General features: G+C 42.8%; 3 protein-coding genes across 3 annotated transcripts in view; 2 read left to right on the top strand and 1 right to left on the bottom strand.

Moving 5' to 3' along the window:
- LOC111951436 (transcription intermediary factor 1-alpha) overlaps positions 1-10915 on the top strand; it is a 13398-nt gene extending 2483 nt beyond the window's left edge. Inside the window, exons 3-17 of the mRNA XM_070434784.1 lie at positions 137-284; positions 465-597; positions 3941-4057; positions 4191-4305; positions 4451-4597; positions 4747-4861; positions 4984-5438; positions 5699-5827; positions 5968-6091; positions 6221-6278; positions 6351-6480; positions 6583-7118; positions 7329-7536; positions 7716-7871; positions 8302-10915. Coding sequence (XP_070290885.1) covers positions 137-284; positions 465-597; positions 3941-4057; positions 4191-4305; positions 4451-4597; positions 4747-4861; positions 4984-5438; positions 5699-5827; positions 5968-6091; positions 6221-6278; positions 6351-6480; positions 6583-7118; positions 7329-7536; positions 7716-7871; positions 8302-8898 — 3168 coding nt within the window. The 3' untranslated portion in view covers positions 8899-10915. The remainder of the gene's footprint in view (positions 1-136; positions 285-464; positions 598-3940; positions 4058-4190; positions 4306-4450; positions 4598-4746; positions 4862-4983; positions 5439-5698; positions 5828-5967; positions 6092-6220; positions 6279-6350; positions 6481-6582; positions 7119-7328; positions 7537-7715; positions 7872-8301) is intronic.
- Positions 10916-36275: 25360 nt separating this feature from the next.
- atxn10 (ataxin 10) lies at positions 36276-47331 on the top strand. The gene is made up of 11 exons (XM_023969510.2): positions 36276-36457; positions 36710-36886; positions 37197-37282; positions 37492-37588; positions 38233-38397; positions 38503-38583; positions 40336-40486; positions 40623-40731; positions 41336-41514; positions 42955-43018; positions 46683-47331. Exons 1-11 carry the CDS (start codon positions 36318-36320, stop codon positions 46865-46867), a joined length of 1434 nt encoding a protein of 477 aa, XP_023825278.1. The 5' UTR covers positions 36276-36317; the 3' UTR covers positions 46868-47331.
- Positions 47332-51682: 4351 nt separating this feature from the next.
- Positions 51683-65837, bottom strand: wnt7ba (wingless-type MMTV integration site family, member 7Ba). Its single transcript, XM_023969497.2, has 4 exons — positions 65659-65837; positions 63899-64125; positions 56882-57153; positions 51683-52252 (listed from the first exon to the last, which is right to left on the bottom strand). Exons 1-4 carry the CDS (start codon positions 65739-65741, stop codon positions 51773-51775), a joined length of 1062 nt encoding a protein of 353 aa, XP_023825265.1. The 5' UTR covers positions 65742-65837; the 3' UTR covers positions 51683-51772.
- Between the last annotated feature and the right edge of the window lie 6252 nt (positions 65838-72089).

The following is a 72089-nucleotide window of genomic DNA, read 5'->3' as shown; positions in this document are numbered from 1 at the left end:
TCAAGGAGTGTGAATACTTTCTGAAGGCACTGTATACCATGTGTCACCACTGAAGCGTTGCCTTGCATAGGACTAAAATCATGGATTCACGTAAAGGCAAGTTCTTGCTCATATGTTCTACCTTCCCAATTTCCAGGTGTGTATGAGTTGTGATGACAACACAGAGGCCACGGGGTTCTGTGTGGAGTGTGTGGAGTTCCTGTGTGTGACGTGTATTGAGGCCCACCAGCGAGTCAAGTTCACCAGGGATCATACCATACGGCAGAAGGAGGAGATGTCCCCAGGTAGCCTACTCTATGAAAATATGGCTTTCTGAATTGTATACTGTAAGAAAATAGAATGCCAAGGAAGGTGGTAGGTAGGAGCTGCACAACTAAATCCTATGAAACCGAATCACAAATATGTAGATAGGTAAATGCGTAGTGATTTATTTTCTTCTAGGCTAAATTCTTGTCTTATTCCAGAGGCTGTTGGTGCAACCACACAGAAGCCAGTGTTTTGTGACATCCACAAGCAGGAGCCCCTCAAGCTGTTCTGTGAGACCTGCGACCGTCTCACATGCAGAGACTGTCAGCTGCTCAAGCACAAGGACCACAAGTATGARCACATTTATTTACTCACCCTTTATTTATTTTGGAGTGGCGCAGCGGTCTAAGGCACTGCATCACAGTGCTAGAGGCATCACTACAGACCCTGGTTCAATCCKGGGCTGTATCACAACCGGCCGTGATCGGGAGTCCCATAGGGCGGTGCACAATTGGCCCAGCGTCATCCTGGTTAGGGTTTGGCCYGTGTAGGCCGTTATTSTAAATAAGAATTTGTTCTTAACTGACTTGCCTAGTTAAATAAATATAAACATATGTTTCCAGGTTAGTGTCAGAGAATCTCTTTTATCGTGCTTAGCTACCATAAAGGGATACTTTGTGATTTTGACAATGAGGCCCCTTATCTACTTCCCCAGAGTCAGATGAACTAGTGGATACCATTCTTATGTCTCTGTGTCCAGTATGAAGGAAGTTGGTTTCGCAAGCCAATGCTATCTAGTGTTAGCTCAATGACGAAGTCTATGTGCATCCGCTAGCACTAACTAAGTCACTCTGGATAAGCACGTCTGCTAAATGACTTAAATGTAACGAGACCTACCTTTCAGACGCCTGAGTTGAAACCTTCAATAGTCCATATTATGCTCAAACTGATTGTATATTTTTAAGTATTATTTTTGTACCTGTGCTTCATGTGTTGGTGTTAATCCTCTGTGTAAAGGGGATTTTCAGGTGAACAAAAAGGAGAGCAGTCGTTGATAATATCAATAAAATAAAATAAATCTGGTTTATTACAGAAATTCAGAGAGATCACCTTCAGTGAGGACCTCTAAATATACACTGCTCAAAAAAATAAAGGGAACACTTAAACAACACAATGTAACTCCAAGTCTTCCTATGCTTCCTGGCTGATGTTTTGGTCACTTTTGAATGCTGGCGTTGCTTTCACTCTAGTGGTAGCATGAGACAGAGTCTACAACCCACACAAGTGGCTCAGGTAGTGCAGCTCGTCCAGGATGGCACATCAATGCGAGCTGTGGCAGGAAGGTTTGCTGTGTCTGTCAGCGTAGTGTCCAGAGCATGGAGGCGCTACCAGGAGACAGGCCAGTACATCAGGAGACGTGGAGGAGGCCGTAGGAGGGCAACAACCCAGCAGCAGGACCGCTACCTCCGCCTTTGTGCAAGGAGGAGCAGGAGGAGCACTGCCAGAGCCCTGCAAAATGACCTCCAGCAGGCCACAAATGTGCATGTGTCTGCTCAAACGGTCAGAAACAGACTCTGTGAGGGTGGTATGAGGGCCCGACGTCCACAGGTGGGGGTTGTGCTTACAGCCCAACACCGGGCAGGACGTTTGGCATTTGCCAGAGAACACCAAGATTGGCAAATTCGCCACTGGCGCCCTGTGCTGTTCACAGATGAAAGCAGGTTCACACTGAGCACGTGACAGACGTGACAGAGTCTGGAGATGCCGTGGAGAACGTTCTGCTGCCTGCAACATCCTCAAGCATGACTGGTTTGGCGGTGGGTCAGTCATGGTGTGGGGTGGCATTTCTTTGGGGGGCCGCACAGCCCTCCATGTGCTCGCCAGTGGTAGCCTGACTGCCATTAGGTACCGAGATGAGATCCTCAGACCCCTTGTGAGATCATATGCTGGTGCGGTTGGCCTCCTGGGTTCCTCCTAATGCAAGACAATGCTAGACCTCATGTGGCTGGAGTGTGTCAGCAGTTCCTGCAAGAGGAAGGCATTGATGCAATGGACTGGCCCGCCCGTTCCCCAGACCTGAATCCAATTGAGCACATCTGGGACATCATGTCTCGCTCCATCCACCAACGCCACGTTGCACCACAGACTGTCCAGGAGTTGGCGGATGCTTTAGTCCAGGTCTGGGAGGAGATCCCTCAGGAGACCATCCGCCACCTCATCAGGAGCATGCCCAGGCGTTGTAGGGAGGTCATACAGGCACGTGGAGGCCACACACACTACTGAGCCTKATTTTGACTTGTTTTAAGYACATTACATCAAAGTTGGATCAGCCTGTAGTGTGGTTTTCCACTTTAATTTTGAGTGTGACTCCAAATCCAGACCTCCATGGGTTGATAAATTTGATTTCCATTGATKATTTTTGTGTGATTTTGTTGTCAGCACATTCAACTATGTAAAGAAAAAAGTATTTAATAAGAATATTTCATTCATTCAGARCGAGGATGTGTTATTTTAGTGTTCCCTTTATTTTTTTGAGCAGTGTATATTAATCACACAGCACCGAAGGTTCTGTAAACACAGCCCAAGAGGCTTGTAGGAGGTCACATCAGCTGCTACAGAATCTGTGTCACAGATACATTACATTATCAGTGTGCCCTATACTCAGTCAAACTTTAACCATAACATTCAGCACTGGCAGACATTTGATACTGACASTTAAACAGGTCAAKGGTCGGAACATCAACTTATACTCAACAAAAATATAAGTGCAACATGTAAAGTGTTGGGTGTCGGTCCCATGTTTCATGAGCTGAAATAAAAGATACCATGAATTTTCCATATGCACAGAAAGCTTATTTCTCTCAAATTTTGTGCACATTTGTTTACATCCCTGTTAGTGAGCATTTCTTCTTTGCGAAGATAATCCATCCACCTGACAGGTGTGGTGTATCAAGAAGTTGATTAAACAGCATGATCATTACACAGGTGAACCTTGTGCTGGGGACAATAAAAGMCCACTCTAAAATGTGCAGTTTTGTCTCACAACACAATGTTACAGATGTCTCAAATTGAGGGAGCATGCAATTAGCATGCTGACTYCAGGAATGTCTACTTGAGTTGTTGCCAGAGAATTGAATGTTAATTTCTCTACCATAAGCCACCTCCAATGTTGTTTAGAGAATTTGGCAGTATGACAAACCTGCATCACAACTGCAGACCATGTGTAACCACGCCAGCCCAGGACCTCCATATCCGGCTTCCTGAYACTYAGTAGTATTTCTGTCTGTAATTAATCTCTTGTGGGTGAAAACACATTCTGATTGGTTGTGCCTGGCTCCCCAGTTGGTGGGCCTGGCTCCCAAGTGCCCACCCATGGCTGAGCCCCCTGCTCAGTCATGTGAAATCCATAGATTAGGGCCTAATCATTTATTTTAATTGACTGATTTCCTTATGAGCTGTAACGCAGTCAAATTGTTATAGCAGATAGTCTATAATTAACAGGCGCAAAATGACTTAAATATGGTACTTTAACATACGTGATTACCTCCTGTTTCCCTTCCCCAAGGGAACGCATCTGTCTGCATCTCCCTGCACATAGTCATGTTTTTTACATATCAATCCATATCARCAGTAAATCAAATACAGGAAAAMAATTACTCAATTTCCCATTACTCTGCATACCTTGTCTCTCCAGTTACCAGTTCCTTGAAGATGCCTACAGAAACCACAGGCAACACCTGGAAAACATGACACATCAGCTACAGGAGAAGAGGAAAGCCATAGAAGAAGTGTCCAACTGCATCAACAATGGGTAACTTATTACATACTCTAAACATGCAAACTAAACTCACATGTTATGTTATGTACATAGACAAGGTCAATAGCATGATTGACTACAGGCAAACTCATAATTTCCTTTTCTWCTTRTATCTTTATTCTTTCAGACTCCAGCAAGTCGATGAAAACCGCAAGTCTGTCACCAATGAGATAAAGAAGTCAATTTGCAACTTGATCATGGAGATCAACAGAAAGGGAAAAATCTTGGTCAATCAACTTGAGGTATGGTTGTTAAATAGGACATGAGCAATCATGTTGTCATTCCACCACATAATTAAATAATGTACACTTCTGCTGACATGGCTCTAATTACACTATGTGAGCATATTTGTAAGTAGCTTTGTGCTAATCATGGTGGTTGTTTCAGACACTGACGAAGGACCACGAGGTCGGACTGAAGAAACAACAAGAAGATGTCAGCCACCTGACCAGACATCTAGATCACGTCATCAACTTCACCAAGTGGGCCACAGCCAGTCACAGTGGCACAGCTCTGCTGTACTGCAAGAGACTGGTAGGAACCATAACTTTCACTGTGGAGTTGGTTTTAATTTGGCCTACCTTTTAAACCCACGAGGGAAAATGTTGACCTAAATTGTTCAGACAGCTCTGTGGAAATACACATTAACTGAATTTGAGTGATTCAGAAACCTTTTCTTTCAGATTCTTTGCCAAATCCATTACCTAATGAGGGCCAACTGCAACGCATCCATCGTCCCTCAGAGCTCAGTCCGCTTCCAGTGTCGCTCCGGTTTCTGGGCCTCAAATGTCGACCTTGGTAAGAACGCTGAAACTTCAGTTCTGACGGATACTGTAGGCCTAAGCCAAAATAATCCCCATGATGTTAAATGCAGACCTTGTTGAACTAATGTTTGTTCATGTTTCTGTGCATTTCCTAAGGGTCTTTAGCAGTAGAGAGAATTCCTGGTCGTCAGCCCACTTCCATTCAGCAGGGCTTCCCTCCTGGCCACCCCAGCCAGCCTGGCCCCGGCCCTAGGGTAGAGGGCCCTCCCGGGGCCTTCCCTCCAGGCTCCTCCGCTCACCAGCGTGGGAGCACCCTGGCCCAGCTCCAGCTGCAGGTAGAGAAGCTTGCCCAGCACCCCAACAGGGCTGGACAGCCCCCTCCCAACCATTGGTCCTGGTACCAGCAGGGTCTGAAGCTCCCAGGCCCGGGGCCAGGTCCAGGGGGCCCACCTCCACAGAGGCCCCACCAGGGGGGTTCTCCATCGCAGGGTCCCCCCAACATGGTCCAGATCCAGCAGCCAGGCCGGAGTTACGGKCCCCCCGGCCCCCAAACCCATCCCAACCCCAGGAGCCCCACCTCTATGCTGCAAAATGCAGGCTTCCCTCCTCAGGTATGTGTGTGATTTCTTTTTCGTTTTTTTCCTAATCCCTTTTTGAAGTTGTAGATTTGCTCTTTGCTGTTATCCGACACTGAGTCACTGAGAACATGCTATTTCAGTTATGATAAAATGGAGACAAGCTGATGCAGAGGAACCAATTCTGATTTATATGTTTACTGAGTTGTGTTATTGTCTTTTTWATTTTTTTTGTCGTAATTGCAAGATTTGTGAAAAATGCTTGCCTCTGAKGTTTGTGCCATATCTCATTCTAGTCTCTAAGGGATCTCATCCACAACTCCAGCTTCCCTCCCAAACCAATGGATGTGCTACAGGGTACCTCCCGCTACTCTCATGCACCTCCTAACACAGGACCCATCAGCACTCAAGCCTCTATACACCAGGTATATGCGGATTCCTATAAACTGAAGCTGAAGCTCATTATTTAATGTACTTACATGTATTTTATGTCTCTGGTTGTGTATTTACCACACACACAAACAAACAAACGAGAAATAAAGTAACTCTTTGTTGTTGTTCTCAGCGTAACATGATGGAAGCTGCACAACTGAGGAGGAGTGACCCCAGTGGATCTTCATCATTGTCCATGTCCAACCCCAGAGCTAGTTATGCTCCGAGCCTAGCCACTGCCTTCCCAGACAGACATTGTAGGCATCTCACCCTCACACTTCCCTCATTTGTTAGATGCAAAACAAACTTGAAATATAATTAAATCAGCTATTCATGCCCAATCATAAATGTATCTCAATTTAACCCATTTCTCTTTCTCCTTTCAGCACAAGGAAGACAGAATTCCCCCATGTCCAAATCTTCCTCCTCTGAAGCCAACATAGGGTAGGTGAACCCCAGTATGTACCGTGTGGTTGATGTGTTCCTGGTTGTAATATCTGTGGTTCTGTGTTGAAGGTCTGCTTCCTGGAAGCGCACAGAGCCTCATGCTGCGGCTCCCCCCTCAGCTAAGCGGAGGCGAAGGTCGTCCCCCGGACCAATCATCGTCATCAAGGACGAACCAGAGGACGATGACGAAGTCAGCTTTGTAAGTATGACTGCATGTAATCTGTGTGCCTTTGAAATATGTATATTCTATACAATCATATATGAACGATAGAATCTCCCTAGTGTCTCTTCTATCTTCCAGGTGCAGTCTAGTGTTGGAGCCTCAGCCAGCCTGCCAGACAGCAGTACAGGCATCCAGCCCAAGCCCCAGCAGCAGTATCTCCCAGCACCCATGGTGGAGCCCCAGCTAGAGCCAGAGCCCCAGCTAGAGCCAGAGCCCCAGCTAGAGCTAGAGCCAGAGCCCCAGCTAGAGCCAGAGCCCCAGCTAGAGCCAGAGCCCCAGCTAGAGCTCCAGCTAGAGCCAGAGGCCCAGCTAGAGCCAGAGGCCCAGCTAGAGCCAGAGGCCCAGCTAGAGCCAGAGGCCCAGCTAGAGCCAGAGGCCCAGCTAGAGCCAGAGGCCCAGCCAGAGCTAGAGCCAGAGGCCCAGCCAGAGACCCAGGTAGAGCTAGAGGCAGACCCCCAACCAGACCGAGAAAAGGCCCCAGGTGTCCCTGAAGATGACCCGAATGAAGACTGGTGCGCCGCATGTCAGAATGGGGGAGAAGTGCTCTGCTGTGACAGATGTCCCAAAGTCTTCCATCTGAACTGTCATATACCTTCACTTAGAGAGTCTCCCAGGTAATTAACACCTACTTTAACATTTCTATGCACCACTCACAGCTGCACAGTCCTGCCTGCTCTGCCTGTTACATTTAATACAGCTGTCTCTGAAGGGTGATACGTGTGCAGTACCTTGTAATATAAACTGGGAATTGTTTACCCCCAAAGTGAGACAAGAGACTGCAATATTGTGAATTCACTAACCCCCCTGTGTGTCTGTGTTTCCAGTGGTGAGTGGTTCTGTTCGTTCTGTCGTGACCTGGCCAGTCCTGAGATGGAGTATAACCCAGATAGCCAGGGAGAATCACCAGCCATGAAGGAAGAGCCAGGATCAGAGAGATTCCCTCCAGTTGATAAGAGGAAATGTGAGAGACTGTTGCTCTGCATCTACTGCAACGAGTTCAGTACAGATTTCCAGGAGCCTGCCTCACCGTTGGTAAGAATGCAAATACCCTATAGAACATTTTTGCTCTATGGTTTTAATTCAATCAATACGATACGACTTTGTCTATCAAGTCAGAAAATTGTCTTAACTCCCAATCCCCAGACACCACACCATTCATTTTGGATAATTTATCACAGTTAAGTAATGATGCTTCCCCCATCTATATCCAGTCAGTCCCAGAGTATAAGGAGCTGATTGAGACTCCAATGGACCTGTCTATAGTGAAGAGCAGGCTGGAGTCTAAGGAGAGCCCACGTTACTGCAGTGCTGAGGAGTTTGTCAAGGATGTCAGGCTCATATTCAGGAACTGTGCAAAGTATTACCAGGTACGGCAAGACTACACGACACACAATATGACGCACTTGGGTTGGATTATGGTGCTTGCTTACAACGCTAGGATTCACATTTTGTATTTGCATTGGACCACAAAACTGAAAATGCCCTGGTTTCCCAGACCCAGGTTAAGCCTATTTAGAATGGACTAAAAGTATGCTCAAAGTCCAGTAGAAGGCTTATTTCAGAAACCAGCCCTAAAATGTGTTGACAAAATTGAGACACACACCACTTGTTTGTTTAATTAGAGATATACGTAGCATACATCGATGTGCTTGCTTTCCTGTCTTATTCCCTATGATAGTGCTGTCTGTGCTTTCGCTTCTGCTTTGCTTGCTCTTTGAGCTCGGGTAGTTGTAAAGCACTTTGTGACAACTACTGATGTAAAAAGGGCTTTATAAAATACATTTGTTTGATTGACAGGCAGACACTGAGGTGGGAGGTGCAGGACTGAGCCTGGAGGAGTACTTTGAAGAGCAGCTGAAGCTCCTCTACCAAGACAGGAGCTTCCCTGGGGGCAGAGAGGAGGGCATGATACCCCCTGTGGAGGACGAGATGGAAGAAGGGATGGAAGATGACGGGATGGCTCCTAACGAAGGGGATATGCCCCCAGTCGAGGACGATCTAACACCTGTTGAAGAAGGGATGCCTTCTATGGAGAAAGAAGGAACGGAAGAGGCTCCTGTGGAAGGAGGGATGGAGGAAGAAGGGATACCTCCTTTAGAAGAGAGCATGGAAGAGGAAGGGGAAGAGACTTCTCCAGTGAAAGGAGACTCACCACCTTCTGATGCTACTGAACCAGTAGATCCATCAACAAGGGGTGCATCATCACCCAACCTTCCCAGCAAGGATGCTCCTCAACCCCTCTCAGATACCCCAGACAACCCTCCCTGCGAGGAGGCCCCCCAACCCCTCTCAGATACCCCAGACAACCCTCCTGACACCAGCCCTGCTGCAGGCTTAGCCACAGAAAATGAGGGGACGACTAAAGAAGTGCGAGACGAAGCAGAAGAGGAATGATTCTTGTTCTTCCACTGTAAATTGGACGGACAATAAAGCTTTTAGAATTATCTATAGGTTCTGTTGTCTGAAAATACAGGGTGACCTCTTTGCTGCGTCATATACTTTTTGATATGATTTCCAATAATAAATAAACAGAACTGGGATGTTTAACAGGGTACAGAGGTGGACAATGAATGCACAAATGTTTGTCTTGTTACAAAGCAATGTAGCTACATGTATGAACTAATAATGCACAGACTGTTCTGTCTGCTGAGATTGAGAAGTTACAATCATGCTGTAACTGATGAACTTTCTACAATAACAATCATAACACAAATAATGTCCATTATTGATAAATTGTCTGCAATTTTCCATGTTGGCTTTTGTAAAGATGAATGCCATATAATACTGTATATTTAAAATAATGTAAGTGATTTTATTTATCCAAKTCTAAAGAAAAATAACTGCAAAGACAGAACTCCATGAAAACCATAGCCCTTACATCCCCGTCTTAACTCAAACGTTTTTGATAAAGGTCAATCATTTTTTTTAACTTTTATGTATAGTTGTGTTATAATTTAGTTAAATTCTAGGCTACTCTTGTACAGAACARTGTTAAGGAGGTATTCTGTAAGGTGGACTCAGCGATATAACATAGATGCAAAAGGCAAACAGCATAGTGGGWCAATTTCAGCGACAACTAAGAGCGCGCGGCTCAACATCTCCGCTGTTTTGATGCCCTGGCTACCGTGAAGCGAACTGTGTACATGAGCAGATACTGTGTGAGAGCCTTGTATCCGTTCATCTCAGTATCTGCTGTGCTGCTGGTGGCAATGTCATTTTTCTGAGTCTACCTTTAAGACTGTTCACTAGATTACAGGGATGTAAAATGAAAGTGCAGTGTTCTCGAATGGTGCTGCTTGATTTTTGGCATGTAAAGAGAACCAAATTGTAGCCCTCACTTTTCCTTCTTGCATGTTTTCTTGTTGCCTGGCTACCCAGACTTGGTCTGGCCAAACGCTACGGCCACMGACGTTATTTTTTCTCCACTATCAGTCTGGATCTGAGTACCTCCCCAACCCTTCACCGAATGCGAACACATTCGGGGCTGTCTGATTGGGCCAGAGCCAGAACACACGTGGATAAAGCATCCAGTTAGAAAAGGTGTAATTGACTTTGATACTCTGATTGGTTAGAGATGATCCAATCGATGAAGACTTTGTTTTGTACAACGCCRCTCATCGCCACCACAAGACTTKAATAGATGCTGTAAAGAGGTCAAAGCAGACTTTGGGGGATAGAAGGTTGCCAGATTGGTGCACAGTCAAAAAATCTGATCTAAKAAAGTGCATATTCGTCAAATCCGTCGTGATTGATGTATTGTAACAGGCCCACTGGTTACTAAAGTCTGATTTGGATTTATTTGGCTGCATAGCATTTAGAAGTAGTCCCTTTTCAGGTTTAGAAGTGACTGCTAAATACTAACTCCTGTTGGTATAAGCTGGTAGCATACAATAAAACCTGAATTAAACGCTCTCAAATAGCCACCTGTCCCTTTTAATAGCCAGGCAATGTTACACATTTCAGCAAATAAACGCCCCTTTCAAAGAAACGTAGGGTCTAAATTAATTGTTTACAGAGGTTCCATCAATGACCAAAAACAGTCAACAACTTCCMGAGTACAGACCCCCAAAAATTGCCCGATTGCCTTCTATTGGCAAAAGTAAGGACTGCTGAAAATGCACAGTCAAGGAGAATAATGTTGTTGTTTTTTAACAGAGGCATACTAAGACAAAATAAACTTGACACAATGTCTACATGATAACACAGTGTAGAAAATGAAGAAATGTATTAAAATGCTGTAAGTGAATGCTGGAATTAAACAATTAAATATGCAAATGAGCAAAAGCTGTGTGGATTAAGGAAAATAGATGCCTGGCTCACATTGAAGACTGCCTCAAGTAGATGCCTGTTGTCTTCAGTGATTTAAGCAAATAAACACTGGGCTATTGTGGTAGCCAGCATAGAGCAATCAGTGGTGTTAGTCAAAGTGTTTTTATTTTAKCATTTTATTTCARCTTTATTTAACCAGGTAGGCCAGTTGAGAACAAGTTCTCATTTACAACTGCGACCTGGCAAAGATAAAGCAAAGCAGTGCGACACAAACAACAACACAGAGTTACACATGGAATAAACAAACACACAGTCAATAACACAATAGAAAAAGTCTATATACAGTGTGTGCAAATGGCGTAAGGAGGTAAGGCAATAGATAGGCCGTGGTAGCGAAGTAATTACAATTTAGCAAATTAACACTGGAGTGATAGATGTGCAGATGATGATGTGCAAGTACATTTACATTTACATTTTAGTCATTTAGCAGACGCTCTTATCCAGAGCGACATACAGTAGAGTGCATACATTTTATTACATTTTTACATACTGAGACAAGGATATCCCTACTGGCCAAGAGCAGACGCTCTTATCCAGAGCGACTTACAGTAGAGTGCATACATTTTTATTACATTTATTGTATTTTTATTTTTCTTTACATACTGAGACAAGGATATCCCTACCGGCCAAACCCTCCCTAACCCGGACGACGCTATGCCAATTGTGCGTCGCCCCACGGATCTCCCGGTTGCGGCCGGCTGCGACAGAGCCTGGGCGCGAACCCAGCCCAGCCTGGGCGCGAACCCAGAGACTCTGGTGGCGCAGCTAGCACTGCGATGCAGTGCCCTAGACCACTGTGCCACCCAGTGTAGAAATACTGGTGTGCAAAAGAGAGAAAAAAACTAAATAAAAACAATATGGGATGAGGTAGGTAGTTGGATGGGCTATTTACAGATGGGCTGTGTACAGCTGCAGCGATCGGTAAGCTGCTCAGATATCTGATGCTTAAAGTTAGTGAGGGAGATATAAGTCTCCAACTTCAGCAATTTTTGCAATTCGTTCCAGTCATTGGCAGCAGAGAACTGGAAGGAAAGGCAGACAAAATAGGTGTTGGCTTTGGGGATGACCAGTGAGATATACCTGCTGGAGCGCGTGCTATGGYTGGGTGCTGCTATGGTGACCAGTGAGCTGAGATAAGGCGGGGCTTTACCTAGCAAAGACTTATAGATGACCTGGAGCCAGTGGATCTGGCGACGAATATGTAGCGAGGGCCAGCCGACGAGAGCATACAGGTCGCAGTGGGTGGTATATGGGGCTTTGGTGACAAAACGAATGGCATTGTGGTAGACTGCATCCAGTTTGCTGAGTAGTATTGGAGGCTATTTTGTAAATGACATCGCCGAAGTCAAGGATCGGCTGTAATGCAGTTGATTTGTGACGATGACATGAACATGTACTGGGGTTGACCTCCATACAAGCATATACTCAGATTTTTACCTCAACGTAGTGTGAAATACACATATATACTCAGATTTCTAGCTCGATATAGTGTGAAATACACCTAAACAAACATTAGCCTAAATGTAGACTAATTTACCTGGGGGGGCAATGAGGAGATTCGGGAGCTTTCCCCCAGGCATCTTTCCTCATGCGTTTCCAAGGCATTTCCATTGTTTTAGTTGAGTTCTATCGATCTCTTTACCACATCTATGATGGCAGCCTCAGACTAAAGTATGTAGCAAACGACAGAGCAGAGTAAGAGTTTAGAGTGAGTCGTCAGGCTAGTTTTCTTGTTTAACCTCCTTGATAAGTGTCTCTAAAGTAGAGATAGGGGACCATTCAGTTCCTATCAAGTCACTGGTGTAAGGAGGCCAGGCTTCTTCTTTAAACAAGAGCATCATGCAACCTTGTGTACTCCGATATCTCTATCAGTTAAAGGGTAGCATCAGAGTGGGAATTACGGGGACAGGTCGGTCTCAGGCCCCCTATGAGACATGAGACATGAGTCCCCTTAAATGCAACATAGTCAAACTTTGGGGGGTCTCTAAATAATGCTAATTTAACCATTCCCTTATTTGTTTAAAATGCATTTTGTACTTCTACAGTGGTATATATAAAAAAATAAAAACGTATTCCAAATTAAATGAATACCCCCACCTCTGTGTTATGGTTTAAACAATTTTTTCCCGATGTGGCTAAACCTTTCGTCCTGGGACAACCCTTTTTCAGGTGACCCAACTTTTCTTTCTACAAATGTGTCAGCAAAACACATGAATTAATTCAGGCTACAAGAGTGTAGGCCCAATTACAATCATTGAATGTCATTACACTTTTTGGTGTTTTGTAAGATGTCTCTTTCCATTTATCAAATGGCACAAGTGCATAGTGCACTGTTAGGATGCTGGATTTATTTTGGAGGATGAACATGCTCAGGTAGCCTACGTTTTAAAGTGATTTGTTTGTCAATCAGATGAAAACCGTCAAATGACATGCCTTTAGCCTGCTATAGTAATATATGGTATAGTAATATATTAGGCCCCCAAAAAATGTCATGTCCTGTGAGAAACAAAATAGAGACCCACYAATGTTACGGTATAATTTGCAATGGCTAGAACCAAGACATGCTGAAAACGTAGTAAAAAAACATATAATCAAACTCTTGGATACATTACTTCTGTTGATATCTGTGTACTGATTACCCCTAGCACAAACATAAAGCATGCAATGTTGATCAATGTAAGAAAGCCTYTTATATCTCCAAAGCCACTCGTTTTATATCATAGATAACGTAGAATGTGTTAACTTTAGTTCTTGAAGACACCACATAGCTCAATGGACACCACATCGGCTAATAAACCAACATTGAGATAGATGACGCCCTACACTCCCCCATACCCCAAGGCGAGTTTATTRGCGCTGTTTTGCTACACCACTGCAATACATGAGATTCTCAGCAACTGTCTGATCTCCATATACACCCACTCACTCTCTCCTTTTGTCCCGTTCATGATGGGAGAACTCAGCGGTCCAGATATTACTATTGGATATTACTATTTTATTTTACGATTATTACGGTTACTATTTTTCTCTTCATTTGGAGATTTTACATGGGCAAGGAAAGAGTTAAAACTGGCGAGATTGCCTTGAGTGGACGATCACTATTAACAGCGTTACTAATATTGTAATAATTGTACAATATAATTAATTAAATTAATGTTGGAATAYAATATAGGCCGGTTGTATTTTACTCTGGATTGTGTTTTACTTCAGTCAGAAATATGAATATTAAATATATTCTTTGAATCAAACATGACAAAAAAGTTCATACATTACACCTTTTGAATTATGAAATGGGCCTAGATTATTTTGTATATACAGAAAAGTATGTTCAGGAATGGTTCAGTCTACATTTGCTGACTAGGCTTAGCTATATAATTAATTGCTGTTTATTTACCTCCCCTCTCACTCATTTGTCAAAACCTTTCTCACCATGTTCTCACCCCACATTAACTTGGCCAGAGCACCCAGAGTACCATTGGCCCACGTTGAAGGACTGCTATCAGGATGGGAGGGGCCGAGCTCTGGGTGAACAAGACTGTACAGTCTTCCCTCTAATCGCTGCCTCTCACATCTGCAGGTAGGTAACAGTAACACCTGGTTTTCAGGAGGACAGTATGTATGTATGTGTCTGCAACCTGTGTGACCCAGTTAATCAGAGGCCCTTGTTGGTAGGGAAGTACATGAAGAAATCTAGGACAGTCCCAGGAATGGTTAGATAATTAGATGTTATAGTGCTAATACTTTATACGGCATTGTTACTGCATTCATAATGGGATGCACAGGGGCGTAGTTGTATGCCTGTTGAGGGATGATGGTGTCATTGAAATAACTCAACCCCAACCACTCCCCCTGCCAACCCCCATCACTCTTCCTCTATCACCTCCCACCACCACCCACTCCCCTACAACCCCCCACAAACCTCAACCCTGTTTGGCAGATTGCCACATAGGCCCCATGTACAGGACCTAATTGCCGCCATGGAGCCCTCCTAAGGGACCCCCGGGCTGCTGGGTGCCTGTAAAAAGCTCTGTGGTTGGAGGTGAAAATTGCAATGGGGAAGACACCTAGAGCACACATGGTACGGCCTTTTTCTGACTGAAGACAGCATCCTTTCCTCTCCTCACACCACCTGAATTGTTCTGCTCTTCACTTTTCTGTGGTCTAACAGGATAGCTCAGGAGCAGTGTTGTTCGGCTGTAGTAGGGGACAAATTGTGTACCAGCGGCATCAACCTGGCCAAAGAACAGGGGGCCTGTGTGGTGCCTTTTACCCATGGGGACCCCTGTGAAACAAAGACTACCAAGGTGTGTGACTTTGTATTGGAACTCTCTCTCAATCACCTTCTTCCTTGTTTACTTACTGTAGCTCCTCTCCTCTACAACATATACCAATAAAGCTTTTTCTTCCATCCTCACTCACTTGTCTCTGAGTCTACCCTCTTAATGAGCGACTGAACGCATTCATTCCCCATGTTTTTCTGTTGCTCCTTATAAAAAATTTGATTTCAATCTTGGGGGTGTGGTTGGATGTGGCAGCTACTTATGTTTGTTCCCCATGAAACACCATAGGAACAAAACCAGTATCACTTCCTCAAAATAGTCAGAATGAATCTAAGATGAAACAAGAAATCAATAATAAATGTTGACGTTTTTTTGCCGAGGAGGCTTTAGTCACGCAATTTTAGCTTAGGTGTTTGGTGCAGTATTTCTCCCCCAAAAATGTGTGACCTCTTGTCTTATGTAAACAAAGTCAGATCTGCTGCGCTGCTGTGCAGTTCTGACTCACTGTCTGTGTGTTCTGCGGTACAATCTGATAGAGCGCGATCACCGCAGCTGTTTATCCTGTATTAGTGGGCAAGTGGGCTGTTTATCCTGTATTAGTGGGCATTGTCGAAATAAAACCTAACCCTCAAGTAAGTCCTGACAAACTCTTGTACTCAAATCTCACAAAACTCKGTTTTGGAAGATACTACTTTATGACCAAAATTAACCTACTTGCACCTTTTAGTCAATTTTGGGACTGGAATAAATGTTTCTGACTGATGTRGATGTCACSTGCAGTTTTCAACAATAYAAGTTGGTTCTCGAGTTCAGTTGTCAAGTGCCGTTTTCAATGATTGAAATAGGTTCTCAAATTCAGTTATGCTTTAATGCATACGTGTCTACTGTACATGTACTGGCATTTTGAGATACATACTGTGTAAGTAACATTTTAGATACATGCCCTTTCTCTTCCCCATCTCCCCTCCTCTCAGATGTGTTGTGACTGCTGTCTGCTGGGCCTGATGTCTGCCTGCATGGGTAATGGCTGTGAGCTGGCCCTAGACCTGGGAAAGCAGTGTCAGGAGACAGCCCACGTCTGCTGTGGTGGGGTACGACCAGAGCACAACAAGCCTGCTGCTGGGGGTCAAAGTAACCTAGTGCTACAGCAGTGATTACCAAATGGTGCTCCAGAACCCAAGTGGCTCAGTCCCAAATGGTGCTCCAGAACCCAAGTGGCTCAGTCCCAAATGGTGCTCCAGAACCCAAGTGGCTCAGTCCTAAATGGTAGGCCAGAATGACCCATGTGGCTGTGTCCAAATAGTGTCCTGGACAAAAAAAAAACGGTTTGTGAACCATTAGTCTGACAGACTGTTACCTGCTAGTGCGAACAATATTTGGTTCTGGGTTCTGAGATTAGTGAAGCACTGACCTGGACATTTTAGAGAAAAACAAGTGAATCAATCTTATGGCACCTACAGTAGACTAAACTAAGTCAATCAACCAAGCAAAGCTCCCCCGATAAGGTTATTGTTGATTGATGAGATTGAAATAGAATAACACGTAACAGAGTTTTGTGACGTCCGTCTTATTGTACCACCATGTACTAAGGTTAGCTGTAACTGTTTCTTTTGGATCTTGAAGGTGTACATTTTAAAAGATGAGATTTCTTCCACAGGTCAGACTGAATTGAACCCTTCACCTAGTGATCCACTGAAGTCACCGGCTAAGGGCCCATGCAAAGGTCAGGCACCTCTGATTCAGTTAGTTATGTATATTTGAGGTCACACAATACATAAGGTCACACAAGCTCACAGAACGGGACTGCAGAGTGCTGAAGTGTGTCGTGACTACTATTAATCTGATGACTGTWATTTATCAAATCAACTAACTATGTTTAATTGTTACTCAATTAAATTAATCATGTAACAATTAACACATTAGGAATTTGGGGCACCACGGGAAAAGTTGTTTAACGAGGTACCATCTCCTGAATTAAACTCTAAAGATATATAGATATCTCTTACATCAATAACAGTCACTTATTATAATTTATAATTATAATTTCCTCTGAACGTTGTAGACCTCTTGAATCCGCAAGAACCCCAGCCTTTCTGATTATCCAGCTCTACACAAATTGATTTAATTGTTTATTTACTAACTAACTAACTAACTAAATAATAACACAGAATACACATACACACTTACATGAGACAAAAGTCCCTAGTGGACTGACAAGATATGACGGCTTGTTACACATGGAGAGGGAGGGGTAGAGAAAGAGAGGGAGAGACAAAGAGAGTCAAACTTATCGTACATTTGGAAACTACCCTCAAAGTAATAATACTACTTTGCTCATGAACCACTGCTTGTTTGGGTAAGGAATGCAATGTATTTACATGTAGATGTCTTTGTCGTCYTCTCTCTGTTGAAAGCAAACAATCCTTCTACGAAGAAGGGGCTGGATGGGTGTAAGGCTCTGGTTGTCCACCAGAGGTCACAATGTCCTTCTTCTTTGTATKGCTTCTCTGGTAGTGAAGTGTTTGTTAGAACAGACACCTGATATGCACTAACGATTGTCTGAGATGGGATTCTCCTTCCCATGTTGTGTCTTTAGTCAAAGTTCTAGGACCACTTTTACATGCACAGCTGCAGACTGGTCTCGTAGTGTAGATTATCTTCTCACTTCCTGTTGGTAGTTTCAGAGTTTCCAACCATTTCGTAACGTTCAGCTCCCGCTTCACGTCGGCTGGTCTGGTAGTTTCAACCATTTCAACGTGTGAACCACGGTCTCAACGTCTTTTGGCCTGATATGTTAATTCTTAGTAAGTCCTTTTAAGCACTCTGGTCGGAAAGGTGGTTCTATCACACTGACACGCTCTTCTGACCTCATTAGGGGCATGGTTTAGTTAATGTGCAAATGACATGAAAAACCATTATCTCGTTAGAAGACTAAAATCAGTGAGGTGTCTGTGTCCCAAAAGCATTTGATGATTGGCGTGTAGGCTAGTTATAGGCCCTAAATATTAGGCTTACGCACTAATGCCAGATTACCTKAAATAATGAAAGAAAAACCTCAATGTATCCTACAGATATAAATTGCACAATAATGATAAATGTATGGATTTTTTAAGTTATTGTTCAACCCGCCTGCCACTCACCGCCCTTCATCCACACAATATTTCATGACCCTAAACCCACCCGCCCCACAGATATAACCACAGGGACTGTTGGTTATGAGTCAACCCACACATCACTAATCCACATGTACCAGGACAACTTTCACACTTATGTCAATACATAGCAGTCAGTGGGGAAAAGATGAGTGACAACCAATTGAAGCTTATGCCAATACATTCCAGTCAATGGGAAAATATGAAAAGATGAGACTCACAAATAGACAGACATCTCTCTCTCTTTTCTCTAATCCCCCTTCTCCCCGTCTCTCTTCTCTCTCCCACCTCCTTCTCCTTGCCCCCCTCTGTCTCTTTCTCTCAACCTCATATTTATCCCGCTTTCTCTTCTCTTCTCTCTCCCTCCCCCTTCTTTTACCACCTCCAACCTCTCCCCCTCCCTCATTCACCCTCTCCCTTTCTCTCTCCCTTTCTCTATCCCCTTTCCTCACTCTCCCCCTTCTCTCTCTCCCTCTTCTCTCACTTCCTCCGCGCAGACAGAGAGGCAGAAAGACAGACATACAGACAGGTAGGCAGACAGACAAGACACACAGACAGAAACACAGGCAGACAGGCAGAAACACAGGCAGACAGGCAGACAGACAGACAGACCGGCAGGCAGACAGACATGCAGACTCTCTCTCCCCTCCCTCCTCTCTCTCCCCCCTCCCTCCTTCACCCTCTCCCTTTCTCTCTCCCCCTCCCTCACTCTTCCCCTTCTCTCTCCCTCTTCTTGCACTCCTCCCTCCATTATCTCTCCCTCAGACAGACGCAGGCAGGTAGGCAGACAGAAAGACAGACAGACAGACAGACACAGACAATCCATCAAAAAAAAAGACCAATACCCTCTTCAGAATTAATTCTAACAAGGCTTTAAGCTTCTAGAACTGCAAGATTATTGTGTCCAATGGAGATCAAAAAATACTTTGGGTCGATTGACTTCAAATTTCATATGTCGGGTCATGACGGTCCCTGGTCACAAATATGTAAAGTCTGGGAAGGATCAACCTTTTTAACCTTTTGAAATCACCCCTATGACCCTCAATAATGTCACTTCCTGTAATCGCAGGAAGCTGTACTTCAATGTACTGCCTCTTGGCGACACTATTTAACAATGCACTTTACGTAAATAATTGACCGTTCTACAGAGGATGGAATACAATGTTTTTGTGTAACTGCAGGGAGAGAATGAAGCACCATGTTGAGGATGAATTAAGCCATTTCCTGTTGCCACAGTAAGCTGAACCTCAACACAGGGCAGCCCTGTCATGGTTGTGAGGGCTATAGGTAATGCTTTTTTCTATGGAAGAAAGGCCTTGTTCTCTGTGGGGCCAAGTTTTCACAGTGAAGAGTTAATTTCACATGGTGAGATGTAGGCTTGCGTTCATCAAGAGCGTCTMTTGAACAATCCCATACCTGAATTTTGTTTCTAGCCTCAACCGTTCTGCAGATGTCACTCAAAAGCACACTAACTTTAGGTCAGGCTTCAAGTGAGGCAATGTTTAGTTTAGTTTATTAGGATGCCCATTAGCTACTGCACATGCAGCAGCTACTCTTTCTGGGTACACATAAAATGTACAAATACATGACCAAGTACAGAACAGTTATAGACAAGGACATTAAATAAATAAAATAACATTCAAAATAAAATAGTTCTGACCAGGTGAATCTAGGTGAAAGCTATTGATAGGTTTTTTTTTTTAGCTTGAACTATTCTTAATCTATTCTTAACTTAATCCTTAGTTATAAAAGAGACATGAGGGGTGCCATAATGAAGCTTGGGAGGGGCTGAGTGCAGGGGAAACGATCACGTGGCAGTACTGATAAGGGGAGGAACCGTTTAAGGCCCATATCACTCAGATCCCTGCCTAGCAATAATGATGCAATGTTTGGCAATAACGAGGAGACTCCATCCAAAGTGGGGTATGTATACTACCATGGGTGGAACCATGACTTTGTCTAATGTAGCTCTATTGGCCCTCTGGGAAGAATAAACTTGGTTTAAGCTTTCATAGTGTCCGTCGAGTTCTTACTCTAATAATAGAACCTAACACTGATTCCTTATTGAAGTCACTTGTTAAATCCACTTCAATAGTGTAGATGAAGGGGAGGGTACACATTAAAGAAGGAAGCCTTGAGACAATTGAGACATAGAATGTGTATGTGTGCCATTCAGAGAGTGAATGGGCAAGACAAAATATATAAGTGCCTTTGAACAGGGGTATGGTAGTATGTGCCAGGCGCACCGGTTTGTGTCAAGAACTGCAGCGCTGCTGGGTTTTTCACAGGGAAAACCACCAAAGGACATCCAGCCAACTTGACACAACTGTGGGAAGTATTGGAGTCAACATGGGCCAGCATCCCTGTGGAACGCTTTCAACACTTTGTAAAGTCCATGTCCAGACGAATTGAGGCTGTTCTGAGGGCAAAAGGGTGGGGGGTGCAACTCAATATTGGGAATGTGTTTCTAATCTTTGGTATACTCAGTGTATATTGGAAAGTCACCAAGAGTGACAATTTACACACAATTCATACAGTGCCTCGAAAAATATTCAGACTTGACTTTATCCAAATTTTGTTAGGTCACAGCCTTATTCTAAAATGTAATACATAGTTTTTTTCCCCTTCATCAATATACACATGTACCCGCTAACTAGCTAGCCATTTCACATCCGTTACACTCACCCCCCTTTCAACCTCCTCCTTTTCCGCAGCAACCAGTGATCCGGGTCAACAGCATCAATGTAACAGTATAACTTTAAACCGTCCCCTCGCCCCGACACGGGCGCGAACCAGGGACCCTCTGCACACATCAACAACGGTCGCCCACGAAGCATCGTTACCCATCGCTCCACAAAGGCCACGGCCCTTGCAGAGCAAGGTGCAACACTACTTCTAGGTTTCAGAGCAAGTGACGTAACTGATTGAAACGCTAGTAGCGCGTACCCGCTAACTAGCTAGCCATTTCACATCCGTTACACACACATAATACCCCTTAATGACAAAGCAAAAACAGGTTTTTAGAAGTGTTTGCTATCTTGGGTATGACACTACAAGCTTAGCACACCTGTATTTGGGAAGTTTCTCCCATTCTTATCTGCAGATCCTCTCAAGCTCTGTCAGGTTGGATGGGGAGCATTGCTGAACAGCAATTTTTAGGTCTCTCCAGAGATGTTAGATTGGGGTCTGGCTGGGCCACTCAAGGACATTCAGAGTCTTTTACCGAAGCCACTCCTGCATTGTCTTGGCTGTGTACTTAGGGTCATTGTCCTGTTGGAAAATGAACCTTCGCCCCAGTCTGAGGTCCTGAGCGCTCTGGAGCATGTTTTTCTCAAGGATCTCTCTGTACTTTTCTCCGTTCATCTTTCCCTCGATCCTGACTAGTCTCCCAGTCCCTGCCGCTGAAAAACATCCTTACAGCATGATGCTGCCACCACCATGCTTCACTGTAGGGATGGTGCCAGGTTACCTCCAGACGCGACGCTTGGCTTTCAGTCCAAAGAGTTCAATCTTGGTTTCATCAGACTAGAGAATCTTGTATCTCATGGTCGGAAAGTCTTTTGGTGCCTTTTGGCAAATTCCAAGCGGGCTGTCATGTGCCTTTTACTGAGGAGTGGCTTCTGTCTGGCCACTCTACCATAAAGGCCTGATTGGTGGGGTGCTGCAGAGATGGTTGTCCTTCTGGAAGCTTCTCCCATCGCCACAGATGAACTCTGAAGCTCTGTCAGAGTGCCCATCAGGTTCTCGGTCACCTCCCWGACCAAGGCCTTTCCCCCATGATTGCTGTTCAGTTTGGCCGGGCAGCCAGCTCTAGGAAGAGTCTTGGTGGTTCCAAACATCTTCCATTTAAGAATGATGGAGGCCACTGTGTTCTTGGGGACCTTCAATGCTGCAGAAATGTTTTAGTACCCTTCCCCAGATCTGTGCCTCGACACAATCTTGTCTCGGAGCTCTACAGAGAATTCCTTCGACCTTATGGCTTGGTTGTTTYCTCTGAAATGCACTGTCAACTGTGGGACCTTATATAGACGGGTATGTGCCTTTCCAAATATTGTTCAATTAATTGAATTTACCACAGGTGGACTACAATCAAGTTGTAGAAACTTCTCAAGGATGATCAATGGAAATAGGAATGCACCTGAGCTCAATTTTGAGTCTCGTAGCAAAGGGTACTTATTTAAATAAAGTATTTATGTTTTTTAAATGTGTAAACAGTTTTTAAAAAATGGTTTTCGCTTTGGTATTGTGTGTAGATTGCTGAGGATTTATTTTTTATTTAATCCATTTTAGAATAAAGCTAAATATAACATAACAAAATGTGGAAAAAGTAAATGTGTCTGAATAGTTTCCGAAGGCACTGTATATACATTTTTATATTCTTACTGTATATACAGTTAGATTATATCTTCAGAAGGAGGAGAGGCGCTGTGATACAATATGTTTTTTGTCTGTTTTTTAAAACGAGCTTTTTGCCTGAGTAACCTCTGGTGGCAGAGCATTCCATGATGACATTGCTCTATTCATAACTGAACGACGCATTAAATCTGTTTTTGGTTTGGGTACAGTGAAGAAGCCCATAGTGGCATGTCTGATGGGGTATGTACGTCTGTTTTAAGTGTATGTAAATAGATGATACAAGTGGTTAGGCATTTTCAACACATACATTTTTCTTATAAAATCTAGACAAGAAGTAGTCAATTTCTCGTCAACCCTCATGAAATAGATTACCCTTATGCAAACCCTGAACCAGATTAATGGCCACATCCCGACTCTATCCTGATCCTAGCCTCAACCCTAATTCTTACCCTTCGCTTCATCTCTACATCTTGGCTCAACCCTAGCCAAGACCCGAACTACTTGTCCACTAACCCTAGACATAACACTAATTATCAATGAATTAATTCACCTCACCTCCCAACTACATTGCAGAAAGGCCTCACTTGAAGCCTGACCTAGAGTTAAATGTGCTTTTGAGCGACATCAGCAGAACGGTTGAGGCTAGAAACAAAATGCAGGTATGGGATTGTTCAACAGACGCTCCCGATGAACACAAGCCTACACCTGACTATGTCAAATTTTCTTTTTGCAGCGAAAACTCCCACAGAGAACAAGGCCTTTCTTCGATATAAAAGCATTACCTTCTAGCTAACCGTTCTTCCACACAACTCATTGTGACCTTACAGGGATGCCCTGTGTTGAGGTTCAGCTTCCTCTGGCAACAGGAAATGGCTTAATTCATCCTTAACATGGTACTTCATTCTCTCCCTGCAGTTACACAAAAACACTGTCTTTCATCCTCTATAGAACAGTAAATTATTTACGTAAAGACAGTGCATTGTTAAAGAGTGTCCCCAAGAGGCAATACATTGAAGTACAGCGTCCTGCGATTACAGGAAGTGTAATAGATGTAATTTAATACAGATGCATTTAGATGTGCATGACTGTGTATGTGCAGTATTATGTGTGAAACACACTGCTAACATTTTTAGTTCTCTCTCTGTTCAGATATGAATGAGTGTGTGGCCGGATCCCACAGCTGTGCTGTGACAGGGAGCTTCTGTTCAGGTATGAATGAGTGTGTGGCAGGATCCCACAGCTGTGCTGTGACAGATAGCTTCTGTTCAGGTATGAATGAGTGTGTGGCCGGATCCCACAGCTGTGCAGTGACAGAGAGCTGCTTCAACGTAAAGGGAGGGTTCAGATGCCTGTCTTTCGAGTGTCCACCCAACTTCCATTGGGCAGCAGAGGGGTGAGGACTAGAACTGAACTGAGAACAGTGTTTACTTTCCTTTACTGTCTGGCCTGCTGTGTCTGTGTGAAATTAGTCATTTCTGTTTTACACGCTCTTTCTCTGATCAATTATCATTGCTCTTTTATAACTCATCCTTTTCTTAAGAGTTGGCTGGCATCTGAGATACTGTATCACACTGCAAGTTTGCATATGGGCTGCAGCTGATGGTGGCAATCTTTGGTGACAATTTTGTCTGACCAGAATTGTCACTTTGCACCTTGTGGCAGTCTCACAAAGCTTCTTTTTAATTTCACAATTTCTGACTCTTTGTCCCTTGTGCCTCGTACCCCTTCTGATTTTCCCTTCTCCTTCCAGCCATTGCGAACGTGTAGCCTGCGAGTACATATGGGACCCCTCGTGTTTATCCCTCCTCTTAAAATCTCTTTCGACAACATCACTTTCCCCACCAACATCTCCGTGCTAGACATCGTCGCCGGAGACCAAGGCGGCTTCTTTAGTGCCCAGAGACTGGCCCACAGCGGAGGGATCTCACTGCAAAGCATCAATTTTTTGCTCACAGTGGAGATGAGGCTCATACGTTACGGGACTGTTCATTTTTATATGGCTAAGATTGCGGTGTTTATCACCTACGAGCAGCCCATCCCACCAAGACTACCATTCTAAATACCATTATTTAACCCTGTTGTCATAAAATGGCTGATCTCATATTTGACCATAGTGATGAAGAATCATCTTATTTATTTAGTGGCATTCCTGAACATTCTGTGTTCTGGGGAAGTTACATGGTGATATTCAAGTGTTGTGGCAATGTGTGTTGTGATGTGTAATGTTCACTAGGTGGGGATCATAGGCAGTATACAAATCTAATCTCACCAATCTACCTCATGATTTGCATGGCAGCTTTGCTTTGGATTTTGAGCTTTTGTTGCTTTTTATTGAACTTTTTTGCAATTAAAATGAATTTGTCACACAGTGATTTTTTCTTCTCTTTCTAATTTCCCTTCTACCCCCTAACCAGATACTAATACAACACGTATTGCTCTCACTAACAACGGCTGCTGCAGCAATATCCATTCATACTATTCTATCCTGTCCTGTGGCGATTATTAATGACGGTTGGGGAATTCATATTTCCCGATGCCATACCTACCTCTGCCAAACTGCCTTAACAGAGGATCAAGGATGTCTCACTTTAGTGGAGCAATGAAAAATAAAGCATGTCACTTATTTATGGTTACCCGGTCCCTGGCGGGAGCTCAATTAGTTGTCTCCTAGCGTTACAGCCAAGAAGATGGATGATGCTCTTAGTGTTAGTGTTGGGTGGTTATCAATGAGTACTGCTGGTAAATTATACGAAAACACAAGGAGCTGTGATCGACTTGAGCCAGACAACTTTTACTTTCCAGTGATCAGGTTTTCATTTATAGTTTAGTCTGGATTGTGGACTACTACTCCCCTTGGATTTGTGGTTTGGCATCCGTTGAATACAGAAGCTGTTTTGAAATGTATGGATGGATTTTTCCTATTGACAGTCTATGGAATATTTAAGAAATTTGGGATTCCAATTCCGGTCTCTCTTGCTTTTGATGTATTAACTACCAGCTGTGGCTCACTTCTATTCTGTCTCATTATCTTCCCATTCAGTCACCTTAGTTTACATTTTGTGTCTGAATTGCTGTGGGGGGCTATAGTTACTACAGTTACCATTTGTGGCAATGCCCTCACATCAGAAACCACACAATCATTTTGTGGCTTTGGCCCACAGATCTGAAGACACATGGACCCACCTGCCAGCAGTGCTAGAGCCTAATTACAAGCCCCCTTCCCCTTTGGAGGCTTGACTTCCATGAAGAGGCTTATTTTTTCACCTCAGGAGATCCTTGATAGTCCAATGCCTTGTTTGGCCTCTCCTCTTAAAACTTCTTCAGGCTAGGGTCCTTTTTTCTCAATTTCCACCTGACTGACGTGCCCAAAGTAAACTGCCTGTTGCTCAGGCCCTGAAGCCAGGATATGCATATCATTTGTATCATTGGAAAGAAGACACTTTGAAGTTTGTAGAAATGTTAAAATAATGTAGGAGACTATAACACAATAGATATGGTAGGAGAAAATCCAAAGAAAAACCAAACGGAATTATTGTTTTTGAGAGCCCATGCTCTTACATTCGAAAGTATAGGGAAATAATTAAATCTAGCTCCCAGTATGCAATTCCTATGGCTTCCACTGGGTGTCAGCACTCAATGTTTAAGGTTTCAGGCTTGTTTCTTCCAAAACGAGTAAGAATAATGAGTTTTACTACAGGGACACAGACTTGGAAATTCGTGTATGTACGCGATGAAGAGGACACACACCTGCTAATATCGTTTTCCTATTAAACATACTTCTTTCGGTATGAAATATTATAGTTTTAATTACATTTTAGGGTATCTGGGGATTGTATAGAAACATATTTTGACTTGTTGAAACAAAGTTTAGGAGTAGATTTTCGGATTCCTATCTTGGCATGTTGAACGAGTGGATTACTCAAATCGATGGTGCCAACTAAACAGACTTTTTGGGATATAAAGAAGGATTTTATATAACAAAACAACACTACATGTCATATCTGGGAACCTTTGGATGACAAATCAGAGGAACATTTTCAAAAAGTAAGTGAATATTTAATCACTATTTGTGAATTTATGAAACCTGTGCCGGTGGATTTGACCAATACTCAGCGGCTGGTGTTGGTGTTGAATTTGGATTCGTGTGTAGTTTGGCCATCTGGCAGTATGGGGTTCCCTCCTTCTGGGTGTCTCTGCCTGGTATACTAAGTCATCGCAACTGCATGAGTACGAACCGGGCACACCTTTCTATAGTTTCCAGGATCTATGATCCAGTCTGGGACTACTATGTCTGGATTGGTGAAACGTTCCTCTTCTGCCTCTCTCAACCCGTAATGCTCTTTTTCCTCTATAGTGGTAGTGGGATATAGTGGAGACATTACCTATTTAGCCTGGGATACTTGATATCCCGTGGAGAACGGTGGGGAAGGTTCTCATCAAGGATTTGCCTGTAGTTGGCTCCATTCATTGTTCCCTCGATCATTACCAGTCTCCCAGTTCCTTCTGCTGAAAAGTATGCCTATAGCATGAAGATGCCACAACCACGGTTTACGGTAGGGATGGTGTTAGATGGGTGATGAGCTGTGCCTTGTTTTCTCCAGACAGCGCATTTCATTCAGGCCAAAAAGTTCAATTTTTGTCTCATCAGACCACATCATCTTTTGCCTTATGATCTCAGATTCTTTCATGTGCTTTTTTGCAAACTCCAGGCGTGCTGTCATGTGCCTTTTCCTCAGGAGTGGCTTCTGAGAAACTGTCCCATGAAGCCCAGGTTGGTGAAGTGCTGTCAAGTCTGTTGTCCTTCTGGCAAGTTCGCCCATCTCAGCCAAGGAACTCTGTAATTCTGTCAGAGTGGTCATTGGGTTCTTGGTCATCTCCCTGATCAAGGTCCTCCTTGCCCGGTTGCTCAGTTTGGTCTTCCATATGTTCTCAATTTTCCAGTGAAGGAGACCACTGTGCTTTTGGAAACTTTCAACACTCTAGAAATTGTTTTATACCCTTCCCCAGATATATGCCTCATCACAATTCGATCTCAGAGCTCTACGGACCGTTCCTTGGACTTCCTGGTATAGTATCTGCTCTAACATGCACTATCAACTGTGGGACCTTATATAGACAGGTGTGTTTCTTTCTAAATCGAATTGGCCACAGGTGGACTCCAATCTAGTTGTGGTGACATCTCAAGGATGATCAAATGAAATTGGATGCACCTGAGTGGAGGTATACACCATACGAATTATGTAGTACAACAGAGAAATCAGGCATTTAATAGCCTACACAAATGTTGGAACTCCGCTCAGGCGTCTTTTTATGCCTGCTACGTTAGGTAAGGTTGTTACGAATGCACCAATAGACACTGAGGGTACAAAACATTAGGCACACCTGCTCTTTCCATGACATAGACTGACCAGGTGAATCCAGGTGAAAGCTACTGTATGATCCCTTACTGATGTCACCTGTTAAATCCACTTCAATCAGTTGTAGATGAAGGGGAGGTGACAGGTTAAAGAAGGATTTTAAAGCCTTGAGACATGGATTGTATATGTGTGCCATTCAGGGGGAATCAAATCAAATCAAATTGTATTGGTCACATACACATGTTTAGCAGATGTTATTGCGAGTGTAGTGAAATGCTTGTGCTTCTATTTCCAACAGTGCCACAATATCTCTCAACAAATACCTCCACTTCACAGATCCTCAACACTGGGGCCCCACAAGGGTGCGTGCTCAGCCCCCTCCTGTACTCCCTGTTTACCCATGACTGCGTGGCCATGCACGCCTCCAACTCAAATCATCAAGTTTGCAGACGACACAACAGTAGTGGGCTTGATTACCAACAACGACGAGACAGCCTACAGGGAGGAGGTGAGGGCACTCGGAGTGTGGTGTCAGAAAAACAACCTCTCACTCAACGTCAACAAAACAAAGGAGATGATCGTGGACTTCAGGAAACAGCAGAGGGAGCACCCCCCTATCCACATCACGGACAAACTGAAATGGTCCCCCCACCCAGACAGTGTGGTGAAGAATGCGCAACAATGCCTCTTCAACCTCAGGAGGCTGGAGAAATTTGGCTTGTCACCTGAAATACACAAACTTTTACAAATGCACAATTGAGAGCATCCTGTCAGGCTGTATCTCCGCCTGGTACGGCAACTGCACCACTCACAACCGCAGGGCTCTCCAGAGGGTGGTGCAGTCTGCACAACGCATCACCGGGGGCAAACCACCTGCCCTCCAGCCCCCATACAGCACCCAATGTCACAGGAAGACCAAGAAGTTCAACAAAGACATCAAACACCCGAGCCACTGCCTGTTCTCCCCGCTACCATCCAGAAGGAGAGGTCAGTACAGGTGCATTAAAGCTGGGACCAAGAGACTGAAAAACAAATTCTATCTCGAGGCCAGACTGTTAAACAGCCATCACTAGCACAGAGGCTGCTGCCTACATTCAGACTTGAAATCATGCCACTTTAATAATGTTTACATATTGTAGCAGGCTCAAGGGTGTGGGGTTTCCACGTGACCAAGTTCAGTAACAAAACAGGCACCAGTAGTACAAATAGAATGCAAGTGATTCGTTTATTAGGGGTTTTTGTACACGGGGAAAGAAGGGGGAATTCACCAATCACATCAGTCCACAAGCCGTTCACGTTGTCCGTTCTGTTTTTCAGGGGTAATCCTCACACTCGTGTACCAGACCGGATTGGCTGAGTACCCAAGGGAGATAGTCCGCCAGTCCAGGTCACAACAGATTTTGCTCTCATTTCTCTCACCTCCTCTGCACCTTTGTGCAGGCTGCTTCATCTTTTATCCCCAAGCATTCCCTGGCTTAACGAAGTCTTGCTTTGTTGGGGCAGAAAGTCCATATAAGGCTTGGGGGTGGAGCCAGAGACCTGCAAGATATCTCTCTTCAATTACCACTCCCCTCACCTCTCTCTGCCGTCTGCCACAATATGTTGCATTACTCATCTCATATGTATATACTGTATTCTATACCATCTATTGCATCTTGCATATGCTGCTCGGTCATCGCTCATCCATATGTACATATTCCTATTCCATCCCTTTACTTAGATTTGTGTGTATTAGGTAGTTGTTGTGGAATTGTTAGATTACTTGTTAGATATTACTGCACTGTCGGAACTAGAAGCACAAGCATTTCGCTACACTCGCATTAACATCTGCTAACCATATGGATTTGACCAATAACATTTAATTTAATTTTGAATAACAATATACAGTATATAAATATATGGATTGGCAATTTCAGGGCGGGATAGGCTGAGATGCAATAGATAGTATAGAGTACAGTATATAAACTACCGTTCAAAAGTTTGGGGTCACTTTATTGTCCATTAAAATAAGGCCAGCATCCTGGAGTCGCCTCTTTACTGTCGACGTTGAGACTGGTGTTTTGCAGGTACTATTTAATGAAGCTGCCAGATGAGGACTTGTGAGGTGTCTGTTTCTCAAATTAGACACCCTAATGTACTTTTCCTCTTGCTCAGTTGTGCACTGGGGCCTCCCACTCCTCTTTCTATTCTGGTTAGCGCTGTTCTGTGAAGGGAGTAGTACACAGCGTTGTACGAGATCTTCAGTGTCTTAGCAATTTATCACATGTAATAGCCTTCAATTCTTAGAATAAGAATAGACTGACGAGTTTCAGAAGAAAGGTCTTTGTTTCTGGACATTTTGAGCTTGTAATCAAACCCACAAATGCTGATGCTCCAGATACTCAACTAGTCTAGAGAAGGCCAGTTTTATTGCTTCTTTAATCAACACCACAGTTTTCAGCACTGCTAACATAATTGCAAAAGGGGTTTCTAATGATCAATTAGCCATTTAAAATGATAAACTTGGATTAGCAAACACAACGTGCCATTGGAACACAGGAGTGATGGGTTGCTGATAATGGACCTCTGTACGCCTATGTAGATATTCCATAAAAAATCTGCCGTTTCCGGCTACAATAGTCATTTACAACACTAACAATGCCTACACTGTATTTCTGATCAATTTGATGTGCTATTCTTTCAAAAACAAGGACATTTCTAAGTGACCCCAAGCTTTTGAACGGTAGCGTACATATGCAATGAGTAATGCAAGATATGTAAACATTATTAAAGTGACATTATTAAAGTGACTAGTGCTCCATTTATTAAAGTGGACAATGATTTCAAGTCTGAATGTAGGCAGCAGCCTCTGTGCTAGTGATGGCTATTTAACAGTCTGATGGCCTTGAGATAGAAGCTGTTTTTCAGTCTCTCGGCCCCAGCTTTGATGCACCTGTACTGACCTCGCCTTCTGGATGATGGCGGGGTGAACAGGCAGTGGCTCAGGTGGTTGTTGTCCTTGAGGATCTTTTTGACCTTCCTGTGACATCGGGTACTGTAGGAGTCCTGGAGGGCAGGTGGTTTGCCCCCGTTGATGCGTTGTGCAGACGGAAACACCCTCTTGAGAGCCCTGCGGTTGTGGGTGGTGCAGTTGCCGTACCAGGCGGTGATACAGCCCGACAGGATGCTCTTGATTGTGCATCTGTAAAAGTTTGTGAGGGTTTTAGGTGACAAGCCAGATTTCTTCAGCCTCCTGAGGTTGAAGAGGCACTATTGCGCCTTCTTCACCACACTGTCTGTGTGGATGGACCATTTCAGTTTGTCAGTGATATGTACGCTTTGTTTTGTTGAAGTTGAGTGAGAGGTTGTTTTCCTGACACCACACTCCCAGAGTCCTCACCTCCTCCCTGTAAGCTGTCTCGTTGTTGTTGGTTATCACTACTGTTGTGTCGTCTGCAAACTTGATGATTGAGTTGGAGGCGTGCATGGCGACGCAGTCACAGGTGAACAGGGAGTACAGGAGGGGGCTGAGCACGCACCCTTGTGGGGCCCCAGTGTTGATGATCAGTGTAGTGGAAATGTTGTTTCCTACCTTCACCATCTGGCACGGTCCATCAGGAAGTCCAGGACCCAATTGAACAGGGCGGAGTCTAGACCCAGGGCCTCGTTCTTAATGATGAGCTTGGAAGGTACTATGGTGTGGAATGCTGAGCTATAGTCAATGAACAGCATTCTGAAACACAGTAGGTATTCATCTTGTCCAGATGGGATAGGGCAGTGTGCAGTGTGATGGCGATTGCATCGTCTGTGGACCTATTGGGGCGGTAAGCAAATTGAAGTGTGTCTAGGGTGTCAGGTAAGGTGGAGATGATATGATCCTTGACTAGTCTCTCAAAGCACTTCTTGATGACAGAAGTGAGTGCTACGGGGCAATAGTCATTTAGTTCAGTTATCTTTGCATTCTTGGGTACAGGAACAATGGTGGCCATCTTGAAGCATGTGGGGACGGCAGACTGAGATCGGGAGAGATTGAATATCTCCATAAACACACCAGCCAGCTGGTCTGCGTGTGCTCTGAGGACGCGGCTAGGGATGCCGTCTGGGCCGGCAGCCTTGCGAGGGGTCGGCCACGGAGAAGGAGAGCCCAAAGTCCTTGGTAGCTGGCCGCGTCGGTTGCACTGTGTTATCCTCAAAGCGGGCAAAGAACGTGTTTAGCTTGTCACCTGTGTCCGCGACGTGGCTGGTTTTCCTTTTGTAGTCCATGATTGTCTGTAGACCCTGTCACATACAGTACGTCTCGTGTCTGAGCCGTTGAACTGCGACACCACTTTGTCTCGATATTGACGTTTTGCCTGTTTTGCCTTGTGGAGGGAATGACTACTCTGTTTGTATTCTGCCATATTCTGGCCGTCGCTTCATACTCGTCGCCAAACCCACTGGCTCCAGGTCATCTACAAGTCTCTGCTAGGTAAAGCACTGCCTTATCTCAGCTCACTGGTCACCATAGCAGCACCCACCCGTAGCACGCACTCCAGCAGGTATATCTCACTGGTCACCCCCAAAGCCAATTCCTCCTTTGGCCGCCATTCCTTCCAGTTCTCTGCTGCCAATGACTGAAATGAACTGCAAAAATCACTGGAGCTGGAGACCCATATCTCCCTCACTAGCTTTAAGCACCAGCTGTCAGAGCAGCTCACAGATCACTGCACCTGTAAACAGCCCATCCAACTACCTCATCCCCATACTGTATTTATTTATTTATTTATCTTGCTCCTTTGCACCCCAGTATCTCTACTTGCACATTAATCTTCTGCACATCTACCATTCCAGTGTCTAATTGCTATATTGTAATTACTTAGCCACCATGGCCTATTTATTGCCTTACCTCCCTTATCTTACCTCATTTGCACTCACTGTATATAGATTTTTATTTTTTCTACTGTATTATTGACTGTATGTTTGTTTATTCCATGTGTAACTCTGTGTTGTTGTATGTGTCGAACTGCTTTGCTTTATCTTGGCCAGGTCGCAGTTGTAAATGAGAACTTGTTCTCAACTAGCCTACCTGGTTAAATAAAGGTGAAATAAAAAAAATAAAAAAATTCCACGTCACCTTGCCATGGTTAAATGCGGTGGTTCGTGCTTTCAGTTTTGTACGAATGCTACCATCTATCCACGGTTTCTGGTTAGGGTAGATTTAAATTGTCACAGTGGGTACAAGACAAAAGATTTAAGTGCCTTTGAACAGGGTATGGGAGAAGGTGCCAGGTGCGGCAATGCTGCTGGATTTTTCACACTCAAAAGTGTGAAAAAACCACCTAAAAGACATTCAGTCAACTTGACACAACTGTGGGAAGCATTTGAGTTAACATGGGCCAGCATCCCTGTGGAACGCTTTAGACATCTTGTAGAGTCCATGCCCCAATTATTTGAGGCTGTTCTGAGGGTAAAGGGGGTGCAACTCAAAGAAGGTGTTCTTAATGTTTTGTCCTCTCAGTGTAAGTCCCTAGTTACCACAGCCACAAAATCATAATTATGGCTAAACCATAAATCTGACTTTAAACCTAACCCTAACGCAAACATTTTTTTCATTCATTGATAGCTTATAGCTGTTTTGGAATTCTGACTTTGTGGCTGTGGTAACTAGTGATGACTGATTTTAAGCATTTTGGCCAAATTGAAAAAAACATATTTATATTGGAGTTGTGCCTACAGGAGTATTTTCCCTCTCATTGTCTAATATTGTCCCACCTGATCTCGCCTTTTCCTGCCTGCCTTCCATCTTTCAGGACATGTATTTCTTCCAAGTAACCAAATGTGCTATCTGGAAGGTAACTCCAATTTGCCTGACATAAGAAGTCTGATCCCACTTCTCTCAGACATCTGCCACCCATCCACATCAAACACTGATACTTTCAAAGGGCTAGTAGTACTAGGGGATCAATTTATCTTTATTCCCTAGACAAGTTGTGGGACAAGTGCTTCAGCTGCAACAACAAAGGGAAACCATGTTCTTTGAATTTTCATGTGTATGGCAGAATATTTTGGGTCTGTTGATTTTCCAGTCCGTGGTTATTCTGTGTTGACTCTGGCCTTGGGTAGAGAAGCACTGGTAAAAGTCAGTTAATTATGGGATGGACATAATTAGACTAAACCTCCTTAGCCCAAGTCCTGAGCAGCTAATATAGTAAAAAAAAAAAAAGTGCTGCTAGGGTACACAAAAGTAGATTTTGGTAGACAGAAGGTGCTCTTTGGTAAAAGGGGTAAATTGGTCATCAAAAAGGAAGGAGGACCAAGTCACTCTTCATATAATTAATTAAAATGCCTTTGTTTGTATGGAATGTTTACAAATAAAGGCATTTTAATTAATTATATGAAGAGTGCCTTGGTCCTCCTTCCTTTTTGATGAGCTAATAGATGGTGTTCTAACATTATGTTGTTCAAAATGAATTTCTCACATTCTGGTATTTACACAAATCTATAGAAGTCATAGTTAGAACGTTATACAATTCCACAGGTTAACATTTCATCACAGTGGCACACGTATATTATTAATTTCCTGTTTGTTTCTCATTTATCAAAACTCTGAGAAGAAGATGTGGACAAGAACAATATTCCAGTGAGAGATGACGTCTTAACGTAGTTCATTGCCAACTCCAGGATGACATTCAGAGGGCCAGTGATGGGCTTCACCTGCCGAACAACACCTGATGATCACACAAAGACAGCAACTTTAACCTGGATAGGAGAATAACTCTGGTTACACATTTAGGTAACATTATTTTGAGAGCCCCTATACTCATGTACAGTACTGCTCAATACACTATCAATAGAATATACAGTTGACATGTTACTAATGGTCTATTGATACTTTGTCAGAAGTATAGGGACTCTCAACTTAAACATGCAAAAGGGGCCCATTGGAATACTTCAATTTGTATTCTGGCTGAATCTCCTCACATCTGGGTTTTGTCTTCTTGTATTATCCCCTAAGATCAGATGCAACCAGGAGGGACACAAAACTAAGTATTAGCCTATCTGAAAACCAGAGGAATTTGGGGAGGCTTGTTTAAATTAATATGTGATTGTAAGGGAGCAGAAATTCCTTGTGTTTATGTTCCTGTCCAGTCTATTTCTCTCAGTGGAACCCTGGTGATATTCCAGCTTGCTTGGATATTGCCAAAGAGAAATTAGGGCTGAAACTAGCATAAGAGTATTCTTACTCACTGAACTTGTTCTTCACATGTTCTTCAACATTCTCTCTCTGTTTTGAATGACTGCGTAGCACTTGACTCCCTCTCTACTCACCCATAATCATGTCATTTTGAGAGCGCTTTACAACATCGAAAGAGAACTGGTTGTCATCGGCCAGGCTGTCAAAGAAGACATCAGCAGATATTGAGAAGGAAGCTGGGTTGGCAGGTGCGATGGTACTCAGGAAGACAATCGGTGTTGTTCAAAGGTAGAATAAGAGGTATGCAGATTATGCAAGATGTTCAAATGTTCATAAATGACCAGCATGGTCAAATAATAGTAGCCATCAACGGTGATGAGCCTAAACTTCCTCTCAACATTGGGTGAGGTAGTGCCACTGGAAAGTTTATTTAGTAGCCTGCTATAGCCTATATATTTTTTTCCAATTTTGGACAATCTGTCTTGAACTGGGCTATTGTTTGCGTTCAAGACCAGGTCGTTTTTTTTGCTCAGTTTGGCACTGTCAGAGTAGCCACTCATTTTGGTAATTTGTGTGGTATTAAACAATATAATGCAAATGTCTTATCATGTAAATGATATAAAATTGCATTAAATGAGTTTGTAAAAGGCTAATGTTTTTCCAGTCTCTGCCCCCCCCCCCCCCCCCCCCCCCAAAATCCCCATGTGCAAATGTGATTATAGATGCATGCAATGTTTTATTATAAAGGGGAATTTTTGTGTCTTTGTTTTTCTTCGTTTTTTTAAAAGCGACGTTGAGATTCTGTATAAAAAGAGCTATATAAAATAAATATATTCTAATTGTTATTAGTATAGGACAACCACGCTCTCGCCAATCTGTAAGAAACATGGTTTCTCAGAACATTATGTGCTAGCTGTGGTCAATTTATGGCATTATCACAATAATCTGTAGCATGTGCTTTGCTTTTATGTACATATAGCTAATGTTACCTATGTCTATTTCTAATGTGAAAAAAACTAAAACCTATCCAATCATTTAAACTGCCAATGTCATCGCAATTAGAAGGTTTACATGGGTATTGATGTGAAATATCCTTCTAGCGCCGCCTCTTTCCTGGTTTTATCGTATCAAACAACAAAATGTAACACGGAAGTCCCACCCACACTGGAGAGCGATACAAACTAAAATGGCGGAACCCGCTTTGGAATCATGGATTAGGATGGATTTTCCAACATTATTGAATGAAATTCTCGCTGAGAAGTTCCGTGAAAAACATTTACCTGTTTTACAATCACTGACAAATGCGTTACGAATTCAGGATTACAGGTGCGCAAAGGGAAGAGTTATGTAGCTAAATGTGGCTAACTAACTAGCTAGCAAACGTCCTCAGCTAAACAGTCTGAGGCAAGCTCAGGAGTAGCAGCTAGCCATCATGTTACCCATGTCCTGATTTTGTCTGTATAAATGAAACTTTGCTCGTTTTCTGTATTATCCATTATTCTCAAGTCTTCTGTGTTCAGTTTTCACTTGACAATTTTAAAAGCTACACCCAAGTCAAGTGTGTGTGTGTGCTCACAGAGACCGCAGTGAGGAAGAAGCCTTCAGGAGCCTAATGAAGATCCTGTCAAAGTTATCAGAGGAGATCCAGGCTGCAGGTGGAGAGGTTGAAGAGCTGATCCTGCAGTTGACTGCAGCATGCTTCAGAGCCCAGAGGAATGGCTGTGTACAGTGTGCACGCAACCAGTCCCTAATGAGGTGGGCTGCAGTCAGTATTGAATCCAGTTTCCTTGACACACAAGAGCATGCACACACATGTTTTACATTGGGCCTACATTTTAGTTAATTTACCAGACACTCTAATCCAATCTCACACACGCACAGTCAAGGAAGAGTTAATAACATTACCAAGCACATCCACGTCCGTAGTTTTGTTTTCACAGGAATTTACACTTCAAAATCCTGGGGGTGTTCTATCTAACAGTTTCCCTGTTATGAAGTGTTCCCTCTCTGTCCGGTTGTGTGTGTGGTTTGGTTAAAACATAAGCAAACCTACCTTGTTATCCAGGTCACTTGGTGCTATTGACCTGTCAATCAGAATCCTAGGCATGCTTCAGAAACTGAAGTCTGAGAACACTGACTACGTCACTGAAGGTGATTGTTTTATTGTCCCTCCTATGGCTGAAGAGAATATGTGTAATCGCCTGATATTTGCAGTTGTGTGCTTGCTTGTAAAACAATTGTAGCATATTGTATAATAACTGTTCAAATTTMATAGGATTTTAAATATGTCTTAACATCTCTCTTAATGGTCTTCTTATACATGTCTGACTGTTGTTCTCTGCACTTTATCGTTGATCTAGCACTTCGATGTGGGGTACAGTTCATTGGAAACCTTGCTGTTGATAACCAGTTCTGCAAAGATGACATTTGGACGCTCATCTTTCCAGATCTTCTCTTGTAAGTACTTGGGGCCCTACATCAGTTTCACCTCTCAAGGCCTCGACCTTATTTGCAAATCATGTATGGGAAATTAACGTGAAAGAATTAAGCTTGAGCCTTACATGGTTTTCACAATTCACATTAGGACTTCACCTTTATTGATCCTTTAGGCCTACAAACAGCAATCTACGTGTTTTATGCATGAAAGTATAGTGTCAGCGAATCGTACCGGACTGTATCGAAGTTATTGATGTGTTGACTGTTTTTATTTGTTTTTACAAACAATTGTATTCCTTCATTATCTTCCCCTAACCCTGAAACCCTTCCCCTAATTGGAGTACACTAATGGACAACAATAGTTAGGCTTCCAGTTTATACATACTATATACAATTTACAGACACAAAGTATTTTGCAGTAGTTATCTTTTTTGTTTGTTTTTAATCCCATCCTTCAACTACCCTCAACCCATCCCATCTATCTCTGAAGATCTTCCAGTTTGATTTCCATGTTGGCGGTGTTTGCAGGGCCCTTCTGAGTGTGGATGATGAGTGGGCATTGGCCTATTCCTTCATGGTGCTCCACACCTGTCTGTGTTGTCGGTGTTTGCAGGGATCTTATAGGTGTGAGTGATAAGTCAAGTCTGTGTTGTCTTTGATCACAGGGCCCTGCTGTGTGTGGATGATGAAAGGGCAGTGGGCTACTCCTCCATGGTGCTCCACACCTGTCTAGATGAACAGAAGGTGGAGCAACTGGCTCATCCAGGGAACATCCACCTGGCCCTGAAGGTCATGGAGCTGTGTAGGACTCAGTCAGAACTGGACTGGACGTAGGTACCCGCTGAGGGGTGTGGTTGGGTGTGGGAGATGGGGTTTGCTGTGTGTGTTAGATGTACACACAGTATATAAACATGTATGGTACATATTTTTGACAGGGTTTTGATTGCTACCCAGCACTTCCTCAAGTCCTCAGTGCTCGTTAAGAACATGTATGCAGGGATGAGCCATCAGGAGAGGTAACTCCATCTAGTTCATCCAATTAAAGAATCTAACTACTCTCACAAATACTTATAAACTAGTATATCTACACCCAAAGTGAGCAATTCTTTCTCCTTTTGATGGTCCCAAATGTGTGATTGACATGAGTTTCCTCCTTACATTGATCTTCTAGAAAAGCTCTACTGTACAGTCGTGGCCATAAGTTGAGAATGACACAAATGTTAATTTTCACAAAGTCTGCAGCCTCAGTTTGTATGATGAAAATTTGCATATACTCCAGAATGTTATGAAGAGTGATCAGATGAATTGCAATTAAGTCCGTCTTTGCCATGCAAATGAGCTGAATCCCCAAAAAACCTTTCCACTGCATTTCAGCCCTGCCACAAAAGGACCAGCTGACATCATGTCAGTGATTTTTCTCATTAACACAGGTGTGAGTGTTGACGAGGACAACCCTGTCATGCTGATTGAGTTCGAATAACAGACTGGAAGCTTCAAAAGGAGGGTGGTGCTTGGAATCATTGTTCTTCCTCTGAACCATGGTTACCTGCAAGGAAACATGTGCCGTCATCATTGCTTTGCACAAAAAGGGCTTCACAAGCAGTGCTTGTACCAGTAAGATTGCACCTAAATCAACCATTTATTGGGTCATCAAGAACTTCAAGGAGAGCAGTTCAGTTGTTGTGAAGAAGGCTTCAGGGTGCCCAAGAAAGTCCAGCAAGCGCCAGGACCGTCTCCTAAAGTTGATTCAGCTGCAGGATCGGGGCACCACCAGTACAGAGCTTGCTCAGGAATGGCAGCAGGCAGGTGTGAGTGCATCTGCACGCACAGTGAGGCGAAGACTTTAGGTGGATGGCCTGGTGTCAAGAAGGGCAGCAAAGAAGCCACTTCTCTCCAGGAAAAGCATCAGGGACAGACTGATATTCTGCAAAAGGTACAAAGATTGGACTGCTGAGGACTGGGGTGAAGTCATTTTCTCTGATGAATCCCCTTTCCAATTGTTTGGGGCATCCGGAAAAAAGCTTTTCCAGAGAAGACAAGGTGAGCACTACCATCAGTCCTGTGTCATGCCAACAGTAAAGCATCCTGAGGCCATTCATGTGTGGGGTTGCTTCTCAGCCAAGGGAGTGGGTCACTCACAATTTTTCCCCTTGAACACAGCCAAGAATAAAGAATGGTACCAACACATCCCCTGAGATCAACTTCTCCCAACCATCCAGGAACAGTTTGGTGACGAACAATGCCTTTTCCAGCATGATGGAGCACCTTGCCATAAGGCAAAAGTGATAACTAAGTTGCTTTGGGAACAAAACATTGATGTTTTGGGTCCATGTCCAGGAAACTCCCCAGACCTTAATCCCATTGAGAACTTGTGGTCAATCCTCAAGAGGCGGGTGGACAAACAGAAACCCACAAATCTGACAAACTCCAAGCATTGATTATGCAAGAATGGGCTGCCATCAGTTAGGATGTGGCCCAGAAGTTAATTGACAGCATGCCAGGGCGGATTGCAGAGGTCTTGAAAAAGAAGGGTCAACACTGCAAATATTGACTCGTTGCATCAACTTCATGTAATTGTCAATAAAAGCCTTTGACGCTTATGAAATGCTTGTATTTATACTTCTGTATTCCATAGTAACATCTGACAAAAATATCTAAAGACACCGAACCTGCAGACTTTGTGAAAATTAATATTTGTGTCATTCTCAAATTTTGGCCATGACTGTACATAAATCCAATTAATTACATAAATATTGATGGAGCTGCAGGGTGACGTTGCTGGAGCTGATCTCTGCTCAGTTGGGAGAGGAGGACTCTGAGGATTGTGGGATCCCCCCCACCGTAGCTACCTTCCTGGCATCCTGCTTCCAGGAGCGATGTGGGGCCGTGCTCACACTCGCCTCCGAATCAGACAATGAGGTATCAATGATCCGATTGGTTGTATAAATGACCTGTTCCATAGCCTGGGTACCTGACTGTTTCTGCTATTGCTGTTTCTGTGACATTTTAGATTGTCTTTTTTTATTGGTTGATTGATTTGTGTTGTATTTTGAAGGAGGCCCTGACTGTGATCAGCCTGTTAGATGTTCTCTGTGAGATGACCTCTGATCACAAACAGTTCATGTTCCTGCAGAACCATCCTGACCTCCTCAAGTCTACCGTTGGTAAATAAATAACTACACCAAGGTCTATTGAACTGGAAGTTTACAAAACCTTTTACCTATGATGCTTAGTCTTTTGACATTAGAGCCCTGATAAATGGCTGTTTTTTTTTGGTAAAAACCACCAGCATGTCACACTGTCTCAAATGTCCATGACAAAGAAGGTGGCCCACAGTTTAGAGTTTACACTATCACTACAAATCCAGTGACATAATATGGTTCTACTGTGTTGGAACGGAACTATGACATTTAAAGTACCAGCAGGTTCATGCCCTTCTGTTGAGAGAGATGCTGTTAAATTGAAACAGCAGTCACATCTTAATAATTGCATCTATCATCAGCAGGACTCTGATACTACACCTGAGGCAGGGGAATACCTCTCACCTCTTCTGTAGAACAGATTTCTCTGTCCAATTGATCATTTTGCCTTTATGTTCACTGATTGTTATTTTGTCTTTTCCTGGGCCCTGGACGCTTTGTCCGACTTCTGATGTAAAAAGGGCTTTATAAGTAAATGTGACTGATTTAATTGATATTCTGGTACTCTATCCCTTTGTGTGTAAAATGTGTGTTGTTCTCCTATTCATCTCTCTTTCTCCTCTTACAGATCTCCTGCAGCAGGTCCATGTTCTGGGGAAGACCAGTAAGAATGTATTCACTGCAGCTCAGAACTTCTCCTTGGCTCAGGGAGGAGACTGCTCATCCTCTCCCTCTGTCAGCTTCAAGGCACATCTCATCCGTCTCATAGGAAACCTCTGTCACGGAAACACTGCCAACCAGAACAAGGTATGGATGGATGTATGAAAGAACGACAAAACAAACAAATTCATATACTGTGTTGATCCCCAACGAGGGAAATATGTTTTGCCACCAGCAGCAGACATCAGACAAACAGTACTGACACACAGGCATACAGCTGGCACAGATATAGTGCAGATAGTAGACAAAACATGGGTGTGGGGGTCGAAGATTAAATGACTGACTTTCTTGTGATGCAACACCATTGATAAACTACATTTCATCCTAGGCTTTGAAGTTTACTCACCCTCAACAGGTTTCGTCTGTGAGCGCATCCTTTGAGAGTAGGATTTGCAAACTCCTTTTGAACCCTTAAATAAGCCCTTAGGGTGCTTTCCCAGTGTCTAAAAGAGGGGTTTAATCCTTGGAAAGGACAGATCAAGGGTCAAAAAGCATGTGTAAAAGGTCAGGCAAGGAGTCTGAAAATGTAAAATGACATTTCCTATTCTTATCATCTCTGGTCGAAAGTAGTTCACTAAAGGGAATATGATGTCATTTGAGACACATTTTGAGTTAAATAGCACATACAGTAATCTCCTCATGCTGTATCTGTGCTTCCTGGGTCACACCAGAGAGAGAATAAGTGCTTTTGAGTCCATCGTGGCACTGAGCCATATTGGCTTCCTCATGGTGGTATTATTATTACATTAATGGAGGAAAGAGAAACATTCCTTACTCATTATCTGTTCCATCCCAGCTATCGGCAGCTATCACTGACTGTGATATAAACACATTTAATAGAAAATAAGAGGAATGGGGGGAAACTGGCATGTGTCCATTTGCATTGGCTTAAAAACCTTGCTCCCACTTTACAAGGCCCTTGAGAATCATAGTAGTTAACCTTCGCCGGCTCCCAGCTGGTTAATAATAATTGAATATGATAATATTTGATTAAGTCTTTTTTACATATAGGCTTAAGTTCCTAATTTTAGATTTTTAGTTAACGAAAAGTGCACACTTACAGTAGCTTACTCAGCATTTTCTCTCTTGCTATGGCCATTCATGACTCTACCAATGAATTTGCAGAGTAACCGCATGTATGTAAATTAACCTATATAATTAGATGGGTGACAGAGACCAGTGCAACACGTTGTGACAGCTTTAGACCAACCCACAGCCACACATGGCTATTTTCCATGGTAGTAGGGATTTCCTAAGGATAGGGACCTCAATGTTGGCTGATAGGGACATAGATATTGGTTAGTTATTGAGATTGTCCTATATAAACCAAGGAGAAACAGCACTTAAACAGCTTCTTGCATGAGGAAAATCATCATCTCAGCATTGTTTTAAATTGGCCCTATCCATAGACTCAAGCCAAACAGAATAATTAGTGAGACTAGTGTTTTTTACTGTGTTTGGATGAGAAAGTAGTTTTTTGCATTGTAAATATGTTTGTTTTGATTATATTTTTTTGTATTCTTCCAGGTTAGGAAACTGGATGGTCTTCCTCTCATTATGGACAACTGCAGTATTGACAGCAACAATCCCTGTATCCTTTTGATTCGTCTAGAATCTAATGTCCCTTTGGTGAATAAATTATACTAGTCGTGTAACTATCATGTTATAAGCCACTGTGGATGGATGTTAACCTAATGATCTTTGTACTTTTATGTATCATCCTTTTTGTCTTCCTGTAAGTAATTGTGGTGGCTGATGCGTACGTTCATCTACCATGTTTATAGTCATAAGTCAATGTTGGTGAATGATAGATGTGTTACTGTATACACTCCCTACGTATTTGTTTGGACACACAGTGACGCTAAAATGTGTACATTTGTCTTTGTTCTCCAACATTTAGGATTTGACATTAAAAAAAATGTAATTAGTCGACGGTACAGAATGTTATCTTTTATTTGAGGGTATTGCACTTAATGTATCTAGTCAAGTTTAGTATTTGGTCCCATATTTCTAGCATGCAATGACGAATGGCTCTACAAACTTGTTGGATGCACAGGGGTTAAAGTTCTCCATTGCTGTGATGGGATTTCTGTCACGTTGATTCTGGAGAGGTTGTTTTTGAGATCAGTGTAGGTCCTACTTATAGCTGCTGGCAAAGGAATTCAAATCCTGTACTTTATCACTCAGGGTGTAACTTTCCAGTGCTACTATTTTTGCCATGTAATGTTGTAAAACAAAATCAGACCACCCCATAGTAGAATAGTTTGCCTATTTACCTAATCGGCTTGTTATGTGTTCTATGCCAGATAAATATTCATTTCGAGGCGCATTCAAGTTGTGAGAGCCATAGGGAGGGAAACATGCATTCTGATAAGCAGTCAAAGCACAACAATTCTTTAATGCAATGGCCTTTGTTAAGAAAGACGGGGATCCCGGCTTTTCATTGCTACCACGTTTATTTCTCTACTCCTAAAATTGCGCATGGCATCATTGAAAAAATATTACACCTGGAGTTTTGGGCATTGTTTAGGTATAACTGCACAACAGAGCTCTTAAAGGGGCAATGGTGACTTAAAAGTGCAATGACATACTTTGTAATAGAAACCACATTTATTTTTGAGTGAATAATAATTTAATAATCAGGATGGTGTGACCAGTGGGGGAAATGCAGATGGACAAACCATGCTTCAGCCTATGTATTTATAGCCACGATGCTGCATCAGTTGGGCTACAGGTGGTAATGCTTATTGCTAATAGCACATCTGATGATATATAGTGCCTTCAGAAAGTATTCAGACCACTTGACTTTTTCCACATTTTGTTAGGTTTTATAGCCTTATTCTAAAATTGATTAAAAAAAATTATTTTTATACATTTACATGAGTATTCAGACCCTTTACTCAGTACTTTGTTGAAGCACCTTTGGCAGCGATTACAGCCTTGAGTCTTCGGTATGATGCTACAAGCTTGGCACACCTGTATTTGGGGAGTTTCTCCCATTCTTATCTGCAGATCCTCTCAAGCTCTGTCAGGTTGGATGGGGAGCATTGCTGCACAGCTATTTTCAGGTCTCTGTTCTATCAGGTTTAAGTCCTGGATCTGGCTGGGCCACGCTTCTGGACATTCAGAGACATCTTGCGTTGTCTTGGCTGTGTTCTTAGGGTTGTTCTCCTGTTGGAAAGCGAACCTTCACCCCAGTCTGAGGTTCTGAGAGGTCTGGTGAAGGTTTTTATCAAGTATCTCTCTGTACTTTACTCCGTTCATCTTTGCCTCGATCCTGACTAGTCTCCCTGTCCCTGCCGCTGAAAAACATCCCCACAGCATGATGCTGCCACCACCATACTTCATTGTAGGGATGGTGCCAGGGATGGGATGGTGTATTCTGACATGCACTGTCAACTGTGGGAACTTTATATAGACAGGTTAAACATCATTTTTTTACCAATCTGTTATTAGGCTCATTTCTGGAGATGGAAATTATATTTTAGATGGTGTCAGCATTGAATTTCCTTTTCATTTTGGAGTAGAAGAAAATCCCAGAACTGAGCTTCAGTCCACATGAATGTCATTCTACATTAATGTGGATGCTGCCTTGATCATGGATAGTTCTGAATAAATTGTAAATAATGATGAGTAAGAGAAAGTTACATACCCCCCCAAAAATGCTAACTTCCCCTTTTATTAGTAATTGTGGGAGGTTAGCGTATTTTGGGGGCATGATCTTTGTACATCTGTAAGTTTCTCACACATTATTCACGATTAATGAATGATAATCCGTAATCATGGTAGCATTCACATTAATGTAGAAGTGTTCATAAACATATTATATTCTTATTCACAATAAAAGTGGCTCCAAAATGACAGAATACATTATTTATCATTTATTTTGGGCACAACATAATCCAAAACACAACCAAAACAAACTGCAAATGCATCCAACAAGTTTGAAGAGTCACAAGCTTGATGTAGTCATTGTGTGCTCGGGAATATGGGACCAATTACTACATTTTATGCACTAAGTGAATTTGTCCAAATACTTATGACACGGTCAAACGCGGGGACAAGGTGAATAAAGTGCATTCATTTCTAAACGTAAAACACATATGTATGAAAACACCCCCAAATAAAAGGTTACATTCTGTACTTTCGCCTCATAAAATATTTGATCTCAAATCCAAAATGCTGCAGTACAGGGCCAAATTAAACGTTTTAGCTTCACTGTCCAAATAAATGTAAGGGGAGTGTATGTCTACATACAAGTCACTGGTGAATGATTATACAGTATGCGTCGTGTATCCATCATGTTTATACTGTTGGTGGATGTTGGTACTGACAGAACAGCAGCTTAGTTTGTGTCTGCCTCCGTCCACCCCCCGGGGACTAGCTGCCGGTCAGGGCACGGTGTCAGCTTGTCTTTTCACCAGGCGATGAGCTATTCATCTGAGCCCCACTCTCCCCGTGACCCCCTCAGGAAGGATGGTTACTGTTGAGCTCCCTCTGCTCTTCTCAGGTGGGCCATAGCCAGACCCACTGGGCAAAAACTGTTTGAGGCAACGTTGTTTCCAAGTCAATTCAAAAACAAAATTTTTAAATCAATGTGAAAACTGATTGGATTTGAAAAGTCAATATATATCCAATGACATTAAATGTTTTGTTGATTTCAAGTCAAATTCACTTAAGTTGACAACTGAACCTAATGTAAGCCAAAGCTAGATGTTGAAATGACGTCTGTGCCCAGTGGGTAGCTGTGCGGGCTTTGCTGTTTTGAGATCATTCTATTGGTCCATTCAGCCAGGCAAGCTCAATCAAGCACAGATAAAGTATTTGAAATTATTTAGAATACTATTTGAGCCCAGGTCTCAGCCACAGCTATATGGCCTGGTCACAGATGCTGACTGGGCATATGTGGAGAGGAAGGACTAGAGGGGCGGGAGGCTGGGTCGCTTCCTTGTCATTCAAAATGGACACAGTACTCACTCACTGTACTGATAGTTTCCTGTACAGTGGGATGGTGGTAGCTAATTCAGAGTGAGGGTTAGTGTTACTTTACTGTGATTTGTGGTTGAAAGGGAGTATGTGTGAATGTGTAGGAGACCAACCAATGTGGGTAGTTTTGTGTAGAAAAAAACTTTTGAGCGTCTAGTTTGTACATTCCTCTTGTTCCTCTCCCATAGTAAAAAATAAGACTAACTCTCACTCTCTTTGTGCCATGAATGTATTTGTAATGCTATCCTTAACTGTTGTTTCTCCACCAGTCATCAGCCAGTGGGCCATCTTTGCCACTCGGAATATTCTAGAACACAACCTGGAGAATCAGGAGCTGGTGGCAGCTCTAGAACGCCGCGGGGTGGCCGATGACTCCGCCTTGAGGGCCATGGGCTTTAGAGTAGAGGAGAGAGATGGTAACGTGCTGCTCAAACCCTGTTCAAAGGACCCTTAAAGGTGCTCTAAGGACTATATTGTGCTGCACCATATAGTGCTGCATTACTTTTTAGTGCACTATTGTTTTGCCCTGGTAGTGCACTACTTTTTAGCTCTAGCTCTTTTTAGCTTTAGCCTTGGTTAAACTGTGGGATGGCCTGGACCCAATAGTCTGCTGAGATTTGTTATGGTACAGAAAACGCATAGGAGGGGCCCTTATTTAAAGGTAGGTTTAGTTTGGAGTATAGAGTGGTGTTTTTTTAACACTTTTTGTGTTTCTTAAGTAAAGGGAAATTAAGTCAAGTGGACTCCTGCTGGTATCTGTGATATAGTGTTGGGGTTTAATCATCCAACAAAGGGCTACTCTGTTTCCTGCCCTTTCACCCCTCTGAGGGAGACTCTTAACATCGGCAGGGGGTGGGCTCTAATCCCAAAACCAATCAATTTTGCGGAAATCAACAAAAAGCGAGAGAATGACCGAAACATTGAGGAACTGGACTGGAATGTCGATCTGACTTCAAGCTAGCTTCTGGAATTCTCACATTTTATGGAAACCTCAGGCATTTTGACTGGAGAATGTTTTTCGTTTCCACACAAATTATTTCAAACCAATTTATTGGTGCTAACCAAACTATACAGGGTGCCCCCTCCATTTCTAAGGATGTTGCTCAGGGAATGCATTTTGATTGTCTTGCTACAAGCGTTGCACTATATCTGCTTTTACCACCCTGTTTTGGCTTTTGGTGATAATAGCAATGATACATAGGACCATTCCTGTCCTTCAGGTACCGCATGTTTCTTTACAACACCAAAACTTAGTTACATTTTAGATACATATTTGTTACATATTCCAACCAACAACACCAGTCGTCAACTTCCTTACACATTTCAATAACCTAATCTATGTTATGTGGCAGCTTTGTTTACTGCGTGTGTGTACTTTGACTAGTGTGGATCTTTAGCAGCCAGCTAGACAGAGGACAGACAGCCTGAGTGTGATTGGCAGTGTGTAGACAGTGAGCCCTTGTGTAAGTGGTAGTATATTTGTTTGTAGACAGAGACCCAAGTAGTGTGAGTGGCAGTGCGAGTGAATCAGACCAGAAGTATTGGCTTGCAGAACGACCCCCCCCCCCACTGAATAAGCTGACCGGTCCTGACACCTCAACAATACATTGCTTTAGTCACCCGGCCCACTCGCCGCTCCGCCCTATTTACTCTGTCTCTTATTTTTTAATGACAAAATGTATTGAAACAATCGGGTTGACTTTTCCCAATCCGCTGGGTATAGTGAGGGGAGCTTATGAGGTTCCGGTCCCCAGCATTTCAGACGGCTAACAAAACACGGCCTTTACTTCTGCTCCAGCGGCTGCCTGCAATGCTTTTCAAACACAGGAAAACACAGAGAGAGCGTCAGGCTGGCTGAATGAGGTGGCAGTCACAGCCGTCTATTCAACAACTTCAGGGTCAGGAGCAAACAGCTGTCCAACCGCAGTCAGGACTGAAAGGTGTCATCAAGATCAGCCGTTTCACAACTCGAACCTTAACTCTGTCCTCTTGTGCCTTCTGTACTGGTATTCTTCACCCGTACTACTCAAACTCTGTATAATGGATGATTGTAACTTTAGCTGCTGAATAAAACTTTTGTGTGACAAATGTTCCGTTTTTTTCTCCAGAGAGAATGGGTCAGTCTTGTGTAAATTGAAGTATGCTTTTGTGTCTAAAGACAGTGGTACAGTAGTTTGGATAGGAATCCCAATAAATCACTAAAGGATGCTCAGATTTTATTAGAAAAATTATAACTATCCATTTGTCTGTGGTGCACACAATCCTGCATGGCCTAAAAGCTAAGTAATCATTTCTCATGATGGCAGACATCCAATCCAACACTGGATCAGTAACATCCATTTATTTTCTTAATACTTAACATTTTGCCGACGCATTTCTTGATAATCCACCAAGTAAACCAGGAGCTATAGAGAATTATGGTCTTCATATTGAGAATAAAATAATCTGGGCTAATTGTCGAACACATGGTCTATGTACACTACAGCAACTTTAATAAATCAGAGAGAATAATTTGTAGCTCTCAAATCTTTAAAAACAGTGACAATTAATGAAAACAAAGTGCCATATATAATGCATATAAAAATATATTATTTGCTTTTTAGCTATATAAAGCCTAAATAAAACAATCGCTGAATACATAGAAGGTCGATGCCTGAAATAGCTCAATGACCCCTGGCCCATGCCCTTTTTCCATAGAGCTGTATTATATGGTTAGGCAAAATACTTATTCTCAGGACAGGTTGCCTTTAACTCTGCTGGTATAGACCTGAATGCAAGGGGTGAGCGAAAGTGAAATTCCATGTTTCTGGCATTCGTGGGTATGTGCAGTGTATCGCCCATGGGGCTCCATAACGCTTACACCGCATCATCTCAGAATGGGGAAAATTACCCCCCACCATGTTGGAATTGAGACCGAAATAGGGACATGTTTTCTTTTTCCTTTGTATGGGCTTGAACGGGTTGCTTTGTTGGGCTCTTTTGGTCAAATGATCCAATGCAGCACTCACCAATTCACCTAGTAACATGTTCAAATCATGTCCAATGAATTGAGGAAGGATGGTGAGCGCAAAATAGTAAGATAACTACTTAGACATGCTACTGACAATAGATAGAAATGCACAGATTTAAGAAAATGAAAATTGCAGAAAAATGTTTTGTACTCTACTGTTGTGGCTTTATGCTTAATGCCACACTAACTCTGGTAAACTTCAGTAGCAATCAAAGAGAACAAAATATATATTAAACACTGCTATCCATACTATAAGACCTTTTAGTTTGAAGATATCTTAACATAAATAAATCATTTATTTTCAGTGTTCAAACATACAGTGCCTTCAGAAAATATCCATACCCCTTGACTTTTTCCACATTTTGTTGTGTTATAGCCTGAATTGAAAATGGATTACCCCATAATAATGTCAAAGTGGAATTCTGTTTTCTGAAAAGTTTTACAATCCCTCACAAAGAAGGCCACCTATTAGTAGATGGGTAAAAATAGAAAAAGCAGACATTGAATATCCCTTTGAGCATGGTGAAGTTATTAATTACACTTTAGATGGTGTATCAATACCCCAGTCTCTACAAACATACAGGCGTTGTTTTTAACTCTGTTCCCGGAGAGGAAGGAAACCGCTCCGGGATTTCACCATGAGGCCAATGGTGACTTTAAAACTGTTACAGAGTTTAATGGCTGTGATAGAACACTGAGGATGGATCAACAACATTGTAGTTACTCCACAATTACTAACCAAATTGACAGAGTGAAAAGAAAGAAGCCTGTACTGTACAGAATACAAATATTCCAAAACATGCATCCTGTTTGCAACAAGGCACTAAAGTGATACTGCTAAAAATGTGGCAAAGCAATTCACTTTATGTCCTGAATACAAAGTGTTATGTTTGGGGAAAATCCAATACAACACATTACGAGTACCACTCTCCCATATTTTCAAGCATAGTGGTGTATGCATCATGTTATGTGTATGTTTGTAATCGTTAAGGACTGGGGAGTTTTTCAGGATAAAAATAAATGGAATGGAGCTAAGCACTGGTAAAATCCTAGAGGAAAACATGGATCAGTCTGTTTTCCACCAGACAATGGGAGATTAATTCACCTTTCAACATTTACATTTCCATCTTATCCAGAGCAACTTACATTTTCATCAAATGTTTTGTTGTTGACAATAACCTAAAACACATGGCCAAATCTATACTGGAATTGCTTACCAGGAAGACAGTGAATGAGTTGCCGAGTTACAGTTTTGACTTACATCTGCCTGAAAATCTATGGCAAGACCTGAAAATGGTTGTCTAGCAATGATCAGCAACCAATTTGACAGAGCTATAAGAATTTTGAAAAAAATTGACAAATGTTGCACAATCCAAGTGTGGAAAGCTCTTAGACACTTACCCAGAAAGACTCACAGCTGTAATCGCTGCCAAAGGTGATTCTAACATGTATTGACTCAGAGGGTTGAATAATTATTTAATCAAGATGTATTCGTGTTTTATTTTTCATGAGTTTTCTACAAATGTTAGAATTTTTCTTCCACTTTGACATTATAGAGTATTTTGTGTATATCGTTGACAGGAAATACAAATCCATTTTAATACCACTTTGTAACACTACACTAAAAAATCAAGGGGTGTGAATGGTTTCTGAAGGCATTGTAATTACAGTGTGACTGGATAGTCAAGGTACACCACCATTTCAAAGTCAGTCTCTTGAAACCACGCTCCTTTCTCTCTCCATCCACCTCGCATCGCAGTCAAAAGGCACTTTGCTGATGTACCGTTTTCAGTTTGAGGTTGTAATTATGTCAGATAATCCGGGGTTTTTTCTTCCCTGTTTCAGATGTCGAGATTATTTTGCTTTTTTGAGCAGTGTTACAGAGGAGGTGAAAACTGCACTTGATAAAGTTTTGGTCCACAATGTTTCCAATAACAGATTTGTTTGGTTGGATACAGAAAAACGAACAACCACAATCCTTGCACTTCATCAATATCCTGCAACACATAGTATATCTGCATCACAGTTTTCCAGTCAGCACATAAGAAGAAAACATTATTTGCCTACTTCTCAAAGTATTTTCTCTCAAAGTCATTTTAGTACATTTAATCTTTTCTTTGTTTTTTTAAATAAAGTAGGACGTCCAATGTGCAAAATGAAGCCGTGAAGAATCGAACAATTTTCCAAATCCACTCTGTAGAGTCCCTCCTGAAGTCTTTCCCCACTAAGTCCACGTCCTAGTATCCTTTTTTCCTTGTATCCTCTCTCATGGCCTTGCCTTGTCCCTTTTCCCAGCTCCGTCTTTCATCCCTCCGTCCCCCTCCATCCATCTGACCGTCCATCCATCCTTTATTTGCAGGTGAACACCTCAGACTTCTCACTGCACGTGTTACACTTCACAAAACAGCACCACTGGAACTTGCAGTTGCACTGCCACACACGGGTATACTGGTGGGTGTTGTGGCCTCTACCACAACACATCAGATTGCAGCCGTCGGTATGGGGTGACGTGTGGTTACACAGCCTCCCCCGCGTCCCTGTGCTCCCTGTCGCCGTGTCCTCCTCGCAGTAGTTAGGAGACCTCTCCAGGTAGACCAGATCTGTGTCCGTGGGTTTCTGGTAGCCCCGCGCCTCCTTCAGCCGAAGGAAGGAGGGTTGGCGGAGACGGGAGGCCCGGACCGGTTCGACTTGGACCGCCTCGCTGTAGCGCTCTTTCAGGATGTAGCCAATCTCCCGGAACTTGGGTAAGGTGATCCAGCAGGTCTTGGTGGTGCAGGAGCCCGACACGCCGTGACACTTACACTCCAACTTCATACGCTCCTCCAGGATCTGAGGGAGAGGAGAGAAGAGGGTTGGATACAAGGTTTGGAAAAGGTTGACATGACCCGAGGGTTAGATACATGCTTTGAGTAAGAGTTGGCAAATCCCAAATGTTGAATAGTTGTGTGTAGGTAGCTTAAAGTATTTTAGAGTAATGTCATTGATCCATCCTGATCTCACGAGCTTACATTCTGTTTCTCTACACAAATTAGGTGATAACGTGAAGTGAAACAAACTGAGCCCAGCGGTCAGGATGGTGGATCAGGCTAGTTAGACACATGCTACCATTGTCATTGAGTTCGGAAGCACACTCTTAAGAGTTACATCTTAACTACTTAATTCAAAGTGATGTGAATTGGAGATTTGTATGAAAGAGTTTAGGCCAGTCCACATATCCACAAATTGTATTTTCCATTCATTCAACAGTTCTACAATACATTACGTCTATTAATTAAGGGCATCTCCTGCAATATAGCCTAACGTCCATATGGACTACAAATTTCAGCTATGTGTAATAAAAATAAAGGGAAAATAACTTATGGTTCAAGCCTCTACTCTCTTACTAACTTGACCTTCCTAAGGACCACAATGGACAGAATAAACGACCAGAACTCTCATGTAACCAAAACCTGTATAACGGGGTTTCATGTGTGATTTAAGTTTTGATGTCTTGCGGATATATTTAGCGGACACATTTGACAGATGACAGTTTACCATTTAGGGTTGAGTTACTGTATATAAACTCAGCAAAAAAAAGAAACCTTTTTCCCTTTTTCAGGACCCTGTCTTTCAAAGATGATTCGTAAAAATCCAAATAACTTCACAGATCTTCATTGTAAAGGGTTTAAACACTGTTTCCCATGCTTGTTCAATGAACCATAAACAAGTAATGAACATGCACCTGTGGAACGGTCGCTAAGACAATAACAGCTTACAGACTGAAGGCAATTAGGTTACAGTTATGAAAACTTAGGACACTAAGGAGGCCTTTCTACGTACTCTGAAAAACACCAAAAGAAAGATGCCCAGGGTCCCTGCTCATCTGTGTGAACGTGCCTTAGACACGGAGGCATGAGGACTGCAGATGTGGCCAGGACAATAAATTGCAACTGGCCTGTGAGACGCCTAAGCGCTAGAGGGAGACAGGATGGACAGCTGATCGTTCTCACAGTGGCAGACCATGTGTAGCAACACCTGCACAGGATCGGTACATCCGAACATCACAACTGTGGGACAGGTACAGGATGGCAACAACAACTGCCCGAGTTACACCAATAACGCACAATCCCTCCATCAGTGCTCAGACTAACCGCAATAGGCTGAGAGAGGCTGGACTTAAGGGCTTGTAGGCCTGTTGTAAGGCAGGTCCTCACCAGACATCACAACAACGTCGTCTATGGGCACAAACCCACCATCTCTGGACTAGACCGGACTGGCAAAAAGTGCTCTTCACTGATGAGTCGCGGTTTTGTCTCACCAGGGGTGGTGTTCGGATTCGCATTTATCGTTGAAGGAATGAGCGTTACACCGAGGCCTATACTCTGGAGCGATTTGGAGGTGGAGGGTCCGTTTTGGTCTGGGGCAGTGTGTCACTGCATCTGAGTGAGCTTGTTGTAATTGCAGGCAATCTCAACGCTGTACGTTACAGGGAAGACATCCTCCTCCATCATGTGGTACCCTTCTTGCAGGCTCATCCTGACATGACCCTCCAGCATGACAAGGCCACCAGCCATACTGCTCGTTCTGTGCGTGATTTCCTGCAAGACAGGAATGTCAGTGGTCTGCCATGGCCAGCGAAGAGCCCAGATCTCAATCCCATTGAGCACGTCTGGGACCTGTTGGATCGGAGGGTGAGGGCTAGGGCCATTCCCCCCAGGAATGTCCGGGAACTTGCAGGTGCCTTGGTGGAAGAGTGGGTATCATCTCACAGAAAGAACTGGCAAATCTGGTGCAGTCCATGAGGAGGAGATGCACTGCAGTACTTAATGCAGCTGGTGGCCACACCAGATACTGACTGTACTTTTGATTTTGACCCCCTTTGTCAGGGACCAATTATTCCATTTCTGTTAGTCACATGTCTGTGGAACTTGTTCAGTTTATGTCTCAGTGTTGAATCTTGTTATGTACATACAAATTTCACGTGTTAAGTTTGCTGAAAATAAACGCAGTGACAGTTTTTATTTTTATTTTATTTCACCTTTATTTAACCAGGTAAGCTAGTTGAGAACAAGTTCTCATTTACAACTGCGACCTGGCCAAGATAAAGCAAAGCAGAGCGACACAAACAACAACACAGAGTTACACATGGAATAAACAAGCGTACAGTCAATATCACAATAGGGAAAAAAGAGTCTATAGCAGTGTGTGCAAATGGCGTGAGGAGGTAAGGCAATAATAGGCTGTGTAGCGAAAGTAATTACAATTTAGCAAATTAACACTGGAGTGATAGATGAGCAGATGGTGATGTGCAAGTAGAAACTACTGGTGTGCAAAAGAGCAGAAAACGAAATAAAAACAAATGGGATGAGTTAGTGGATTAGGGGGCTATTTACAGATGGGCTGTGTACAGCTGCAGCGATCAGTTAGCTGCTCAGATAGCTGATGTTTAAAGTTAGTGAGGGAAATATAAGTCTCCAGCTTCAGCGATTTTTGCAATTCGTTCCAGTCATTGGCAGCAGAGAACTGGAAGGAAAGGCGACCAAAGGAGGTGTTGGCTTTGGGGTAGACCAGTGAGATATACCTGCTGGAGCGGGGGACTACGGGTGGGTGTTGTTATCGTGACCAGTGAGCTGAGATAAGGCAGAGCTTTACCTAGCATAGACTTATGGATGACCTGGAGCCAGTGGGTCTGGCGACGAATATGTAGCGAGGGCCAGAAATGTGAGTTTAGTTGTGACCAAATCTGAAATGTTTATGTAGACTAATGTTCCCCAAAAAAGAATAGAAAATTCTAACACAAAGCAATATCTATCAGTGTTGATGCATTGTCAATAGGAATTAAAAACTTCTAACTGGGTGGCCAGTATGTAGCCTACTAGCCTATCATGTACGAGTGTATCAGTGTATCAAGCCTGTTGCTCTTGATCTGCCCTGCTATCAAGTTAGGGGAATTGGCTCTTGATTAGGTTGGTTCAGTGTGTGCAGTGGTGCAGCAGCATGGTTTTGGGGGCTGCCACCGAGAGAGGAAGAGAGAGAGACTTTGCAATAATATCCTGTATCCTGACTTAATGCTCTGTATTTCAATGAATGGGACTGCAGGGTTATGGCAGGACTCCATTTGGCAACCGGTTTGCCTGGCCTTGCGTTCCCTCCGCTTACACACACACATATATACACACAGGGGCGAGTTCACGCACACACATGGGCAGGCACACACGCATGTGCTCTCACAGACACACACATTCTGAAACACAGTATAGCATAATTTAGCACAGCGATGCGGTCTCCTCTGAACTTATATTTACACTGAAAAAATATATAAATGCAACATGCAACGATTTCAAAGATTTTACCGAGTTATAGTTCATAAGGAAATCAGTCAATTGAAATAAATTCCTTAGGCCCTAATCTATAGATTTTACATGACTGGGAATACAGATATGCATCTGTTGGTCATAGATACCTTTTAAAAAAAGGTAGGGGCATGGATCAGAAAACCAGAAAACCATCTCCTTCGCATAGAGTTGATCAGGCTGTTGATTGTGTCGTGTGGAATGTTGTCCCACTCTTCAATGGCTGTGCGAAGTTGCTGGATATTGCTGGGAACTGGAACACGCTGTCATACACATCAATCCAGAGAAAACAAACGGGATTCATCTGTGAAGAGCACACTTCTCTAGCGTGCCAGTGGCCATCGAAGGGGAGCATTTGCCCACTGAAGTTGGTTATGACGCCGAACTGCAGTCAGGTCATGACCCTGGTGAGGAAGACGAGCACACAGATGAATTTCCCTGATGCAGTTTCTGACAGTTTGTGCAGAAATTCTCTGGTTGTGCAAACCCACAGTTTCATCAGCTGGCCGGTTGGCTGGTCTCATACGATCCCGCAGGTGAAGAGGCCAGATGTGGAGGTCGGTTGTGAGGCTGGTTGGACGTACTGCCAAATTCGCTAAAACAATGTTTTAGAGAAATTAACATTAAATTATCTGGCAACAGCTCTGGTGGATATTCCTTCAGTCAGCATGCGAATTGCACTCTCCTTCAAAACTTGAGACAACCGTGTTGTGTGACAAAACTGCACATTTTAGAGTGGCCTTTTATTGTCCCCAGCACAAGGTGCACTTGTGTAAGGATCATGCTGTTTAATCAGCTTCTTGATATGCCACACCTATCAGGTGGATGGATTACCTTGACAGATGAGAGATGCTCACTAACATGGATGTGAACAAATCTGCACAAAATGTGAGAGAAATAGACTTTTTGTGCGTATGGAACATTTCCGGGATTTTTTTATTTCAGCTCATGAAACAAGGGACCAACACTTTGCATGTTGCATTTATATTTTTGTTCAGTATACTTTCCTGATTGAGTTGTATTATATTCTATTGTCTGATATTCTAGATCACTACAGAAACAACTACATGTTTGTTAGGTGTCTTAAAACCCCAGTTAACAAGACAAGCAGTGTCAGTCACTTTACCTTTCGTCCTGCCTCATTATTATGCAGGTTCATCAGACGTCGGGCGTTCTTCTTGATCTCTCGGGCATCCACGAAGCGTCTGGAGAACTCCACGCCGTACTTGATGTTGGCTGAGCAGCCTCCCCACTTCCAGCCCTCCTCCTGGTCATGGTAGCCTTGCTTCTCCCTGTCACAGCCACACTGGCTCAGGTTTCCCTGACTACACGCCGCTGTCACCGAATGTGCCACGCCGGCCGCCGTGATGGAATATGTGAACGCCGCCTCTCGGCTACCTGGGGAGGAGAGAGAGGGAGAGAGCGGCAGGGAGTTATCTTGCACTAGTCCTAGGTGAGTTGTAGTGCATAGTATGAGTATGAGTTTATGTTACAATACAGTATAGTATTTTATGTTGTGGCCTAATGAAAGGCTTGTGGCCCACTACAACAAAATTCATCCACACTTTACATTACTAGGTGACCTGACTGCAGTTCGGCCTTATACTAGTCTAATGTAATTAACCTGTAACAGGCTAATAAATACCTACCATTCCTTATTTGATAGTCTCTGTCGAACTGACTCTTGTCAGAGCCCTAATTTTTAACAGGTGGGCTGGGTAAGACTCCACTGATAAAACCCAAGTGACATCTGCTGGTTGTCCAAAGGAGCCTTACTGTATCTGTGTCTGTACAGCAGATACAGTAAAAACTACTGTATGTACTATAGTATTACTATAGTAGTATATGTACTATAGTATTATAGAGTATATATACTGAACAAAAATATAAATGCAACAATTAAAGTTACAGTTCATATAAGGAAATAGGGGGACATGTCTGGTTAGTATGCAGGCCATTGAAGAACTGGGCGGCGGATGAATGGCACAATAATGGGCCTCAGGATCTCGTCACCGTATCTCTGTGCATTGAAATTGCCATCAGTAAAATACAATTATGTTCGTTGTCCCTAGCTTATGCCTGCCCATACCGCCACCATGGGGCACTCTGTTCACAACGTTGACCCAACATTGACCCAACAGGTCCACAGACGATGCAATCGCCATCACACTGCCCTATCACATCTGGACAAGAGGAATACCTATGTAAGAATGCTATTCATTGACTACAGCTCAGCATTCAACACCATAGTACCCACTAAGCTGGAGGCCCTGGGTCTCAACCCCGCCCTGTGCAATTGGGTCCTGGACTTTCTGACGGGCCGCCCCCAGGTGGTGAAGGTAGGAAACAACATCTCCCCTTCGCTGACTCTCAACACTGGGGCCCCACAAGGGTGCGTGCTCAGCCCCCTCCTGTACTTTCTGTTTACCCACGACTGCGTGGCCATGCACGCCTCCAACTCAAATCATCAAGTTTGCAGACGACACAACAGTAGTGAGCTTGAATACCAACAACGACGATACAGGGAGGAGATGAGGGCACTCGGAGTGTGGTGTCAGGAAAACAACCTCTCACTCAAAATCAACAAAACAAAGGAGATGATCGTAGACTTCAGGAAACAGCAGAGGGAGGATCCCCCTATCCACATCGAAGGGACAGCAGTGGAGAAGGTGGAAAGTTTTCTGTACAGCACTTTGTGACATCAGCTGATGTAAGAAGGGCTGTATAAATCAATTTGATTGATTAAGTTCCTCTGCGTACACATCACAGACTAACTGAAATGGTCCACCCACACAGACAGTGTGGTGAAGAAAGAGGTTTGTCACCCAAAACCCTAACAAACTGGTACGGCAACTGCACCGCCCTCAACCGCAAGGCTCTTCAGAGGGTGGTGCGGTCTGCACAACGCATCACCGGGGGTAAACTACATGCCCTCCATGACACCTACAGCACCCGATGTCACATAAAGGCCAAAAAGATCATCAAGGACAATAACCACCCGAGCCACTGCCCTTTCACACCGCTACCATTCAGAAGGCGAGGTCAGTACAGGTGCATCAAAGCTGGGACCAAGAGACTGAAAAACAGCTTCTATCTCAAGGCCATCAGACAGCAATCACTAACTCAGAGAGGCTGCTGCCTGCATTGAGACCCAATCACTGGCCACTTTAATAAATGGATCACTAGTCACTTTAAACAATGCCACTTTAAATAATGCCACTTTAATAATGTTTACATATCTTACATTACTCATATCATATGTATATAGTGTATTTTATACCATCTATTGCACCTTGCCTATGTCGCTCGGCCAGCGCTCATCCATATATTTCTATGTACATATTCTCATTCATCGCTTTAGATTTGTGTGTATTCATTCGGAAGTTGTTGGAAAATTGTTAGATTACTTGTTAGATATTACTGCACTGTCGGAACTAGAAGCACAAGCATTTCGCTACACTCACATTAACATCTGCTCACCATGTGTATGTGACCAATAAAATTTGATTTGATTTTGATTTGACATCAGCAAACCGCTCGCCCACACTAGGCCATACACGTGGTTTACGGTTGTGAGGCCAGTTGGACGTACTGCCAAATTCTCTAAAATGACATTGGCCTACAATGAGGCCCTGGGTCTTGGCTTACGGTAGAGAAATTAACATTAAATTCTCTGGCAACAGCTCTGGTGGACATTCCTGCAGTCAGCATGCCAATTGCACGCTCATCTGTGGCATTGTGTTGTGTGACAAAACTGCACATTTTAGAGTGGCCTTTCATTGTCCCCAGCACAAGGTGCACCTGTGTAATGATCATGTTGTTTAATCAGCTTCTTGATATGCCACACCTGTCAGGTGTATGGATTATCTTGGCAAAAGAGGAATGCTCACTAACAGGGATGTAAACAAATTTGTGCACAACATTTGAGAGAAATAATCTTTTTAGCATTTGGAAAATATCTGGGATCTTTTATTTCAGCTCATGAAACATGGGACCAACACTTTAAATGTTATGTTTATAGTTTATAGTTATAGTTTTGTTCAGTGTAGATTATCTATAAGTGTACTTAATGTGTGCCAGTTGGTTTCTGCTTCAGCCAACACATTTGTCATTCTATAGCTGACAATGTAGCGTTTTTGAACTCACTACCTTCACTCTAGACAAGTTGTTTATGGATGTAATGTAACGTCTTGTAAATTATTTATAAGAAGTTAATAAACAAACAAATCAGCTTAAAGACGGTAGATAAATGTTAAGTGAACATTACTCATATTGTTTTTGTAGCTGGTGGTGGTAACTTATCATAGGTTATAGACCCACAACCACATGATACATTCTCACATCTGCTATACCATTGATCATTCTGTCAAACTACACCGTCAAAGCAACGATAAATACCCGTAAGAGACTTTCAAATGGCCCGCTTTCCATTTCAGAACAAACACATTAACATTTATAGCATGGAAAGGAAATGAATTACTGTACAGTTGAAGTCGGAAGTTTACATACACCTCAGCCAAATACATTTAAACTCTGTTTTTCACAATTCCTGACATTTAATCCAAGTAAAAATTCACTGTTTTAGGTCAGTTAGGATCACCACTTTATTTTAAGAATGTGAAATGTCAGAATAATAGTAGAGAGAATGATATATTTCAGCTTTTATTTATTTCATCACATTCCCAGTGGGTCAGAAGTTTACATACACTCAATTAGTATTTGGTAGCATTGCCTTTAAATTGTTTAAACTTGGGTCAAACGTTTCAGGTAGCCTTCCACAAGCTTCCCACAATAAATTGGGTGAATTTAAATTGGGTGAAATCCTGACAGAGCTGGTGTAACTGAGTCAGGTTTGTAGGCCTCCTTGCTCGCACACGCTTTTTCAGTTCTGCCCACAAATTTTCTATAGGATTGAAGTCAGGGCTTTGTGATGGTCACGCCAATACCTTGAATTTGTTGACTGATGTCTTGAGATGTTGCTTCAATATAGCGACATAATTTTCATACATCATGATGCCATCTATTTTGTGAAGTGCACCAGTCCTCCTGCAGCAAAGCACCCCCACAACATGATGCTGCCACCCCGTGCTTCACGGTTGGGATGGTGTTCTTCGGCTTGCAAGCCTCCCCCTTTTTCCTCCTAACATAACAATGGGCATTATGGCCAAACAGTTCTATTTTTGTTTCATCAGACCAGAGGACATTTCTCTAAAAAGTACGATCTTTGTCACCATGCGTAGTCTGGCTTTTTTATGGCGGTTTTGGAACAGTGGCTTCTTCCTTGCTGAGCGGCCTTTCAGGTTATGTCGATATAGGACTCCTTTTACTGTGGATGTAGATACTTTTGTACCTTTTTCCTCCAGCATCTTCACAAGGTCCTTTGCTGTTGTTCTTGAATTGATTTGCACGCTTCTCCTTCCTGAGTGGTATGACGGGCTGTGGTCCCATGGTGTATATACTTGCGTGCTATTGTTTGTACAGATGAATGTGGTACATTCAGGCGTTTGGAAATTGCTCCCAAGTATGAACCAGACTTGTGGAGGTCTAAAAATAAAATCTGAGGTCTTGGCTGATTTCTTTTGATTTTCCCATGATGTCAAGCAAAGAGACACTGAGTTTGAAGGTAGGCCTTGAAATACATCCACAGGTACACCTCCAATTGACTCCAATTATGTCAATTACCCTATCAGAAGCTTCTAAAGCCATTTTCTGGAATTTCCAAGCTGTTTAAAGGCACAGTCAACTTAGTGTATGTAAACTTCTGACCCAATGGAATTGAATTATAAGTGAATTATACGTTAAATAATCTGTCTGTAAACAATTGTTTGAAAAATGACTTGTTTCATGCACAAAGTAGATGTCCTAACCAACTTGTCAAAACTATAGTTTGTTAGCAAGAAATTTGTGGAGTGGTTGAAAAACGAGTTTTAATGACTCCAACCTAAGTGTATGTAAACTTCCGACTTCAACTTTATATAACATTACTATTGCGTTGTCCTTGTAATAGGATATTTCCCGCCTCAATCAAGATACTATGTTGGGTTCCATTCTCCTCAACAACCTGAGTATTAATGCATGGTGTCTAGTGGAAGGCAATGGGGTGGCTTCTCTCCAACCTGACAAACTCACTCGTAGATCCCATTAGCTCTGTGGCTCACTGATCCATAACTTTAAACTAACTCTGAAGTCTTCTCTCATCAGTCTGAACCAGGGAAACTGACCTTTCAATAAATGTAGAATAGTGAAGGTTTTCCTCGAACTGCCAAATGTCGTCCCCAGTATATAAAATGTGTTTTGATTGTAGAGTAATACATGCTTGGTTCCATTGTTGTGGGTATTCTAACTGCTGTAGCTGACCTTGATTAGTGGTCAAGACAGAAACCCCGGTCTCACTCAATAGTTATGGTGTATGTTCCCTGTCCTTGCAGGTCAATCAAATGAAGTGTTTGAAGAGGAACTTCTTGACACCCGTGATGCCTTTATACATGCATGAACTCGAATGGATCAACTGACCACAGGATGAGCCTGTCCAGGCCCTGTGAATGACAAATCCAACATTTCATCACTACCAACAACAACCCAAGAGGTGAGTCCGACCATAACTTCCCAGTAGATCGACAGAGTTCTTGCCATATCAATCTCTCCCAACATATACAGTCAGTAGAGGGACAAGCTGAGTGTCCCTATTAGCCACCTAACACACCATAACCCTAACACACCACGGTGAACAGAGGAATAGATACATTTCCTTTCCTCTAATAAAACAACTAAATGGATCCTGGATCCAGCAGTCCGCCTGTCTGTGAGAGAAGTGATTGTTTCCAGAGCTGTTGGATTAAACACAGTTCCCAAACCACAGTGAGACCGCAACAAAACATTTCTGAATGATAGACAACTTATATAAGAGAGCCCGTATTAAGACCAATACCACTGGTGTGCTGTGGGAAATAAAACAAATAGGGGAATGCTGACTAAAACCAGATCAGAGCGATGTTAGAGTTTATGAGTATAGATAGTTAGGAGAGGTTGCACTTCTAAGGACATTCTGGTTCATTTTCACACAATAATTAATATAGATCTACTGTATTTGGGACAGTCAGTGTTGTAAGAATGAATGCCACAAACCAAACTCAAGCCCAGAAGCAGGACAGACTTCTACATGGACTGACTGTCCTACATGGATTGAAACCCCTTCAGGACACTAGCAACACGGCTTCAAGTTTCAATTGTTCCCTTATGCCTAATATTATGGAGTAAAAGTGAAGGAGGATGATGGTGAAAGAATAATATTCTCACTGGAAGATTTCACTGAAGTAGTATCACTAACCATAGATCTTCACTCTTCATTCTAATGAAGAGGAGGTCTAGTTTGTGAACCTCCCATCGTTGCTTCTATTGCAGGAGTAGCACCACACACACTACCACAACCAAATTGGCCATGATGATAGCTATCGCTCCCACCTTCACCAAATTGTATTGCCCTGAACTGACTACCATAACCTCTCCTGTAACCAGTGCCCTGACCTGAACATAGCCACTGGGAAGAAAAAGGAAGTTCAACAGAAACAACTTTAATTGAACTTTCATTTTCCTGTAAGAGTGGCTGGTCAGATTTTTTTTATATATCCAGCTTACGCTTTGTGTCATGCACCTTGGACTGCATTGGTTGGACTGTGAGTTAGGCACTAGTCACTGACAGTAGACCTATACGTTTTCATCGGGGCACAGGAAAAGCCAGTGACTTCTCATTCTGCCCAGTTGGCACAATCAGATGCTCACCTCTCACCAATGCTTCGTCTGGTGGGCATTCTGATGCAATCACTGCATCATCATCATAAACTAATATTATATCCTTCTCAGTGTGGAGCAGCCACACTGTAGAGAATGTACAGTAGAGATGAAGTACGACCAACAACATTGCAGGTCCTACTTCATCTATACAGGGTGATTTCTCGGACACAGATTAAGCCTAGTCCTGGATTAAAAAGCAAGCTCAATGGGCAATCTCCATCGAAAATTGTTTTTTTGTCCAGGAATAGGGTTAATCTGCTTCCGGGAAACTGTCCCTACAAGTTTTCTTCAGTCCAGCACCCCTAACAAGTTATGTGCGTTTGACTAGACTAATTGCAGCAGGTAGACTGACCTACTCTCAGCTCTTGTCCGAAGACGGTCCTCTCGCCTAGGGCGGAGCAGTTCCAGCGGCCATAGCGGAACTGGTACTGGCACTCATTGATGCCCTGCTGGGCACCCTCGCCGATGACGATGATGGCATCCGGGCGGCTCTGGCAGAGTGCGCGCTGTCTCGGGGCCAGCCCAGGGATCTTGTTGCAGATGATGTTAGCGCCCAAAGCTACCACCGAGGACAGCGCCCTATGGGGGGGAGAGAGGGGAGGGGAGAGAGAGGGAGATAGTTAATCATCAAGGCATAGAGTTGGCGGGGCAGAGTCGGCGTGGCATGGACTGTAGCTACAGATTCTACAGGTCTCCCCATGGGCTATAGTGTTCCCTCACATCAGTCAGGTTTTGGTTTGGCTCGCAGGTAGTTACCAATCTACCAATCTAGATAGAGCACTTAATTAAGACACACAGCTGATTTAAGACACACAGCTGGTTCGAGACAAGCTCACAGGTCACTGAGATTGTTTATTGTGACCTTATAGATCTGAGTCATTTAGGAATGGCCCTGCTCCACCGCCCTCTTACAAAAAGAGAAAAGGATGGGGAGCGTGACTCGTGTGGCTTGCCGTAACCCTGAAAATGAGCCGAATCACAGTAATGGGCCAATATCTCTATTGTATTGCCAATAACTTCTGGTTTACACTTGATTGATTATGTTTTGAGGCTGACAAATAAACATGTTAAATACTAACTTCAGATAAACAAGGAAAACCTGCATCTTGACCCTCATAAATTTTAAAGGACCACTGTGTGTAAGATTTACTTCGGGTGACTGAGTCAGGTTTTAAAATGCACAAAAGCAAACAATGGTTAGCTTAGAAGAACAGACAACAAACCAACTCTGACTAATAGCCGTTTATTCCCACATTTTAACTAAAGCCATGAACCTCAACAAGGGCTGTTTTAGGTATTGGTCAGGTCTGTCTGTACAAGTATGAGACATATCTGTGCAGTAATCATTCTTTCTGTGAGGGCCTGGGTATTTTAATGTAATAATAAATAACCAGTTGTGCCGTCCTACTGTCTACAGAACACAGGATATCATCCAGCGACATGTTGCTCTTTTCCATATGTTGCTTTACAAATATAGCGTGTCTGGAACATGGTCATGTTGCAATGCGTAAATCCTACTAGTCAGGTAATCTCATCAATTTAGTTATTGAACACTGTGAATATAACACAAGTCATTTATAAATCCATCAAAATATTGACTTCATTTCATTTGTCAGTTTGGGAAGTTGGAGCAGCTCTCCATTGACTGTACAACTTCTAGGCTAGTTGGAAAATACATTTTGTCAAATAACGTTTAAATTAAGCTATTCAACAGGCATGTTAAATATTCATTAAACGTTTTTAATTCTTGTTAAGTGGTTTTCTTATAGGTTTTGTTATTAATATTCTATTTTCAGTCACAAAACCAAACAGATATTTGTTGTTTGGCACCAACAATTTAATGTAAAGGCCAATCCATCCCAGTATTTTACAATAGGCTATTATATAAGTTCCAATAGCTTATTTGGGTTGATCATTTTATAGTGAAATTGCATTATACACTACACACTACACATACTTTTCACGTGCGTAAATGTCCTAATCAACAAATTAATTAAATTAGTGTATAATAGAGATTCAAAATGTAAAGAAATCTTACAAATGCACACCATCACATGGCTCTCTCTACAAGCACCTGTTGGAGAGAAGGGTAAAAAGCACGTGCCAACCTACAGGTAGCTACCGCTGGTGAGGATGAGGAAGATCTGGGGATAGTAGACGGACAGCAGCGCACTGCGGGACGAGACAATGAGCATGGTGTCATTGAACACAACGACCGCTGCTTGCTTTAGTGAGGGGAAAAAAGGAAATTAGCTAGATAATTCCTTTAGGAGATAAGTAGTCCTGGGTGTTCGTATCAAAAAAATCTCTGTTCCCTTCTTTGGGTGAGTCGCGTCTTGTTCTTGGGGTCAGTCGGCGGAGCGTTGGTGCTATGCAGCTCCAAGCCCCCCGGTAGTAGCGTTGGCTTCGGTCGCGGAGAATGGACGGGTCATCTCTTGGCGGCAGTGGTGTGAATGTGGTTGTCCTCCTGGACTGATGGGGTGGATTTTAGATTCCGGGACAACAGGGATGTGCCGCTTTCGCCTCCCAAGAGACACGGTTTTATCATTTGCAGAGGGAGACACAGTGGAGGGAGTATGACAGTGCTAAACCGCCCACCCCCTGTTAAAACCAAACGGGACAACGGTAGAGAGACGAGACTACAACTATTTTAGCTCCCAAATATATATTTTTCATTCAATCAATGAATCCATGTGACCAATACTGTCTTAAAAATGGTATGTGCTTTATGAATGTATATTGTTGTCATTATGGTGTTTGGTAGGCTAATATTTCTGGACATTCCGTCTTCAACAGGTCTCATTGAATTATGTTCCATTCAGTAAAAGGCGCGCGTAAAAACAATTGTAAAACCATCAATTGCTTGTGAAGGCATACATGACAGGTCCTGTTCATTTCAACCGATAAAAGAGACACCATAACATTGGTTGTTGTGGAAACAGGTAGGACATACATGGGAGGACACACAATATAACCACTCAATCCCTAAATAACAATGTATAGAAATAATGTAGAATACTTTCAGGACACAATTAATTATCTTGCTCTCTCAATGCTCTTTAGATCTCGAAGATACCCTCATGTGGTTGAAAGGTAGAATGCATTTGCCATCACTGTCAACTTCAAGGAGGTCAAATAGTTGTGATCTTGAACACACCACACTGCAGAAAGAAGCTATTATGTAATTATTTTTCTTAGTATTAATCTTGTCACGAATCATGTACTAGTTCATGAAGACAAAACTGTATCTAAGCTCTGAGTGATTCTTCTCAAACGGGCCCATGTTTTAACCACATGTTTCAAACTGCCAAGACATGCAAATAAAACCACCAAAAGCACTCTAGAATATCAGATGGGAATGAGAAACAAAGAAAGACATATTTACAGTCTTCCCTTTAAAGATGTCCCATGCAAATAGCAGCTTGTTTGCCTAGAAACTTAGTGTGAGTAAAACATCTCAGTGGGTGGGGATGGTGCTGTTTAGTTTCAAACAGCCTTCAAAGCATGGACAGTTTTACAAGGATACTTCTCTCATGGGATGATAACTGAGGGCAAAGTACGCCCATGTTGTCTCTTCTCTCTCCTTTTCGGAGATGTCTTGTCATGTTAGTGAAGTGTTGTGTTGTGTTGAAGACATCCTCCGACTGTTGTGCTCTTCATCTTGGTCTGCTAACACAGATTGGACCAGCTGAGCACTGAGCAGTCATTCAAGTATGAAAGGCATGCTTTGTTTCAATCAATAAAAGAAAAAATGAAGAAAAATATCTCACATTCTTTAGTCATATCAGATCAGAAAAGCCACACCAGGCTGAGACTACTATCTGTGTGACCGCAGACTCAGATTCACCCTTTTAAAGAGCCAGGCAAGGCAAACCACAACCCCAGTGTTTCCCCACTTCTCCAGTACCCCAACAGCACACTTGATTCAACATGTCAACTTATCATCAAGCCCTCAATGACTTGAATCAGGTGTTTTTGTCTGTGGCTACAACAAAAATGTGTGCTGTTGGGGGTACTCGAAGGACCTGAGTTCGGAACCACTGCACTACACTCTTCCTACTAAAACCTATTTGCCAACCTCTTGGTCACAGTCTATCTTGGTCACAGACTATCTGTGACCACAAAGACTCAGATTCACCCTGTCTAAAACCTCTCTGCCAACGAACCACCTTAGAGTTAGATAGAATTCTCTAGCTGATAACACCTCAATCCAGGCTTTCATATCTTTCATTTCAACAAAGCCCCTGTCAGTAAAACACAACTTGTGTCCTACTTCTGATTCCAGCGGACATCTCACAGATAACTTTGTTGGCTTTCTGACCAGGGCCCGCACAAAACACAGCAGACTAAATGTGCATCTCAAATGGCACCCTATTGCCTATTTTAGTGCACAACTTTTGACCATGCCCTTGTCGAAAGTAGTACACTAAATAGGGTATAGAGTACCATTTGAGACATACACAGAGTATCTGGAACTTTCTCTCTGACAGTTTTGTATAATCCTCCAAAAAGGCCTTGGTTGCGTCTCAAATTGCACCATGTTCCCTATATAGTGCACTACTTTTGACCAGGGCCCATATGGCTCTGGTAAAAAGTAGTGCACTATATAGGGAATAGGGTGCCATTTAGGATGTATCCCTTGTTAGTGTATTTGACCACTGTGTCTAAAGCCAAGACAGCACTTAAGCAGTGCACTCACTGTTTCGACTGGTCTGGACAATGGTATCTGTTTCTTATCATATTTTTACATAGTAAGGGAGGGATGGGGAGAAATGGAAGGGATTCGAATCATTTTGGTTTCCAACCACGGGGAAAACTTCACCGAATAATGTAAGTTGTCTTTAATATTTGAATCCATTACCAGAGAGAAAGGATAGAGAACTTCTGTTTGGTGCAAGATGGCCTCCTCTGTCCTCTCTTAGAACTTGACCCAAGGGCAGGAATAATGACAGTCAGGTAGGATACCATGGGAGAATCTCAATTGCATACTCCTCATGTCCTCTCTCCTCGCCTCCTTCTCAAAACACATTGCAGGAGAAGGTCAGAGGGGAGGGACCTCACCTCTGGCTTTTGTGAGGAGTGTGCAATTGAGATTCTCCCCATGTCCCTGTGTGCCATGTATATTAATCTATCTTTTTGGCATTTCACATGTGGAGCCCCCTGAAATTTGAAATGGGGTCCCCTGAGAAAATCTGTAATTTTACCAAACAAATGAATTACTTTTTTCTCTTCAAATGGGTATATAATACAACCTTTCAGTGTCAACGAAGGACCCCTTACACTATAAGAATGTGCTTTCATGTCATTAGTAGTATGTGTCTGGACAGCCGGCACAGCATTAACTAGGGGATATCATGTTGGAACCCCTGGATATTCCAGTGCCAATTTAAGGTGCAGTGAACGTTTGGTAACCCTTGACTAGGACTTCCTGCATGTGTAAAGTGGAAATCCACCTCGGTTTCATCAAATAACTTTTACACATTTGTTTCTGATACCCCCAGGTGCCCTAAAATAGAGAATCAAATAGCTACATGGTCATGTTATCACATATGTTAAGGTAGTAGATATCATAGAACAATTGCTAAGACTTTTATGGGTTAAAAGTTTAGTGCCATAAAGGGATTCTGTCTGGTACCACTCCAAATATAACTTGACTTTCATCCTATTCACCCCAAACAGATGTCGACACTATACAGTGTAGGAAAAGATAATATGACCAACCAGCACATTTAAGTAATCTCAACTCATCCTTACATCCTAAAAGACCAAACAAGGTCAGATGGCTTGGCTGTTATCCTTTACAAAACAGCAGAGGCATTTTTCATCAGTAATATGCGTGGACAAACACATGGCATCGCTTATATGTAAAAGGAAAAAGCATAAACTAACAGTCAGGAATCTGTATCCCCCCTCTGCTCCAATGAGATTGTAAATTACACATACACAGTATGGGAGATGAAAAGTAAACTAACCCAGGGGGGCGTTGGTATGAGGGAGTGTTTACGACAAACCCAAGAGGCTGCTTTGTAATTAAATCTAATTTACACTATTTAGAAATCCTTAAAAAACTAAGAGGAAAATTGTTGCAATGTTTAGGGGGTAAAAAAACAATGCAAATCCATGTTTTGGGCCATTATTGTCCTTGCAGCATCTTGAAGCTTTTTAAAAGCAGATGAACAGAATAGGAAACATTTTGTTTACAGTTTCTCAATTGCTAACAAGCATTGGTCAATACTGAAGCCACTTTTTCAAAACTCTTCAGTCTGCATTAGCAACATGCATCTCAGCCAAACAGTTAATCTCACCTCAAACTCACTCAAACTAATGAACACGATGGGAGACAGAGAGCTGGTTTCAAGCACAGGGCGCAGCAGGTGTTTAGTTGTAAAGGACCATAGGTGGAGGCAGGTAGCTGGGTCCAGGGGCAGGCTAAAGGTCATACACAGGGTGTCCAAAAAGGCAACAGTACAGGCAGGGAAAAGGCTAGTAACATCATCCAGGAGATCAGGCAATAGGTTGATAACAGGAACTCCAATAGGCTAAGGTACAGGCAGGGAATAGGCAAGAGACCTCATTAGTGAGGCAGGCCAAAACTATCATACATGGGAGAATTACATTACAGGAAACCCAGCACTCTGAATAGAAGCATGTCACAAAACAAACAATACCTCACAGTGATGGGGTGTAAAGAACTGAACTAAATAGTGTGTGATAAGGACACAGGTGTGTGAACAGGTGATCAGAATTCAGGTGATTGGGATCTGGAGAGTGAGCTGCGTTCAGTGGATCTATGTGTTTGAGTGTGTGAGCTGGAAAGTGGGCTGGAAAATGAGCTGCGTTCAGGGGATCTTTGTGTTTGAGAGTGTGAGCTGGAAAGTGAGTTGCGTTCAGGGGATCTTTGTGCTTGAGAGTGTGATTTGGAAGCAGACGTTACACAAACCACCAAAACACTTCATACATATCTCAAAATAAGCTTGTTCGACCATAACACTGGCAACAATTCTCTCTCAGAAAGCACACATTGTCACTCATAACACACTGACCTGAAAAGCACTGTCTTTTTTGGCTCTCCTTTATCTTTGCATATAGTAATATACTTGTAAAAAAAATTAAAGTTGAAACAAAACAAATTCCTGAAATTCCAGGTCTGCAATAATAATAATGACAAAAAACAACAACATGTATAGTGTAATCACTCATACTGTACAGTACTGTGAGGGTTCTAGTTCTCCCCCTCTTCAGCATTTGGCCACAAGTTCTCATCAACATCACATCTTATGTCTTCTCTGGCGATGCAGCTTGGAAAGTATCCTCTGGAATGTCTAATCCAACCCTGCCACTCTTCTTTCCCCACCAACCTGTCTTCCTTGATCCATGTTTCAAACTAAGTCATTCCGAAGCCATCCTCTTTTGTCTGTTTGGTAACGAGACTAAAAACAGGACACATGGGTTGTCTTTCAGCTGCAATTGCAATCAGCTGTGTATGGAATGATTACATTTTCTGCTTAGATTTTCTATATGTTTCAATCTGGTTTCTGCAGAAATGCACAACATTTGCCATCATTCTGTTTTGAATGTGTTTTTAACAGTTTTGGAAACAGTGTGTTAGTATTTGAAAACGTGCTGCAAATATATAGTTTTGCAGGTGGTGGAGTATGAATGAAAAAAATAGTAAAAAAATAGTTAATGGATTTCGGAGAATGTGGTCATTGACTGTATTTTGTGTTAAAGAAATGAAAAATTATTCACAGTTTGGTCCACATACACTTCTGTTTCGCTGACTGTGTGAAGATGTAACGGCTGTCTTCGGGTGAAAGAGAGGAGGACCAAAATGCAGCGTGATGATAATCCATATTTTAATAGGATATTTAAACGACGAACAAAAACAAAAAAACTGAATGAAAGAACCGAAGACGCTACAGTCCTGAACTAGGGAACACAGAACAGATGAACACACGAACAGGAACAATCACCCACAAAACACACTACAAAACAGGCTACCTAAATATGGTTCCCAATCAGAGACAATGACTAACACCTGCCTCTGATTGAGAACCATATCAGGCCAAACAAGTAACCCCACATAGAAACAGACAACATAGATAATACCCACCCAGCTCACGTCCTGACCAACTAAATAAAGAATAAAGACTAAACAAAGGAAATAAGGTCAGGAACGTGACAGTACCGTTCTCCCTTATGGTTTTTACCAATAGAGAGAGACAATACACTTAAGAATGGCTGAGCTCAGATGATATAGCCTCATCTTCCAGCTTTTGCATCTCCCTTACCTTTACCCCATACATATTGTCATTGTTTCCACTTATGTTTCAACTTTCATATTTTATTAATGTAGTACCCATGAATTTCAGTATATTCCATATTAAAATAGAATGATGCCAATGAAGTTCTGGATTGTCTCTGTGTGAAAGCAATGCTCTAAATGTCCACATGAGGTCTCTTCTCATCCATATTTGCAGCAGAAAAAGTGCTGGAGATCATACTGTTCAACACCCTCCAAACCAGAGAGACTCTGTCTTGCA

This window comes from Salvelinus sp. IW2-2015, linkage group LG3, assembly GCF_002910315.2.
Source record: "Salvelinus sp. IW2-2015 linkage group LG3, ASM291031v2, whole genome shotgun sequence".
NCBI classification, from domain to species: domain Eukaryota; kingdom Metazoa; phylum Chordata; class Actinopteri; order Salmoniformes; family Salmonidae; genus Salvelinus; species Salvelinus sp. IW2-2015.
Note: the sequence above shows the minus strand (reverse complement) of the source record. Positions and strands in the feature narration are given on the sequence as shown.

What these genes read in the sequence shown, in the direction of transcription:
- atxn10 (XM_023969510.2), top strand. Translation starts at nt 36,318, where the DNA reads ATGGCGGAACCCGCTTTGGAATCATGGATTAGGATGGATTTTCCAACA. An exon ending in CAGTCAGAACTGGACTGGAC is followed by an intron (nt 38,398 to 38,502) that starts GTAGGTACCCGC and finishes TATTTTTGACAG; the next exon opens with GGTTTTGATTGCTACCCAGC. An exon ending in CCTCCGAATCAGACAATGAG is followed by an intron (nt 40,487 to 40,622) that starts GTATCAATGATC and finishes TGTATTTTGAAG; the next exon opens with GAGGCCCTGACTGTGATCAG.
- wnt7ba (XM_023969497.2), bottom strand. Translation starts at nt 65,741, where the DNA reads ATGCTCATTGTCTCGTCCCGCAGTGCGCTGCTGTCCGTCTACTATCCC. An exon ending in CTCACCAGCGGTAGCTACCT is followed by an intron (nt 64,126 to 65,658) that starts GTAGGTTGGCAC and finishes TCCCCCCCATAG; the next exon opens with GGCGCTGTCCTCGGTGGTAG. An exon ending in ATAATGAGGCAGGACGAAAG is followed by an intron (nt 52,253 to 56,881) that starts GTAAAGTGACTG and finishes CCTCTCCCTCAG; the next exon opens with ATCCTGGAGGAGCGTATGAA.